At 42.0% G+C, this 72089-nt stretch overlaps 2 long non-coding RNA genes across 2 annotated transcripts in view; one reads left to right on the top strand and one right to left on the bottom strand.

Annotated features, from left to right (window-relative positions):
• The window catches only part of LOC145525434 (uncharacterized), a 19339-nt gene extending 10490 nt beyond the window's left edge, over positions 1 to 8849 (bottom strand). Inside the window, exon 1 of the long non-coding RNA XR_014068206.1 lies at positions 8588 to 8849. This is a non-coding gene — a long non-coding RNA (uncharacterized LOC145525434). The remainder of the gene's footprint in view (positions 1 to 8587) is intronic.
• Positions 8850 to 21408: 12559 nt separating this feature from the next.
• Positions 21409 to 45999, top strand: LOC145526830 (uncharacterized). The gene is made up of 3 exons (XR_014069219.1): positions 21409 to 21501; positions 31322 to 31425; positions 44998 to 45999. It is a non-coding gene; the product is annotated as an uncharacterized LOC145526830 (long non-coding RNA).
• The last annotated feature ends 26090 nt before the right edge of the window (positions 46000 to 72089 follow it).

Below are 72089 nucleotides of genomic sequence, written 5' to 3'. Positions count from 1 at the left end.
ATTATTCTTAATATCTAAAGAATATCTACAAATCAATTAAAATTAAAAAGACAAAGAACCCAATAGAATAAAGGACAGGAAATTTGAACAGGCACTTCATAAAATAGGATATCCAAAGGGCATAGACTTACAAAAACATGTTCAACTTTACTAATAACAAGAAAATATAAATTAAAATTATAATGATAGTCCATAACACACTCACAAAAATGGCTTCTAGGTAGACAATATAAAGTGTAGATGAAGATAAGGAACAAAGGAAACTCTGTTACCCTTATGGTAAAACAGCTTTCAAACACTAATGGTGAGTCCCTACTGAACAAACTTATATCCTATGACTCAGTAATTTCAGGCGTAAGTATTGAGAAACACATATAAGAAAATTTATAGCAGCACTATTTTAATAGCCCCAAACCGGAAACTATATAAATGCCTATGGATAGCAGGATGGATAAAGATTGTGGTATATTCACATAGTAAAGCAACATGCAGCTATTATGAAAAGAAAAAGCTTTACTAAAAATAAACTCACTACAGCCACATGTAATAAAATAAATGAGTCTCAATGTTGAGAGAAATAATCATAAAAGAATGCATAATTTATTATATACACTTCAAAAAGCATACAAAACTAATGTTTAGGAGTGTGTATACTTATAACTTAGTTACTCTCTCAGTTGTGTTCGACACTTTGTGATCCCATGGACTGTAGCCCCCCAGGCTCCTCTGTCCATGAAATTCTCCAGGCAAGAATATTGGAGTGGGTAGCCATTCCCTTCTCCAGGGGATCTTCCTGACCCAGGGATCGAACCCAGGTTTCATGCATTGCAGGTGGATTCTTTACCACTGAGCCACCTGGGAATGTACAAATGTAGTAAAGTAATGATTTTCATAAAAGTCAAGGGAATAGTATCATTAAGAGTGAAGAAAGGTAGTGATTAGGGGGTACTTCTGAGGTGCTAAACACATTTCCACATTTTTTAACTCAGGTGTTGTTCTACAAGTGCTCATTTTGTTATAAATCATTAATCTGGACATTTTGTTCACTTTTCTATGTTAAATTTTACAGCAAAAAATGTTTTAAAGAAGAGAAATAGAGTCAGACTTTCTTATAACTCTTACATATGGCACACTTACTGGTGTCAGGCACTACAGTAAGCACTTTACGTAAACAACTTCATATAATCATCCTAATGATCCTGAGAAGTACATTTCACCTCTGTTCCTCTCCCCATTTACTGACTCTTAATTCCCCCAACTGAAAGATGGGAATAATATCCCACCTCGAGAGATTATTGTCAGAATTGAATGAGATATATGCAGAGTCAAAGTGTCTAACACATAGGAATGCTACTTAAAGGTTAGTTATTATTTCATCAGAGAGCTGAGACTCACTGAAATCAAACAGCTTGCACAAATCCACACAGATAATAAGACAGAAACTATAATTTGAGCCAATGTCAGTCACAGCTGGCTCCCGTTCCTCTTCACCAGGATAGCGCATCCCCCAAATGTTCTGTGAGTTTTATGTCGGACACCAGAGCCACTCTGGAGAAGGGAATGGGAACCCACTCCAGTATTCTTGCCTTGAGAATCCCATGGACAGAGGAGCTTGGCAGGCTACAGTCCATAGGGTCGCAAAGAGTTCGACATGACTGAGCGACTAACACACTTTTCCAGAGCCATTCAGTTGTAGAACAGGAGAGATGAGACTCCAGCTGGCCTCAGCCTGCCCCTTCCTCTGGGAAAACAGTGGGATTTGTTCTCTATGTGAACTGACATCACGTATTCACCTTCCTTTTTTTTTTTTTTAAGGAGTGGAGGTTGTCTCAGTTTGTATCCCAAGCTAACTTAATAAAGAAAATAATTCTGGGGTGTGGGCATCCAGAGATGATGGGCTCTGTAACTGTGCCTTCCATAGGAAGAGGGTCACAGTCAGTCCTGAGACTCCTCTGCAGCCCTTCCACACAATCCTTGTGGGCTCAGAACCACTATAATGGCATTAAGCATCTGCAGATGGACAGCCTGGCAGAACCCAAGGCTGGTTACTTAGCATATGTCAGAGGATTGAGTTGCTAGAACTCAGAGATGTGACTGATAGACTGGAGATAGGAGAGAAAGCAGGGCAGGTGGACAAGGAGAATGAATATTTCATCTTTAGTTTTCTCCTTTCTTTCTTCTTTCATGTCTATTTTTGCCATCTTGCATTTGAAAGAAATTATGTTCTTGAAGCTCGTCATAGCTAGCTTTTCTTCTCTCCTCCACTTACTCTTAATTGTTGCTATTGCTGTTTAGTCACTAAGTCAAGTCCAGCTCTTTTGCAAGCCCATGGACTCTAGCCAACCAGGCTCCTCTGTCCATGGGATTTCCCAGACAAGAATACTGGAGTTGGCTGTCATTTCTTCTCCAGGGGGTCTTCCCAACCCTGGGATTGAACCCCTGTCTCCTGCATTGGCAGACAGATTCTTTACAATGAGTCACCAGGGAAGCACCACTCTTAACCTAACCCCACATACTAAATCAACCCAGAAGCTATAATATTTTACAGTTTGTGTGTGTTAATTGCTCAGTCATGTCCGACTCTTTCTGACCCATGGGCTATAGCTGGCCAGGCTCATCTGTCCATGGAATTCTTCTGGCAAGAATACTGGAGTGGGTGGCCATTCTCTTCTCCAGGGGTTCTTCCCAACCCAGGGATCAAACCCAGGTGTCCTGCTTTGCAGGCAGATTCTTTACCGTATGAAACACCAGGGAAGCCTATCTTACAGCTTAAAAGGAGTTTTTACATGTATAAATTCTCATAAAAACTGTGTTGGAGACTTCCTGCTTAAGCTCTGACATGTAAAAAGCTTGGAAGTTGTCACACCTTTACAATAAGAAAACGCTGAATAAATGAAAAATCAGTGCCTTTTGGACCCATTAGAGGAACGCATTTCTGCAATTCCGCTGGGCATTATCTTTAGACTTGTAACCCTGGAAAAGTGATGGGGAAGAGAAAAGCGCAACAAACACACAAAACGTTGGTTTCTATCTGACACCTGCTATCAATTCAGAGGGTTCATATCTGATCAGAATTAATGTGGCAGATGGAGCCAAATGAATAGTGACTGTTACCTTCCTGGAATTATTTCAGGATATTCTGTATCTTCAGCCATATATTAGGAAGACTAAAATGGGAAACACACACATACAGAGTGTAATCATTTATGAAAAAAAGATAATTTAGTGAAGTCACGACTACAAATCTAGCAGACCTAAAACACTAGGCCCAGACAGTTTCTCTGAAGAATTCTATGAAACATTCAAGAACAAAATAATACCAATTTTCCACAACCTTTTCCAGAAAATGGAAGCAGAGGAAATACTTCCTAACTTATTCTATTAGGATAGCATTACCCCAATATTAAAGCCAGTTAAAGACACTACAAGAAAGGAAGCTTATGACCAATACTTCTGATGAACATAGACACAAAAATCCTCAACAAAATATTAGCAAATCAAATCCAACAATTCATAAAAGCAATTACATATCATGACCAAGTGGGATTTATTTCACATATGCAAGGTTCAGCTTTCAAAAACCAATGTAACCCACCATATTAGTAGGCTGAAGAAAAAAAATCATATGATCCCATCAATTGATGCAGGAAAGCATTTGACAAAATCCAACACCCAATCATGAAAAATCTCTCAGTAAACTAGGAATTGAAAGGAATTTCCTCAGCTTTATAAGTGAAAGAGAAGAACACCAATAAAAACCTACAGCTACCACCAACCTTAATGGCAAAAAACTGAACACTTTCCCTCTAAAATTAGTAAAAGGGAAAGATGTTCTTTCTCATCATTCCTGTTCAACATCATTTTGGAAATCTTAACTAATGCAATAAGAAAACAAAAAGTACAGAGATGTGAAAGAAAAAAGAACTGTCTTTCTGCACAGGTAACATGGTAGTATAAGTAGAAAACCCAAAAATCTATCCCCCCAAATCTAATGAATAACAAGTACAGTATGGTCTCAGGACACAAGCTCAAGACACAAAAATCAAATACTTTCCATTATACTAGCAATGAGCAATTGGAATTTTAATTTTTAAAAAATACCATTTGCAATAGCACTTAAAAACGAAGTGCTCAGGTACAAATCTAACAAAATTGGCATAGAATCCTTATGTGGAAAATACAAAACATTGATATTCCATGTTGATTAAAAGACTAATATTAAGATTTCAGTTCTTTCTAACTTGATCTCTAGATTTAATGCAATCCCATTGTAAATACTAACAAGCTGTTTGTAAAGCTTATGTGGTGCTGTGGACTGAATTGAAAAAAAGTGTTAGTTGTTCAGTCATGTCTGACTTTGTGACCCTGTGGACTGTAGACCACCAGGCTCCTCAGTCCATGGAATACTGGACAAGAATACTGGAATGGATAGCCATTCCTTTCTCCAGGGGATCTTCCTGACCTAGGAATCAAACTTGAGTCTCTTACATTGCAGGCAGATTCTTTACCATCTAAGCTACCAGGGACTGAATTGTGTCCCCCTCAAAATTCATATGTTAAAGTCCCCTCCCCCCACCGTCACTCTATTTAAAGACAGGCTTCTGTGAAAGTAGTTGAGGTTAAATGAGGTCATCAGAGTAGGGTCCTCACTGATAGGATAAGTGTCTTTATAGGAAGAGATACCAGATCTTGCTCTCTTCTGCCATATGAGGACACAGTGAGAAAGAGGCGGTCTATAAACCACAAAGGGAGATCTCACTAGAGCCCAACTGTGCCGGCACCCTGAGCTCAGACTTGCAGCCTCCAGAATTGTGCAAAAATAAATTTCTGTTGTTTAAGCCACCCAGTTTATGGTATTTTATTATGGCAGCACAAACAGACTAATTCCTATGGAAAGGCAAAAAACCCAGAGTATCCAAAACAATCCTGAAGAACCATGAAGTTGGATGACTCACACTACCTCATTTTAAGACTTACTACAAATCTACAATAATCAACACAGCATGGTATTGATGAAAGGACAGACACAAAGATCAATGGAACAGAAGCAAGAGTCCAGAGATGGGTCCACACAAATATTGTCAACTGATTTTTCTTTATGAAGGTAGAAAGGAATTCAATGGAGAAAGAAGTCTTTTCAATATACAGCAAAATATGAACCCAGACACAGACCTTACACCTTACCCAAAAATTAATTTGAAATGAATCATAGACCTAAATGTAAAGTGTGAAACTATAAAACTTCCAAAAGAAACATGGGATAAAATCTACACGATATTGGGCCTGATGATGAATTTTTAGATACAATATCAAAAGCACAATCTCTGAAAGAAAAACACTGATATTGGTCTCTATTAAAGTAAAAAAAGTTCTACTCAAAAAAAAAAACTTCTGCTGTGTAAAAGACACTGTTGAGAGAATGGAAAAACAACCACAGACAAAGGGAAAATTTTTGCAAAACGTATATCAGATAAATGACTTCTATTCAAACTACACAAAGAACTCTTTAAATTCAACAATAAGTAGACAAACAATCCAACTAAAACTAAAACAAAAGCCTAAGTGGCCAAAGCTGGAACTACTTAAGCAATAAAATAAATCATGTATTATTGGATTAAAACTTAAAGTATAAAATAAATATCCATGAGTTCATTCTGACATAAATAAATGGGGGAAAGAAACAAAATCCTTAGCACAGAAGAATCCCAAGTAATTTATGTAGATACTCTGCCCTCAGGGAGATGAACCATCAGCCTCCCCCACCCCACCCTTAAGTGTGGGCGGTCTAAAGTGCATAGTAACTTCTTGCTGAAGAGTTCAATATGGAAAGAGGTCAAGGGGCATAAAGTAACGTGTTTCTACAGAAGTAACATCAGCCTGGTGATCAAAGTCAAGATCAACAATGATAAGTCTTCATGATAGTACCTATCCTGACGTGATGCGATGAAAATGATACTTCACCTCTGTAACCTTCCTCCCCAAAACCCATCACCCCAGTCAATTTGTGAGTAAACACGAAACAAATCCCAACTGAGAGACATTCTACAGAATACCTGACCCATATTCATCAAAACTGTTAAGGTCATCAAAAACAAAGTTTGAGAGGTTGTCACAGCCAAATGAATGAAATACAGAGTCAGAAAGACTTTAGATAAAGACTAAAGAAATCTAAAGCAAATTTGGATAATGATTAATAATATTGCACCAATACAGGTTCATTAATTGTGACAAAGGGATCATATAACCTAAGATTCAGTAATATGAGAAACTGGGTTCCTATAGTCTATGTGGGAACTGTGCTGTCTTAGCAACTTTTCTGTGAATCTAAATCTATTCTAATATGAAAGGCATATTGAAAAAAAAAACCTGACTTTTTTAAAAAATTATTTTCCCCATTTTAAGATTAGGAAACAGAGGCTGTGAAAAGTTGAATGAGCCATCCAAGGTCCCAAGGCTACAGGCTGGCCCAGGAAGCCAGGTCTGTTGGACTCTAGATTCTGTTTTTCTTTTCCCTTGGGCTATTAAAGTTCAGTTTTCTTTTGCAACCGTGGCAAAAATAAAATGGCGAGGCGCGGAATTCAAAATGAAAGGAAATAAAGCAACATTGCAGATAACAGTAAAAGGTAACAGTAAAAGGTAGTACAGGGGTTTTGAAAGTTATCTAAAAATTCTCAGTCCCAGGTGGTAAGGTGGTGCTGCCCCCGACCCACGCTGTGACTCTCACAGGCGGCTGGTCAGCTCCACTAGGGTGACCCCCACCAACACACACACACACACACGCACACGCACACACACATATAAAGCTGCGGCCTCGGCCTCCCGCCGGGAACAGGGGCACTCCCTTCACCCCTCAAGGGCAGCCCCCTTTATCCTCCAGGGGCAGCAGCTGTGAACGCTGGGCTACCTTTAAATCTCTGCACTGATGATGGCTCTGTAATTGTGTCTGACCAAGGTAGCTTGTCAGAGCCTTTCTGATTTGCTCACCATTTATTTCTTTAAATTAAAAAAATGCTCCCTCCCTTGCTAGTTGGCTGTTTGGTATTTATACAGGGTATCTGTGCATGAAAGCGGTTCATGCTCTCAGGTGATGTCCTAGCTTCCCTGGGTTCCTCCTAGGGTCTTAACCTGCGGGCCTGAAACCTGGGTTCTAGGACCACGTCTGCCCTGAGGGCTGTGTGGATGCTTCCCACAGCAGGAGTTGCTGCCCTGGGCGGGGATAGGACACAATTGCCTGGGGCCAGACCTCCTCTGGGCTTTCTCTGACAAGTTGAAGTAGGTGTGCTGGTCCCTTGCACCTCCTCCCAAAGTTACCCTGCGTGGACATCTGCCCTCATTTTTTTTGCTGCTATCTGCAATGCTGGCTATTTCTCCTTTTCTGCATGAAAGGCACCTGCCTACCCTTCAAAGCCAAGTTCTCAGGTCTTCCCTGGGCACCCTTCACCACCTGGCCTCCTCGTGGCTTCCCTCCTCTGTGCTCCCACACCCTAGGTTTCTTCCATGAACAGGTGTGTAACCCAAGTTTCTACCACAACCGCCCAGCAGCCTTCTCTGGCGCATTTCCCATCTGCCCCAAGTAAGATCAGAGCCTTAAATTTATTCCCAAGCAGTGTCTGTGTATCTAAATGGCAGATGGCTCAGAGGGTAAAGCATCTGCTCGCAATGCGGGAGACCCAGGTTCGATCCCTGGGTCAGGAAGATCCCCTGGAGAAGGGAATGGCAACCCACTCCAGTATCTTGCCTGGAGAATCCCATGGACGGGGGAGCCTGGTGGGCTACAGGGGTCACAGAGTCGGACACGACTGAGCGACTTCCTTTTCACTTTCAGTGTCTATGTGTTTGTGTGTGTCAGGGTGTGGGGGGAGCAGTGAGGGTTCCCAGCACTGACTTCTGGTGTCTTCCGTCTCCCCCCTGCTCCGGCTCACGATGTCTTCTCTTGCTGCACTACCCGCCACGGCCACCCATACTCTGTGAAGCTGCTGAAGCCAGGTGCCTATCCACACATCTCTGGTCCAGCCTGTTGCCTCCCACTTCAGGCCAGGTCACGTGGAGGCAGGTCAGGACTCTGAGGACAGCACACCAGCGCAAGGGGGACCTGCTCTTCCCCAGGTGGCTCTGTGTGGAGCTGGGACACAGAGATCGAAAGGCGTGTGCTGGCAGAACGCTGAAGGCCAAAGTCTAGGTCAAGTCCATCCAAAAGAGCCAGGGGTGGGAGACAAGGCCGGAGGGAAAGGGTCAGCGAGGGGTGTGGTGAAAACGGGCCGATTTAGCCTAAAGTTATGAAGCACACACTTTAGGGCCTTCTCACTTGCCCAGGCCCCTTCCCAGGCCCTGCAGCTGATTTTGTATTCAGAGTTTGATTTTTTTTTCCTAAAGAAGGTCTCAAATTTCATAAGCTTCAGGTTCCACAAAACCTGAATCTCTTCCAGGCAGAGAAAGTAGAAAGACTGAAGACGCAGATTAGTGGAGAAAAGGGTGGACTACAGACTAGACCAGTTCCAGATATAGAGTGAAGATGTCTATAACAGGGCATCATGAATCAATGAGTTCATTTGAAAAGCCTGGAGCAGAATGATGGACCTAGACGTACCTGAACGCGGCTGGATCCATGGCCCGGGGCACTGCCGTTTCTGTGCTCCAGAGGCCACCCTGAGTAAGGAAAATATGATAACTCCCTTTTGTGCTGCCGCATGAGTCAGGGCTGGAGTTAGCCCATGTGTCATCATTGGCCCATCTCAGTAGGAACTGGGAAAAGGCACTCCTTCCTGACACATGTAGCCCCTCACCAAGGTGCCTTTGGCAAGTGGAGCTCAGTCTGGATTTCAGCCCTGAAATCCAGGGCTTGCTCCCTCAGCTGAGTCCCTTTGTGTAGTAAACAACCTACCTAACTGCTGGGCAACCTGACTCAACATGGGTCACAAAGCAGGGCTGAGTTAAGCGTCCATGTCCCAGAGATTTTAGCCAATGAATTCTCCAGTGCCTACTCCTTCACTGGTAGAGTTCCCTCACCCCCTCACTTGGAACTCCTGCGTAAGTCCATGTGAGCTAAATCAGAGGACAGCTGGGATAAAGCACAACCCTGATGGCAGCAGATAGATAGACAGAAGGGCAAATCCCATTTCTGCCATTTACTGCTTGGTTAGCCTGGGGCAAGTCCTTCATCTCCTTGAACTGCTGTTTCTATCTGTGAAATGAAGCCCATAATGCATTCTTCTGAGAGTTGTGAAAAGAACGAAAGGAGATAATACTGATGTATCTAAAGTGTCTGGTCCATAACAGGAAGTCAGTTAATAGTAGCTATAATTGTTGAGTGATAGACACTTAAAATGATTCCCCTGCCCCCCACCTAGGATCAAGTTGTCATACCTCAACTCTTGTGTCAGAGTGAGTCCCCCAGCCTCATCAATGCCTCGTACAAAAAGATCCCTAAGGGTTTGCTTAGCATGTCCTCCAAAACCGTCTAGACAAACCGAGACACCTACAAAACAAGTCCCAGTTACTCGGCAGAGCATCTATTTCCGGTTAGACTGTCTGTCCCTCAATGACAGGAAATGGTCTTATTGATCTTTTGTCATTGAGTGACCTGATCATTAACAGTTGTTGAATTAAAAAATGGCCATCAGACTCTGACGTCAACTGCCTCCTCATGTGAGGTGGTCCTTTTGAGCTGCTTCATTTTTTCAAGTTCCTTCTCCAGTGAAAAGATAAGCAAGGCCTTATGAAAAAGAGGATACCACTTTAAGACCCCACAATCATGCCTGCTTTTATTTACGTAAATCTGTCAGACTTAGATTCTTTACAGAGAACAAATTTTAATTAAGAAAAGCCTGAAGAGTTTGAAAGTTGGTTCGTAAACGTTTAAAGATCTAGTAAATATATTATAGATTTTTGTACAGTTAAACCCTGCTAGACATGTCCATGGCTATTGGCTCCAATGACAATGTTAACAGACATTTAAAAAATATTTTCGTTTTCCATATGCCAACCACAGTACTAACTTAGTCCTCATAACCACCCTATGAGGTGGAGCCTATTGTTTTATAGATGAGAAACTGAGTCACTGGAAGGTTATGTGTGTCCAAGGTCACACGGCTGATGAACGGTGGAGCTAGGATGGGAATCCAGCAATTTGGAGCCAGACACCTTGCTGGTTCCTCCTTCACTCTGCCACCTCCAAGTAGAGGTTCATAGGTCAAAGCTGCTGGCACAGATGTCCAATCATCCACTAAGTCAGACTTCAGAAACATCTCCTGAAGTCACAAGAAATAAGGTAAAAATTAGACAAGAGGGAAATGATTATTGTTTGCAAATATTATGATTATATATCTGAAAAACTAAAGAGATTCAACTAAAAAAGTACCCCCAAGCAATAAGACTGAAATAACTTTGCAAAATCAATATTTAAAAAATCAATAGCTTTTCTAGAAACAACAGCCAATCACAAGATTTAATGAAAGAAAAGATACTATTTAGAATTGTAATCCAAAAGAAAAAATATCTAGTAAAAATTTTAAAGCAATCTTTAAGATCCACATGAAGTAAACTTTAAGATCCGCATGAAATAACCATCTACTGAAAAATAAAGATTTAGATAAATAGAAAGATGTTCCCTTTTCTTGGATAGAAAGACTTCTTACAAAGGTGTCCATTTTCCTGCTTTGATCTATAAATTTAACATGATCTATAGAAAAGAAAACAATTAGGGTGGGGCAGAGGAAGGACAGGATTCCAAAATTCATATCAAAAAATAGAAATGCAAGAAAAGCCATGATATGTATGGTAAAGAAAAGTATGGGGAAAGTATGAGCCATAACGAATATTAAAATATAAACTCATAGTAATTAAAATAGTCTTCCATTGGCTCATAAATTAATAATCAGATGAATGGAAGCACATACAAACATCAGGAGTAAGCATAAACATATACAAATATTTGTTTTATTTGGAGATAGTTTTTTAATGCAACAGGAAAAATACACATTATTCAGTAACTGGTTTGGGATAATTGGCTAGGTCATCCATTTCTTCATACCCAAATTAATTCCAGATGGATAAAATATTTAAAAGTAAAAACTTAACCATAAGAGAACTATGTAATTTTGCAGATTATAAACCATAAGAACAAATTACATAATTCTGTGGAATGGACTTCTTTAAGCAAAACATTAAATCCAGAATGCAAAAAAGTGAATAAACCTCTCTATACAAAATCAAAATGTCTTCATGACCAAAAAACCCATAAACAAAGTCAAAAAACAAGAAATGAAAAAATACTGCAAGAATATGATAAAGAATTCATTTCCATCATATGTATAATGAGTTTTAAATTTATCAATTGGAAAAAGCCAAAAACCCCAATAGAAACAAATTTTTGTTAAAAACATCATTACAGAAAAAAAAAATTACAACTGGCTTTTAACCACGTGAAAGGATCCATGACACTCATATGAAATGCAAACTAAAATCACAATGAGATCTTATTTGTTTGTTTATTAGATAGGCATAGAGCAATAGTTTGATAACACACTGATTAGAGAAACAGTCACTCTAATGCATTACTGTTGGGAGTTCCAAACAGTACAACGTGGTAGGAGGACAACTTGGCAGTGTGTAATAGAATTTTAGATTCCAGTCCTAAAAATGGATTTGATAGGATACACAAGCCTATTTACGGCACTACTACTTATAGTAGCAATAGAAAGAATATCTAAATGTGCATCAGTGAGAAACTGATTATATAAACTCTAGTACATCCATACAACAGACTATGATATAGCCATTAAAAAGAACAGACAAACCTATATGTGCTATCTATAACAATCTTAAAAATGTTAAGCACAAAAGGTGAAATGCAGAACGGTTTGTATAACCATCTACAGTTTGTGTTTTTTCTTTTTTAAGTTGATTATGTCAATATACGGAGAAGGCAATGGCTCCCCACTCCAGTAGTCCTGCCTGGAAAATCCCATGGACGGAGGAGCCTGGTAGGCTGCAGTCCATGGGGTTGCTATGAGTTGGACACAACTGCACAACTTCCCTTTCACTTTTCACGTTCATGCATTGGAGAAGGAAATGGCAACCCACTCCAGTGTTCTTGCCTGGAGAATCCCAGGGACGGAGTAGCCTGGTAGGCTGCTGTCTATGAGGTCGCACAGAGTCGGACATGACTGAAGTGACTTAGCAGCAGCAACATGTCAATATATATTTGTACATACAGTAAATACAAATTGGGTGGCAACCATTTGTATAAGAGGTCACAAAACCAACCTAGTGGATTGTAACCAGTGTTTTTTAATGCTTGCATTTTTCATTTGTGGATTTTTATGTTTTATTTAAATGATGAAATCATATTTGTCATTAACTTTATTATGTATTTCTTTATAATATATGGTAAATGTAAAAATTGTTTTGTGTGACTTTGTTACAGTCACATAATTGTATAGTGGGTTATTATGCTAAACATACATCTTATTTTAGGTTATAGAGAAAAAAATGTTTAAAATGCATTAGCATCCATTTTCTCTTGAAAGACAAGCAACCAATTGGTAAATGGCCTTTGGAGAGACTGATATTGGGGACTGTGGGGTCAGAAGTAGAAAGAATGACTTTGTGCACATATCCCTGTACTATTTATTACTTATTCAATTTCTTTATTAAAAAAAAGAAAGAATGAAATAAAAACAAAAAATAGATGTTTTAAAATTATGGTTTTTTGTAGTAAAGAAAGGACTTACTTATACTTCATTTGAATGCGTACCAGGAAAGACAGAACTTCTAAACGTCACTGTTTTTACCATCTCTTTTGACCTATACTTTTACCCCTGACTGCATAAATATTTCTCTCCATATTTATCAAAACATACCTTTTACTCAGAATTATACCAGCATTGATATATTTCCTTCCAGAGAGCAAGTCTTTTCAGTTATGAACTCCTCTGAGTTGATTTAAATTCTGTTTTATATACGGCCACCTTTAAATCGTTTCCATCTTCCCGTATCTATTTCCTTTTAACAAGATTTATTTTTATCAGAATTATTTTCCATGTAAGTTTTAAAACAAATATTGGGTTCATCAATCAAATTTATCCATACCAAATAATGATTAGTTATTATTTCTGCCATTAGGAAGTTTCTTTGCCACCATGTTGAACAAGACCCATTTTCCTGAATCCAATTTTGCATTCCTAAAATGTACCATATGGATCCCTACCAATAAAACATGTGTAATTTTAGTTGCTGTCAGTTTTATTTTGTGTTGATCACTTCAACCACAAATATTCATTATGATTTGGCAAAAATCTTTTATAGCTAATCTATGAGAAAACTGTAAGCAATCTTCTTCAGATATTCCAGGCTTTCTCTGTGGGCCAAGATTGGTCTGTTATATTTTGAAGCCAATTCTTTGATGTCCTTCTGAAAACTTTGAACAATGTATACTATTTCTCCAACCCACTGAAAAAGTCCAAAACAAACTGGTATCAAACAACGGTATCAACAACTCTGAATTTGATTGATGATGTCAAAAGTTGTTGTGTGACACTGAGCAAAGTACCTTTACTCTGGGGTTACAAGAGTGGAGGAAAAATATACTGAGCAGACACTGTGCTAGGGGCGTGGGTTGTAAAGATGAAAAGACTAACCCCTTTCCTTCAAAAAAATTTGTCTTATGAGCAGTTCAGATACCCCAAGAAATAAAGATACTATATATATTTATGTAAAATGAATAAAGGCTAATGGCAATGTGCTATGGATATCATAAAGGAATTGTGTACGTTTGGGCCTTAAGAACAGGAATGAATTTTTCACAGTGAGCTGACGGCATTTGAAGCATTGAGACCTGTCCTGCTGAGAGCTTTGCTCTGACTCACAGGACCTGATAGCTCAGGTGGTAAAGAATCCGCCTGCAATGAGGGAGACCTGGGTTTGATTCCTGGGTTGGGAAGATCCCCTGAAAAAGGGAAAGGCCACCCACTCCAGTATTCTGAATTCCAGTATTCTGGAATTCTTGAGGAATTCCATGGACTATACAGTCCATGGGGTTGCAAAGAGTCGGACAGGACAGAGCGACTTTCACTTTCACTACTTTCACTTTCAGAGGACCAGGTGAGCTGGGATGGGGTCAGGCAAACACAGAGAGTGGAGAGGGAGTGAAGAGTTTAAAGCCAGGATCCAGAGAGTCCTGTGGAGACAAAACTATATTTCTTTCCATCTCCAGCAACTCCCCTACATAGGAACGACTTCTGTTTCAAGAGTGCATTCGTTCAGTCCAGTTTGTTCGTAAGTCCAACAGAGTTAGCCTACGTACCCAACTAACACAACCAGCTGGATAGTACTGTAACAGGTTTAGAATACTTTTCATACAAACAACATATAAAAACAAATGCAAAAGTAAAACTTTTTTTTTTCTAAGATTTATTTATTTTTGGCTGTGCTGAGTCTTCGTTGCTGCACACGGGCTTTCTCTGGTTGCGGTGAGCAGGGTCTACTTGCCAGTTGCGGTGCACGGGCTTCTCATTGCGGTGGCTTCTTTTCTTATGGAGCACAAGCTCTAGGCAGTCAGGCTTCATTAGTTGTAGCATGTGGGCTCTTGGGCATGGGGGCTTCAGTAATTGGGGCACTCAGGCTCAGTAATTGTGGCACAAGGGCTTCATTGCTCCACGGCATGTAGGATCTTTCTGGAAAGTGAATGCAAGTGAGGTCGCTCAGTCATGTCCGACTCTTTGTGACCCCATGGACTGTACCCCACCAGGCTCTTCTGTCCATGGGATTTTCCAGGCAAGAATGTTGGAGTGGGTTGCCATTTCCTTCTCCAGGACATCTTCCTGACACGGGGATTGAACCCGGGTCTCCCTCATTGTAGGCAGACACTTGACCGTCTAAGCCACCAGGGAAGTCTGGGATCAAAGCTGTGCCCCCTGCATTGCAAGGCATATTCTTAAACACGATACCACCAGGAAAGCCCAAGAAAACATGTTTAATTTTACAATACAGTACCTTGAAAAAGTACAGTAGTATAGTACAACAGCTGTCATAAGGGGCTGGCATCGGAGTGGTGAACACCTTACTATCTGCCTCCATGCCCTTGTTCCCTCCTTCCATCAGGGCTTAGGAGCAGAGTTCTAGAGCACCACGCAGCAGAGGCTCAGGGAGCTGACTCCCGAGAGGGAGCTGGCCATCTGCCCTGCGTCTGGACGGCAGGGTGCTCTCATGAAAACCTGATTTAAATTCCACAATTGTTCTCCCTTCCTTCAGGGCAACTTTGGTTGGCTTGGCTCTTAAACCATCTTTTAAATAATGAATTTATGACCTTGGCAAATATTAATGCTAATCACAGCATTCATTTCAGGGTTTATTTAAATGCATAGTTCTGGACTTTGGTCAAAATGTGCTTTCATCTGCAAAGTCACTCTATTAATTTTCTTCATTGGACAGAATGTTTGACAAGATAGTAATTGTTTTAGCAGCCTGGTCCCTGCCCAGAAACAGACTGAAATGCCCACAGCTAGGGCTTATAGATGGCAGGCCTCCATTCTCAGAATTTCCTTGGCTGGACCTACTGTAGAGCGCAGGGAAGAACTCTGTTCAACCTTATATAGCAGAGTGGATGGGAGGGGAGTCTGGGGGAGAAGGGATACACATATATGTATGGCTGAGTCCCTTTCCTGTTCACCTGAAACTATCATGACATTGTTAATCAGTTATGCCCCAATACAGAATAAAAAGTAAAAAAAAGAAAAGAATTTCCTTGGCTGCCTGTGCCTTGCTACCCAATACAAATGAGGAAGCACAGTGGCCCGGCAGGGTGGGAGAGCTCCCAGGAAGCCATCCTTTCTCTTAGGCCTGACCCAAGGCCACCCTGCCCAGCAGTAAAGGCACTACAGGGCCAGAGACAACCCACACCCGAGGCTCCCAGTGGTCGCAAAGCCAGCAACCCCACCACAGGCGACACCTGAAGAAGGAAGCCTGAGGAAGCAAACAGCGCTCTCTGCAAAGGAGCTGATTGCAGGCAAGAATTAATGCTTTGGAACATAGTATTATTGAAATGATTTTAAATAGATGTTTCGCTTCTCTTTAGTGATGAGCTGTGGGCTCTAACGGGAGCCAAAAGAAATCAAAAGAAGAAAAGAGAAGAAATAGCAAACAAGAGAAATAAGCCCCCAAAAGTCTTCCTAAGGTTATTGCTTGAGAAAGATCTTTAAAATTCTGTTTCGAATTGCTGGGTCTCTGACAGCACAATTGTGATAAACTGATGAATGTCTATTTATGCCAAAACATAAAACATATGGATGGTTATTTAGAGGACAAATGCATTTTGACAGATATCTAATTTCATTCCACTGATAGGATGTATTTTGTCAGACTCTTCATTTGAGACACAATCGTTTTTTGGTTTCCAGTTCCTTGCCATGGTGGAAATGCATTTGTCAGGCCCTCCAGCCCCAAGACAGTATGAAAATATTGCCATCACAAGTCTGCTTAAAACCAAGGAAAATCATAAACATCTCCCATTACCCATTCACACAAGAAATATTACCAAGTAAATATCTTTGTGCACCCAATCGGGTAGTAAAAAGAATTATTCAAAAGTCTTCAGTATAGATTGATGGCAAATACCAGCCACTCATGACATATTGAGAACTTCCAAGTAGTGCTAGTGGTAAAGAACCTACCTGCCAATGCAGGAGACATAAGAGACTCGGGTTCCATCTTTGGGAGGGGAAGATCCCCTGAAGGAGGGCATAGCAACCCACTCCAGCATTCCTGCCTGGAGAATCCCATGGAGAGAGGAACCGGGCAGGCTACAGTCCATGGGGTCACACAGAGTCAGCCACAACTGAAGTAACTTAACGCGCATGCACACATGACATATTGTATACATAAGAGCATTTTTAAAAAGGAGTTTAACCCCCTCAATGCTTGATGGGCAAAATAAGGAGAACCAAGGTGGTCCTGGGAAAGTTCTGTTCTACTTTTGTGTTTCAACTCTAGAGCTGTCTACTCTAGGAAGCATTTTCTGACACACCAAACAGACTTCAGCTTTCCTCCATATGTTCTCATTGCCCATTAGACATTCTTATCACTCTACATTTTAATTCATCTGGTAGAGAACTTGACTTTTCATTTTTGCTTCCTCAGTGTCTAGAGGAGCATCTAGCACACAGTAGGAATTCAATAAGTATTTGTTGAATGAAAAAATAAAGGATTATCTCTCTCATAGCATTAATCACCTGAAATAACTAGTCTGCCTACTATTTTCCCCACCAGATCATAAATTCCTTGAGTATGAGGACTAAGCTTGCTCATATTCATTTCCTCAGCTAGGAGCACAAGGTCTAGCATATTGTAGATACTCAATAAATACGTTGACTGGACAGGTGGATGGATAGATGGATGACCATTTGAAGCCTCTGGATGTTTCTAAAAGTCACCAGCTACATATGTACGTTTTTTCTCAGCATTTAGTCTTTGGATTTTGAATTCTGAAGTTCATTTTTCCAAGGATAGATAGCATCCATTTTTAAAATGTTTCCTGAGTACTTTGGAAACAATTGAGGTGTGCTTAAAAGAAATTTAGAGAAGATAGCTTGCATGTCTTTTGTTAGAGCCTATTAGATATCTCCCATATATGTATTCTTCCGTTCTTCCTTAGTAATTAAACCTCTACATTTTAGCTCTGCTGAAGATGCCTGGAATAATATCATTTTCCACTCTCCCCTGCATATAAGTCTGATCATATGACTGAATTTTGCCAATGGGATTTAAGTGGAATGGTCGTATACAACTCCTTAAAGGAAAGGAAGATGGTCTTCTTCTCTTCTTCCTCTTACTAGAGTACAGATAAGACGGCTGGATCTCAGGCAACTATATTGAGCCATGAGTTGAAAACACATGCTGAGGACATGAAGGCAGCAGATATCAGCCTAGGTTCCTGACCACTTTGTGACCTGCCCAATGAGCCCCAGGCTCGCTATCTCTAGATTTCTTTAACGTGAGAGAAATTGTCAATTTTCTATTGCTTGCAGCCTAACTAATCGAACAAATATAGGCTTCCTGCCAGACACAACATGAAAAATATCAAAAATCTTCTATTCAATCACTAAATAGAATTGAGTTGGATTGAATTAAATTGAACTGAGCTCACTGGGTGTATGAAAGTCATGTCCTTTTAAATGAGAGAAACTTTACTGGAAACTCAAAGTAAGAGATGTTTGAACTTGACAGCACATCCCTAAGAGCAACCAGTATCACATCCCCTCCCACTCTGCTTTGGGTAGGCTTTCTACCTGAATCTCATTTCATCATTAAAGTAGGGAAGACAAACAATTACTGTTGCTACTGGTAAGATGTTCTCTTAGCTTCCATTAGATATAGTCCCAATCTGGAACTGTGGATCAACCAACAACCTCCCTTTAATTGTGGAAATCCCACAGAGAGGAGGGTTTTCACTTGGGGTTAAATGTTCCCACTCCCAGTCTATAACTATGAAACATCTTTCTTCAAATAGGCCAGAGCCCAATTTCCATCTCCATTTAGAGCACTTTGACTGTGGTCATTTTTCTGATAATGTCCAGGAATTTCATGGCTTTTTAAGCAAGATGAGGTTGAATGGTTGGATTTACTGTCGGTGAAATGCTGGCAGAAGAAACTTCAATTTAGCAACTGTTATCATGGACTACAAATTGAGGACTCCTCGGAAGAGTGATGCTATTGAAAACAGTTATTACTCAATGTTAATAAAAAAAATTATGGATCTAATAAAAGTTAATGGGGAAGTATCATATGCCATAAAAACTGCAGTCAAATCAAAGAATGCTGGGTTGGGGAAGAAGATTCCACTATAACTCTGTACTGTCTGTGAGCCAGAATGGCCATGTCCATAACATTTCTGAGTGCAAATGGTTACGCAAATCAAATTAAGTTGTGGAATACTTAGCAATGGGATCATCTCCTTTTGTAAAAATAGAAAGAACAAATGCAAAATTGCCAGTAAACCTATTTCATTAACTAGAAGTGAGATCTTGGTCCATGTTCAGCTACTTTTAGTAAATATCAGTAAACTTCTTGCTTAGGAAATCTTTATGTGTTTCCCAGCTGGACCAAGATCTTGGTTGGTTTCTCTAATGAGCCTTGTCATCTCTAAACAGAACAGCTAGGTCCTTAGGAATTTAAGCTTCATGCAGCATCCAGGATCCCTATTGAGACATGGGAAATCACAAAAAGCAAAGGCCTTGTCTCCGTCCTTTCTGCTGCCATGCTAGTCAGGCCACCGTCATTTTCCTGCTGGACTCCCCTCCAGCCTCATAACTGATCTTCCTATTTCTACTCTGGCTTTCTTACCCCATTCACTCTGATCCACTCCCCACATGGCAGTCAGAGTGATCCTTTCAATTTTCAATTAAATTTTTATCACTCTTCTGTTTAAAATCCTTGGGAGACTTCCCTTGGTGCTTAGGATAAAAACCAAAATTGTTTCAAGGCTCAAAAGGCTTTCCAAAATTTGAATCCCACCCATTTTGGGGTCTCATTATGAGTCACACACACACCTCTCAAACACCCAGCCACATAGACAAGAGAACACCCCTGCACACTCAGTTCTAAGAGTTTACAGCTTCTTCTCCAACTCACCCACTGTCTGTTGAGATTATCTGCGCTCATCTTTAATTTTATTTCCTCGGGAAGCATTTCCCTGCTCCCAGATGAGGCTAGCTTCTGCTGATGCATGCTCATAAGGTACTCCATGATTGTCCATTTTGTAAAATTCAGTATACTGAATCATCTCTGCAATGTTGGTCTTCCCCACTCAATTTTAAGCCTCTTGATGGTAGGCTCGGTGCCTGTCTTACTTCCTACTTTCCCCCAGCACCTAGTACAATGCATGATAATTAGAGACACTGAAATCCTTGCTAATTATCTGAATGAATAAATACAAGGATGAACTGTCCCTCAAATGCAGAAACACTGTGCCACTGATTAGGGAGGTCAACCTAGAGACTGAGAACCTAAATCAAAAAGGTACCAAGCACTTGGAGGGGAGAGAAACTTAGGGGCAGGCACTGAATGCAGGTGCTTCTGGTGGTAACAGGGAGACTTTTCAGCAGACTTGTATTGCCTTCAAAGCTCAGAAGTGAATCTGGCCAGGGAATTCCTTTTACCATCTTCTAAAAAGTGTCCTCAGAGTGCTAGAGATGGGAAACCATCATTTTGAAACCATCCGAGTAAGGATCAGTTCAGGCAAGAATCATCAGTAGGAGGCTAAAACTAGGGGGAAATTCTGATGCTTGCATGGACTTAAAATGTTTTCCCACAAATTTTTATTAGTTGCAAATGATAAAATAGTAACTATACAATAGCAAAACCAAACAACACTTTGAGCAGTTGATGGAAATTAAGAAGTGCTTGACTGACACTGTATGACTGCAGATGTGACACGCTGAGAAGGATACAGCACCACTGAAGACTGCTCTGGCCTGGAATGCATAGCCCAAATCTGATGATTAGAAAGTATAAAATAAATCCAACATGAGAAACATCCTTTAACAAAAAGGTGTGGGGATGGTTCTGTATTCAAAAATGTCACTGTTACAAAAGAAAAAGAAAGGCTGTGGAAATGTCCCAGATTAAGGGAGACTAAAGAAATAAGACAATAAAATGTAATACATTATGCTAGATTTGATCTTGCCTGCACTAGAGGGGAAAAAAATGTCCTGAAGGTCATTATTGGGTTAAGTGACAAAACTGGAAGACAGTCAATGAATTAGATAAAGGTATTGTGTTAATATTAAATTACTGAAGTTGGTAAGTTTCCTGTGGATTTATAGGAGAAAGAGAAAGTAAATGCTCCTATTTGGGGGAAGAAACACACTGAAATATTTCAGGGTAACAGGTCACAATGTATCCAGCTAATTATCATGTGGTTAAGAAAAAATATTATACATACACATACATACACACATACAGCAAGAGGTGACAAATAATAAAACAGATAAGTGTTAAAAGTAGAGGAATCTTAGTATATTTGGTACTGTTTTTTATTCTTGTAACATTTCTGCAAGTTTGAAATTATTTCCAAATTTTAAAAAATTTAAGAGACCTTTAGGCTGTAACCTACCTCCCCACAGGTCACCCCACCCCACCACCCCCACTCCCCACCCGGCTCCTTCAAGATAAGCCAGAAAGAAGAAACAAAGTCCTGGCTCTCTTAACTCCAAATCCAGTGAGGCACAAGAACCTTTGAATCTTTGATGTGGAACAGGGAAGTAAAGAAGAAGGGACCCACACACTCACACACAAAACTCTCTTCTTGACTTAAAACTCTTGAGGGTCTCCAGAAGCCAACTCCGGAAACTTAGCATGCAAAGCACCACCACGGAACAGCAGGCTGCCTAAGAAGGTCTGGTTGCTTAGCAACCCAGACTCATACTGGACAAGATAAAGCGGAGGCCCGCCCTCTGAGTCCCCAGGTTGGTGCATTCTGGAAAGAAAGCCTCTGCTAGCAAGCTTCAGGTGAGACTCTGGCCAAAACTGAATCTAGGTCTTGAGCCTCATATAACAACTTCCCTGGGTCTGAGGGCTTGAGCCAGGCACTAAGCCTGGGGATCTAGGGATTCAGCCTAGTGAACTGTGAAGTGAGTAGACTTTCAATAGAGTCACTTCAGTGCTCTGAGCCTTTTTCATTATAGGAAGCAGTTGGGATAGACCAGTGGTTTTCAAAATTGGCTCATTAGGATAACCTCATGAACTAGTAACCAACCCATTCTACTGCGAATGAGATCAGAATTTGGGGGATGGAGCCCAGGCACTGGTATTTTTTTTTTTTGAAAGCTCTTCAGATGATTCAAATGTACAGGCAATGTTAGGTCCAAGATGTCTCTTTTAGAGCTAATTACCTGGTACATATATGGGTGTCTTGATTTCTAGTCTCTTCTTCCCTCTTTTCTCTTTAAATGGAGTCCGTTAACTCCCACACTTTAGGCTCAGCTCTGCCCAGCCTATAGGACTATCCTTGACTGAGCCCAGGTCCCTCAATCTAAGCTCAGTCATCTTTGTTGCTGGCCCAGACAGACACTATCCAAGCTCTTTACTTCTCAAGGCTCAGACCTATCTGTGCCTGCCAAGAACCGTGAAGAGCCTGGGATTTTACAATACTTGCAAGGTGAGAAGTTAGCCTGCTGCATGTTCACGTATGCTGACAGAAGACATAATATTCCTGGGTCAAAGACAAAGGAGAGTTGATTACTTATAGCAATAGCAGTGTATCATTTTTGCATCAGTTTTCTGAGCCCCATTATCCACAGGGCACAAAGAAGGCAAGATAGTATCTACACACAAAGTAGATTGTATTATAGGATAGGAAGCCTGAGTTTAGGAAAGCCAGTTTTTATAATGGGCAATAAGCATACATGCCCTTTGCTCCAACAAGAGACACAGTTTCTGTCTTCCAAGCTGTTCACTATACAAACAACCTTGAAAAGATAGTCCAGTGCTCTGCCTGCAAGAGGTACAGAAATGTAACAGACCCATGGAGATTTGGCTCCGCAGATGGCGCTAGTCGTAAAGAACACGCCTGCCAATGCAGGAGACACAAGCAATGTGCGTTTGATTCCTGGGTGGGGGAAGACTCCCCTGGAGGAGGGTATGGAAACCCACTCCAGTATTCTTGCCTGGAGAATCCCATGGACAGAAGAGCCTGGTGGGCTACAGTCCATGAGGTCACAAAGAGTCAAACACAACTGAAGTGACTTAGCCTCCCGTCAGCAGCCCAGTTCTAACACCCTGTGCAAGAGCCTCTGACTCTTATGTTTAGGATCAGGGTTGCTGGCCTGCCCTTGCCTTTGTTAGATCTCTCAGAGCTGGTGTCCTACCCCTGAACCCCAGTTCTGCCACTGAGACCTGCTTCCCCAATGCCAACTACCTGTAGTCACCCACCTGAATTGCCCATCACTATGATCCTCCCCCAAGTAAAGAGAGTAATCCAAACTTTCCTTCCAGGAAAATGGGTCCTCAAGGCTCCGACCGATGGTGGGAACTCTCTGAACTGGGACACAACATGAGAATGGGGCAGAGCTGGCCTGAGGCTGCAGAGCAAAGAGTCACGGAAGATAGGAGAGCAACACCTAAACCAAAGCGAGGGTTGCAAACTACTCACATGATCTGAACTAGTAGCACTCAAACTTGAGAGCTTGGGTGCATCACACCCTCCTGGAGGACTTGTTAAAACACAGATGCTAGGCTCTGCCCCAAACATCTCTGATTGATAGGTCTAAGATAAGGCCCACAAAGATGCAAGTCTAACAGGCGGTGCTGATGTAGCCCTGGTCTAGACCAGTTCAAAGCACCTGAGCTGAGAAAGGAACCCAGATTAAGGGCGATGGAATGTCAAGTGGAAGCTTGAAGAGGAGAGGTTTAGGAGAACCTGAAGGACATTCTTTAGGCCTGCAATCCAGTTTTTATAAAAATTCCCTCAGCCTTGCCCTTGCCCCCTCAGCCTTGGACCCCAACGGGTACCCCTGCTTGACTTGCCACTCCCTAGGGTATGCAGAGCTCCTCCGTTCTGGACAGAGGTACTGAAAAGGGCCTTTCTCAGTAGCAGAGTGGAGAAATAGCTCCCTCCACCTTCTCGGGCATTCTGAACTCCAGCCCGCTCCACAGGACTCCCCACGGATGGGGAGAGAGCAGCAAGGTGACCACAGGCCTTGTCAGCTGGGCATCAGAGAGCTCCTCTCCCCAGGCAGTTTCCCTCAGGCAGAAACAGGCCAAGGTTGAGCCTAAAGACTGAATGTGCTCCCGAGGCCCTCCTAACCCTGTCTCCCAAAGTCGTGTCAGGAACAGCAGGCTGATAACCAGCAGCACTCCAGAGTTTCAGGTGATGTTGCCATGGTAACACTAGGGTCACTGCTTAGCAACAGGCCAGAGCTGCAGGAAGTTGCTAAGGTATTTTCACGTGTATTAAAGCAAATGGATGTTTATCTCAATCTTGAGTGTAAATACACTGTAGGGGGAAAAGAGAAAACATAAACACACAAACCACCTACCGATGTGCAGAGTTGCATGTCTGCTGATACCTGAGGCCTGGAGAATATGCCTTCTCTCTGGGGAAGACAGCCAGGTAGACCACATATGACCCAATGAACCACGTCCTCTCTACCCCAACAACACGGACCCACCTGACTTCCCACCCACGGAGGCTTAAGAATTTACTACCACCTAATTTCCAATATGGTTTCCAAATCTTTCTCCTTAATGGTTTTTGAGAAGCCATGTAGAGTAGGAATTACATGTGTGAACTCTAGAGTCAGGCCACCTGGGTCTAAAGTCCGTGGTTGTAAGAATTAAGGTAATACATGTAAGAAGGGTGCCTCGCATCCAGCAAGCACTCAATAAAGGTTACCTATTACTACTAAAATTATAATGATTACTTCCCCACCACACACCACACACATGCCAGCTCCAAGCTGTGATCTGGTCCCTGAATAAACTCCTGCCTCTGGGTCCTTGTTTACACCGGTCCTGGCCACCTGGGGTAGCTCCCCCTTCCTCTCCACCAGTCTCACGTGTGTGTGACCTGAGAGCAGGTCCCATCATATTCCTTCCTGAAAACCCCCTGACCACCCCAGGCCATGGTCGTCAGCTCCACTTGACCACATCCAAACCTCATGGTGTTCACTGTTTCTTCTGCCTCATCTTTAAGGTGTTTGTATCTTGTTTTCTGGACCAGAGTGTAACCTCTCTCCATCAAGACGCTTCTTGTGCATCTTCCCAGATCCTCTCTGCCTCGCCTGTCTCAGGCCCTTTACCGCTGTCCCACGTCCAGTGTCACCACAGTGATCAGCACTGCATGGACTTCACCAGCTTCTGGCTCCTGGGGCCACTTTGCTCAGCAAAGGAGACACACAATGGAAGCATGACTTGGGCTTCGCTGGTCTTAACATGTTCCCTGCCATTCAGAAGGAGCAGCCTAAAAGACACGGCAGAATGAGCAAATGTACCAGCTCAATGACAGTACTCCCAAGGGCTGGGGCACTGTCATCTGGAAGGTGGGATACACACTGGACCAGCATCCTATGTGGTGTCATGTCCCCAGCAGCCGTGGTGTAGAGTCTGGGAACAAAGGAGTGGACAGAGGACTTGCCTTCTCCCCACACCTCTCTCCCCAACTTGCAGAATCTATGCTCTGTCTGCAAACTAGACTCTGCCAGGTAAGAGTGCTGCTTGTCAGGGAGGACTCTTCTGCCATGCAGAGTGCCACTGGCCTTGAAGCTGAGACTATAACTTAGTGCTTTGATTTTCCCCATGCCAGCAGGTTTTCCAGGTGGCACGAGTGGTGAAGAACCTGCCTGCCAATGCAGGAGACACAGGAGATGCAGGTTCAATCCCTGAGTCAGGAAGATCCCCTGGAGTAGAAAATGGCAATCCACTCCAGTATTCTTGCCTGGAGAACCTCATGGATAGAGGAGCCTGGAGGGCTACAGTCCATAGGGTCACAAAGAGTCATACAGGACTGAAGCGACTTGGCACATGCCAGTGGACAGATGGACAGAGGCAGGAGTTACTATACTAGCGCGATTAATAACCCTGCTCCCCCAGAAAGAGCTAAGTTGTTGCTACACAATGGGTGCAGAGAGGATTAACTTCTAGAACCCAGGGCATTCATGGGGCTTTTCTAGGTGCAATGAAAACTATAAAAGAGTAACTGCAGGAACCTCAAGGTATTAAAGGCAAGGCAACTAAGGGCAATTAAGGGATAAATGTGGTCTTTGTTGCTCAGCTTGCCCACGAACCAGCAGCTGTGGGACCTGAGAACTCGCTGGACCTGCAGGATCCCAGGGGTCTCCCCAGACCTGTGAGTCAGATGCTGCATTCTAACACGCATTTTAATTCACACACACCTGCAAGTAGAGAAGCCTACGAGGGATCCCACCAGGGAGGCAACCTAGAACTTTTAGCTGAAGGTGAGAGAAATCTAGAATGAACAATGGCAGGGGGAAGGGGGGCAAATATTAATTATGTCTTCAAACCAGTGGCAGTAGTGGCAGGAACTGCAGATTCTTTGGTTTATTCTCTTTTCACAGAAAGTGGCTGGTTTCAGCCTCAATGCGGGATTGGTGGCTGATTGAATTTGTATTTTCCCCTTAGGGAAAAAGTGAGGGTATCTTGTTCTCCCAGAATTAGAGATTCATACCCTAGTGTGGGGGCTGGGAGAGCACTGAGGGCTGAGTGGTGTTGGTCTGAATCGTGTATCCATCTCCCAGATGCCCCTCAGATCTGATCAGCCCCACGTGTCTCAGGACACTTGCCCATGCCAGCTGTTGACTGTGTGTGGATGTACCCACCGGGCCCAGCTGCCTTTCCCAGACGATCCCCTTCCCATACTGGGTGGTGTGACCTGGCTTCCATGCTGGCCCTGGAAGGACCGTGTCCTGCAAACTAGTTAATTGCTCAGGGCAAAGTCTGGTGAAAAGGAATAAAAGCTGAAAAGCACCCTTTCTCCACGCCCATCTTCCCTTCCACAAACTGACCTGAGATTTAGCAGCTCCAATGGTCTCTCTGAAGATGGTGTCAGAGACTGAGCAGATATCGGTGCTTTGTATAAAGCCATGGCCAGCCTGGTAACATACCCTTGTGTTTCATCTTCTTCCTTCCCTGCCTGGCTCTCCCTTTCTTCTTCACTCCCACTTCCTTGGTTTTTTAACCCCGAAATAAAATGTTAGCAGGCTTTTGCCTCAGGCTCTGCTTTCTAGGGTTCCTAAGCTATGATGCTTTTAAGGGCAAAGATCATGTTTAATCCTTCCATCTCACTCAGCACATTGCCCAGGGTGAGAACTAAATATTTAATGCCAGTAGAGACCTAGAAGAGGACAGGAAAGACTGACGAAGATATGGGACATTCACATTTTGTACAGTTTGTAAGGAACTTCAACATCAGTAGTTAATGGATTCAGGGAATCTGAGGACCATGCCAGGAAGTTTGCTGTTTTGCCCAGCTTTGGTTTAACACCATCTTGTAAAAAAAAAAAAAAAAAAAATCCAACATTCACCAACTCTGCAACCACATATGCATTTGTTTTCCAAATATCATACTCATGGCAATGGGGTAATTTTTCCTCTGTCTGGTCCAATCTCCTGGCAAGTATCTGGCACAGTTTGAGCCATGGCTTGTCAGCTAACGGTGATGGCAAAATTGTCATCAGGAACATGTTTTTCCCTTCCTTCAAGTTCCCACTATTAACAGATGATGACAACTTTCAAGTGAACCGCTTTCCTAGGTTCTATTTTAGAACATGCCGGACCAGCCCCAGGCTCTGGCCTCTGACTTCTTCATGCTAAGTCTTGATCCCACAGGGGCTACCTAACATCCATTGCCTTGTGGTCCTGGACTCTCAGCTGACCCAGCTGTAGTCCACGCATCAGCCAGAGGAATCGGGCCAGGGTCAGTGGCTGCTGTTGTTACTAAAGCTCTCCCCCTCCCAGCTTAGGAGCACTAGACGCAGGGCTGGTAAGCAGGAAACCCTCAGGAGAGGGCAGCCACTATGACCCTGATGCTTGTTATTATGCTGTTCTTTACTGGAAGACTTCTGCCTGAAACTAAGGTTCATTTCATATGCCAGGGGCCTCCAAGATAAAGTAGAATTATGTAACTAAAGCTCTTTATCTGAAGAAATTAAAAAATACAATAAAATAGCTAACATGTACTAGGGTTTGCTGTGTTTCAGACCCTGTGTTAAGTGCTTTTCATCTATTATTTCATTTAATCCTAATTTAAGGGCTAGATACCATTATTAGCTCAAGTTAATACTTAGGCCATCTGATACAAAGAGCTGACTCATTGAAAATGACCCTCATGCTGGGAAAGATTAAAGGCAAAAGGAGAAGGGGGCGGCAGAGGATGAGATAGTTGGATAGCATCACCAACTCAATGGACATGAATTTGAGCAAACTCCAGGAGATAATGGAAGACAGAGGAGCCTGGGGTGCTGCAGTCCATGGGGTTGCAAAAAGTCAGACATGACTTAGCTGCTGCTGCTGCTGCTAAATCACTTCAGTCGTGTCCGACTCTGTGCGACCCCATAGACGGCAGCCCACCAGGCTCCACCGTCCGTGGTATTCTCCAGGCAAGAATACTGGAGTGGGTTGCCATTTCCTTCTCCAGTGCATGAAAGGGAAAAGTGGAAGTGAAGTCGCTCAGTCGTGTCCAACTCTTAGCGACCCCAGGGACTGCAGCCTACCAGGCTCCTCCGTCCATGGGATTTTCCAGGCAAGAGTACTGGAGTGGGGTGCCATTGCCTTCTCCAATGACTTAGCTACTGAACAACAAAAACAATCATTATTATCTCAAGTTTACAAATGAGGAAAGTGTGGCTCAGAAAAGTTTTAAAACTTTTCTAACCTACAGAGTGGGAGAACATATGTATCTGATAATGGACTTGTATCTAGAGTATATAAACTCATTACAGCTCAATAGTTTCAAAGGCAACTCAATTTAAAAATAGGCCAAAGATCTTTTTCCAAAGAAGATATAAAAATGGCCAAAGAAATGGCACATGAAAAGATGTTCAATGTCGTTTGTCATAAAAGAAATGCAAAGATGAGATGAGACGAGATGAGATGCCACTTCAAACCCACTAGGGTGGCTATGATCAAACAGATAAATATAAGAGTATGTAAGGATGTGGAAAAAATAGAACCCTTCAACATTGCTGGTGGAAATATGAAATGGTACAATTCCTTTGGAAAGCAGTCTGGCAGTTCCACAGTAAGATAAATATAGATTTAGCATGTGACCCAGCAATCCCACTCCAAGGAAAATAAAAACATATGTCCACACAAAACCTTCTACATGAATGTTCATAGCAGCATTATTCATAATATTCAAAAAGTAGAAACAATTCAAATGTCTATCAACTGATGAATGGATAAAAACTTGCCCCAAGTCACACAGGGCTTCTTTGGTGGCTCAGGTGGTAAAGAATCTGCCTGTAATGCAGGAGACCCGGGTTTGATCCCTGGGTTGGGAAGATCCCCTGAAGAAGGGAATGACTACCCACTCTAGTATTCAAAGTCCAGAATTCCATGGACAGAGAAGCCTGGCAGGCTATAGTCCATGGGGTTGTAAAGAGTCAGACACAACTGAGTAATTAATACTTTCACTTCACTTTCAAGTCACACAATCTCTTCTGAGTAAATGAAAATTAGACAGGACCCTTGATTGTCTATTGCCACAAGTATGATAATAGAGAAATGAATAGTAGTTGGTGGGGTGGGGGGAATAAGCTTAAGGCAGTAAATAAAAAGGTACTCCTGGAACATAAAGACATTCTCCCTGTATTTCCAAACAATTCATATGGGCCTGGCGTGCTATAGTTCATGGGGTTGCAAAGAGTTAGACATGACTTAGGGATTGATCAACAACACATATGGGAAATTATTTAAGGATCTAAGAGGAGATTCCTAACGACAATGTCATCTCCTGGTGGAAGTCAAATCATCAGACATTACAGCCACACCCCAAGCAGTGCACGCTGAGGAAACTCAGGATGAGGAAACACAGGATACTGGCCCCAGACAGCTGAGGTGCACTTTGATCAAAGGAACAATTTCAGTGGGCCCTGACCCTTGCATCTTCTCATACATCGAAAAGCACTAAATTCCTTGAGATTTCTGGTTTTCTTTAATTAACAGTAATCCCTGATGTTCTGACTACCTGGTCTTAGTTGCAAAAATTTCTACATATCCTGGCTCCCCACACCCATCCTTCCCTCTTCGGAGCAGTCTCTCAGAGTTATCAGAGATGCTGTATCCCAGGTGTAAGTCCTCAGTATGTCCACCGAATGAAACAAAACCCTCAACTTTTGGGTTGTGCTTTTATTTTTTTTTCCAAGTCAATAGTTTTGGCAGCTATGATAGGACTGGAACTCCCAATCATCTGATCTGAGCAGGGAAAAAGCGGGTTGTGTGGGTGAAGGAACATCATATCGGAAAACATGTGTCTTATGATCTCCAGGAATGTAGTGTGCACCTTTCAGGGAGAGTCTGGATTTCCTGTCATCCCAAGGCTTGATCCACTGCAAATATTCAACAACTTCTTAATAAATTTAATTGCACTTTATCTGTGCTCGGGGGCTTCCCAGGTGGCTTAGTGGTAAAGAATCCACCTGCCAATGCAGGAGACACGAGAGACTCCAGTTTGATCCCTGGGTCAGGAAGATCCCCTAAGTGGGAAATGGTAACCCACTCCAGTATTCTTGCCCAGAAAATTCCATGGACAGAGGAGCCTGGTGGGCTATAGTCCATGGGGTTGCAAAGAGTTGGACACGAGTGAGCACAGCACATGTACCCCTGTGCTGGGGTCAAGCAATCTCTTGGGGACCCATTCCCAGCACAATCATAGCACCTAACAATGCTTTGCACATAATGAACATTCAATAAATATTGGTGAAAGGAATGGATGGTTAAGTGAATAAGTACTTTTGAGTCTGGGGGACAGGCTATTGTACATTCGTGAGACATGAGTGAGAAAAATGAGGAACCAAGTTTAACTTCTAAGGGAAAAAATAAGGTAATTGACCATGCTTTAGCCCCAAAATAGTATCCTCCTTGTCCACCATCACCACCCCGAATGAGGCAGGACGTCTGGAACTGGGTTTTAAAGAGTTTCCAATTTATGATTGGTAATTTGGTAACAGAGAAATTTCTATCTAGAAGGTACCTTAGAGATCCTGAGTTATTGAAGAAAAGGAGCCTGAAAGAAGAGCTACCATTCTGCGGGAGTGTGACAAGTGGCTGTGTAATTTCTGAGGATAAGCTGAGCCCAGGCAGGGAGTTCACGCATCAACAGCAGTGCCTATAAAATCCAAGTTTAGGAAACTGACACCGTGTCTGTCACACATTATTTGAACTGATTACTGGTTCTGGATAATTCACTCCCCACCCTGCCAAAGTGTGGCTATATGACCCTGGTTTTGCTGGGAGGCATTACAAAGGAACAAGAAACCTTCCCGAAATGGCCAATGAAGAATGTGCAAATTTCACTGAGGTGAAGGGCCGGCAGAGACAAAGATTCAACTCCTTCCCCACAACTGCCCAAGGGAAATATTCCCAGGCCAGAACTTCAGAAACCTATTCACCTACAGCAAGCACCAGGATGATAAGGGCAAAACTGTTCCCCAAGGAGAACCACGTCCTTGGGCAGAGCAGTGGGGTGAATTAATTTCTAATAATGAGGCTGTAAGCTACAGTGTGTGTCTACAAAATAGGCATATTCATGAAGAGTAAATATGTCAACTAATTCAAGAGGCATGCTAAATCTCTATTGTTTTCTGAAGTTCAGGTTTCCTGGCTCTATAAAATGTGATGCATGCCTTCAATGTGTGCGGCAGAATCTATGTGATTGCAGAATGCCACATTAAACTCAGAGCTCCTGGGCTAATGAGGGTAAGTCCATTTTGCAGTAATGAATTGTTGGTAATAGCCCATCATGGAACAGATGTCTCATCTGTCATTGAACCGAGACTCCGACCCTCCAGATAATAAGAGAGCGTGTGGAGATGACACAGCCTGGGGAGGGGTCCTCATCTCTGGACTCCAGAGTGGAGCCAGCCCCATGAGAAGAATCAGTCGGTGCTGGTGCCTACACAGTGTGATTGGAGGCCTCCCAAATCCTCCCTGACTCAAAATATGTCCCCACCCACCTGCCACAGGGCTTAAAAAATCCTCCTTTGCATTGTCTATTAAAATGTAAATATGTCACCTGGAAGAAGCAACACATTAAATTAGCATCCATTATCATTCATTTTTACATTAGGGAGAGCTGGGCCCTGCAGGGATGGAGGAGGACAGGGAGTCATCACGAAGGGTGATGTAGAAGGTCCCTTAGCAGGTGTCAGGACCAGGGACAGGGCCAGGCTGGGCCCACAGGACACGCCACCCAGCCAGCCCTTGCTCCATCCACACTACTGATATTGTGGGTGTTTTATGTATACATTTCCCCAATTATGTGAGCAACTCAAAGGAGGAAACAGAACTTATCTTCATAAACTGCCAGAACCTGGCACATAAAATTTAGAAAACATTTACCTCTCTAATAAATATTTATTGATAATTGAATTTTATCCTCATAACACCCTGAGGAAATCAGAGGAGGTATTATTACCATTTTGCAGATGAGGAAACTGTCTTGTGGAGGCCCAAACACATGGGATTGAGGAGGAGCAAGCTCTGGATACACAGAGAGGCAAAGAATACACACTTCATCTAAGTAGAGGAGGACACACAGGAGAGGCTGTTCAGTCGCTAAGTCATGTCCAACTCTTTGTGACCCCAGGAAGCACTCCAGGCTTCCCTGCCTATCACTCTTTCCTGGAGTTTGCTCAAATTCATGTCCATTGAGTTGGTGATGCTAACCAACCATCTCATTCTCTGTCGCCCCCTTCTCTCCTGCCCTGTCTTTCCCAGCATCAGGGTCTTTTCCAATGAATTGGCTCTTTGCATCAGGTGGCCAAAGTCTTGGAGCTTCAGCATCAGTCCCTCCAATGAATATTTAGGGTTGATTTCCTTTGGGATTGACTGGTTTGACCTCCTTGCACTCCAAAGGAGTCTTCTGCAACCCAGCAACTCAAAAAGCATCAATTCTTCAGTGCTTAGCCTTGTTTATGGTCCAACTATCACATCCATACATGCTGCTGCTGCTGCTGCTAAGTCGCTTCAGTCGTGTCCGACTGTGTGCGACCCCATAGACGGCAGCCCACCAGGCTCCGCTGTCCCTGGGATCCTCCAGGCAGGAACACTGGAGTGGGTTGCCATTTCCATCTCCAGTGCATGAAAGGAAAAGTGAAAGTGAAGTCGCTCAGTCGTGTCCAACTCTTAGCGACCCCATGGACTGCAGCCTACCAGATTCTTCCGTCCATGGGATTTTCCAGGCAAGAGTACTGGAATGGGTTGCCATTGCCTTCTTTGCATCCATACATGACTACTGGAAAAACCATAGCTTTGATGACTACTGGAAAAACCATAGCTTTGAATATGTGGACCTTTGTTGGCAAAGTGATGTCTCTGCTTTTTAATATGCTGTCTATGTTTGTCATAGAGGGGAATAAACTATGGTCAAAGTTTGAATGCCTTTGAACATCAACCTGAGAGTTTTAAATGTTATTCTGGGAAGCTTGGAAAGCTTGTTTAGGGATTGGGAATGCAGGAACCAGAAGACAGCGAAATATGCCAAGTGATATTTTAGTAAGATGATTGGCATGTAGGAACATAGGAGGAGTTAGAGAATCAGGAAACTAAAAACTAGTAAAGGGATTCTTTGTGTGAAGAGGCCACACATTTGGGAGACTTTCTGACAAGAAGCAGAGCAGCTTTAGTGACTGATGAATGAGAAGTTGTGAGAGATAAGGGCAAGGAGAGACACTGACTAGATTTCAAACCCACTCAACTGAATCAACTGCCATAGGATATCCAGATAAGAAGCATGCTTTTGACCAAGGATGGTCAATTCCACTGTAAACACCTTGAAAGATTTGGGTGACACTACTTTCTTCCAAGTTTCACTGGCTGAAAGTGAAAATGTTAGTCACTCAGTCGTGACCAACTCTTTGCAACCTTGATTCATGGACCTAACATTCCAGGTTCCTATGCAATACTGTTCTTTACAGCTTCGGACTTTACTTTCACCACCAGACACATTCCACAACTGGGCATCGTGTCCACTTTGACTCAGCCTCTTCATTCCTTCTGGAGTTATTTCTCCACTCTTTTCCAGTAGCATATTGAGCACCTACCAGCCTGGGGAGTTCATCTTTCAGTGTCGTATCTTTTTTGCCTGTTCATACTGTTCGTGGGGTTCTCAAGGTAAAAATGCTGAAGTGGTTTGCCATTCCCTTCTCCAGTGGACCGCATTCTGTCAGATCTCTCCACCATGACCAGTTCGTCTTGGGTGGCCCTACATGGCATGGCTCATAGTTTCACTGAGTTAGACAAGGCTGTGGTCCATGTGATCAGTTTGGCTAGTTTCCTGTGATTGTGGTTTTCATTCTGTCTGCCCTCTGAGGGATGAGGATAAGAGGCTTGTAGAAACTTCCTGATGGGAGGAACTGGCTGTGGGGAAAACTGGGTCTTGCTCTGGTGGGCAGGGCCATGCTCAGTAAATCTTTAATCCAATTTTCTGCTGATCCATGGGGCTGTGTTCCCTCTCTGTAGTTTGGCCTGAGGCCAAACTATGGTAGGGATAATGGCGCCAAGGGCGACCTCCTTCAAAAGGACTTATGCCAGCATGCAGTTGCTCCCATGACTGATGCAGTCAGTGCCCCTGACCCCGTGACAGGCCACTATCAACCCGCGCCTTCACCAGAGACTCCCAAACACTCACAGGCAAATCTGGCTCAGTCTCTTGTGGGGTCACTGTGCCTTTTTCCTGGGTCCTGATACACACAAAGTTTTGTTTGTACCCTCCAACAGTCTGTCTCCCCAGCCCTGTGGAAGTTCTGTAATCGAATCCCACTGGCCTTCCAAGTCAAATTCCCTGGGGGTTCTCAGTCCCTTTGCCAGATCTCCAGGTTGGGAAATCTGTTGTGAGCCTGTTGCAACAGTGGGAGAACTTCTTTGGTATAATTTTTCTCCAGTTTGTGGCTCGTCTGCTTGGTAGTTCTCTATGGTGATCTCCTCCAAGAGGATTTATGTCACACTCTGTGCCTCCCAGGTCTGCCGTGGCCAGAGCCCCTGTCCCCATGGCAGGTCACTGCTGACCCGTGCCTCTACAGGAGACACTCAAACACACAAAGGCAGGTCTGGCCCAGTCTCTTGTGGACTCTTTGTGACCCCATGGACTGTAGCCCGCCAGGCTCCTCTGTCCATGGAGTTCTCTAGGCAAGAATCCTGGAGCAGGTTGCCATTCCCTTCTCCAGGGGATCTTCCCCAACCAGGGATTGATCCCAGGTCCCCTACACTGCAGACAGATTCTTTATCATCTGAGTCACTAGGGAGACCCAAATATGTTGAGAAAGGTGACAAAGAAACACCCAAGTAAAGATGTCTGGGGACATTTGGTGTCAAAACTATCAAAGAGATTTAGTGGAAGCTAAATAAATTTAGATGCAATCTCTGAGAAAGGAGACTAGGAGTCCAAGTCAGAACCTCCCCAAGTGCAGCAGACAGAGTTGGCTAGTGTAGTCACACCTGAAGCCAAATGAGACAGTTCCAGAAAGGTGGGCGTGACAGTGCTGCAGAAAGGCAGGGAGGGTGAAGGGAAGTGCTATCGGCCTTTAGGAACCGGCTCTCTCTGGTTCTCTTCAAGAAGACAGTTCAGCAGTGGAAAGGGCAGGAAATGTAAATGGCTTAGCGGGCAGCAAGGAGAGGGAGCCCTGAGGAGGATAGAAAGAGTTTTATCAACTGTGGCAGAAACAGCAGAGCTGGAGGCTGTTTATCTCCTTTCAGTTTAGGGAGAGCTAAGCCTGTGTTTTATGTGGAAAGGAAGGAGCCAGTGCAGAGATTGAAATATGAAAGACAGAGTAGGAGACGTTGGTGGAGGCAAGATGTGGGAGCTGCAGGAGGAGGGATTGAGAGGAGGAGACTGGGGGAGGGGCTGAGAGAGAGAGCAGGTGGGAATCTAGCCTGAAGGGAGGGCAAGGAACAAGCAGGGAGGCAAGTCCAAGAGATCATTTACAGGAAAAAACAGAAAAATAAGTTCCCCAAGTTCAGTCTGGCAAAGAAAAGAAAGTAGATTTCCCAGGGAATGAGAGAGGGTCCCAGATGGCAAAGGACTGGACTCATATGTTGCCAAGGTTTGCCCAGAGTAGAAGAGGAGTCAAATCATTTCTAAAGTTAGAATCTCATCTCTATATTGCTAACTGTTCAAACAATGAAGTCAGCACCTAGAATTACAAGGTCATGAACACCAGTGCAAGAGAGGTCCTGAGACATCACCTGATTCAGCCTTCTTAAAGCTGTGCACTTCAGACTGGGACTTGAACCCACAGTCTTTTAATTGAGATCACACACCTGGTGTCAGGATTTAATGAAGCGCAGGCTCTTGATACATCATCACAGAAAGAATTCAGCGAGAGATAAAGTGATAGGTAAGAAGTATAATTATTTAGAGAAATACACTGGCAGAAAGAGTGTGGGCCATCTCAGAAGCGTGAGGCCTCGAAATATGGGGTAGTTTATTTTTACAGACTGGATGATTTCATAGGCTAATGAGTGGGAGAATTATTCCAACTATTTCGGGGAAGGGGAGGGGATTTCCAGGAATTGGACCACCACCCAAAATTTATTCTAGCTAGTATTATATTTCCGAGTATTTGTATAAGTGCTTAAGTTCATTTAAGCCAATTAAATAGAGCTCTTTTATGAACTTATTTTGGTAATACCATATATTTACAACATGTATAGATACATACAACACACAAATAAATACCAAGGCCTCACAGTTCCCATTTCAAAATTTCAACCCTGAGTCAAGTATAACAATATAAAATCCATCAGTTACATTCTCATTTCACCAACCAAAAAATCAAGGCACAGAGAGGTGACATAAATTAACCAAGATCACACAACTAGTTAAAACTAAACCTGAACCAGAATCTAGGACTCCTAATTCCTGGTCAAGTGTAATTTCCACCAAATAGCAGCTCTGTGTGCTGGATTTCCTGGAATAATTCCAATCATACACAATTTATTCCTATAACGATAGTAATTATATTAAACATATAACAACATGTGATTTCATTTTGGTAACTTCAAATGAGTTTTCACATTAAAATTTTGAAAAAAAAGCAATAAATCAGGAAAAGCAAGTCTTTTGTCAGATAACGTTTCCCAATTTTTGGCTCTGCAATTATAGCCACTGCAATTACACAGCAGAGTTATTAGGAGCACAGCTCTGGAGTTGCAGAGGCCCTGCTGGGATTCCAGGCAAGCCCACCACTTACTACTTGGGTGACATTGAATGAGACAATTGACCTCCACTGGGAGACAGCCTCAGACCTCCCAAGGTGGCAAGGAAGGGAGGCAGACAGCAGCAATCAACCATGCTGTCATCACTGGCCTTAGCATGGGAGAAAAGTGGGGATGAAACCCAGAGAGGGATGCAGGCAAAGCTGCGACTAATAACATTTTCCCTCTGGAATAATCCCTGTGTTTCAGCCAGAGATGATTTGGAGGCTTTTTGAGAGGCAGACCTGAAGAGAAAATGTAATTACTTTTTCCTGCACTTGAATTTCAAGGCGGTGTCCTTTCAGAATAAAAAAGGCACTTAAAGGGTGGACGGGAGGTGGCAGGGAGAGAAGTGAAGGATGGAGAAGGATCATTCATGCTGAAGCCTGTGACATTTCGCCAAAGTGACTCCTTTTGGGAGCAGCTGGTACAAATGTCATTCAGCTGAGACAGCAGGAAACAAGAAAGAGCAGTAGACTCTGCAGGAAATAACATGATCCATTCCTCTCTCTCCAACCACTCCCCTCCCCACAAACCCTGCCTCTCTGGGGAGAAGTCAGAACCAGGCACTGAGCTGAGGTCACTGGCCTTGAGCTGGCTGCAGACATCTCGTAGCTTTCACTGCAGTCACAATGGAGTGCACATCCAACCGCAGGAGAGTGGCCCCCACAGCAGAGCCCTGGGGGTCTCTGTCCAGAGAAAGCACAGCCCTGAACCCCACTTCTCCTGTGTGGACCAGTGGGCCAGGAGAGATGGTGCCATGTAGTCAACTTCACCAGAGCAACCCAGGAGAAATGCAGCTGTTGATGACTAGAGAGTAAGTGTGAGGGTCTAGAGCTGGCAACCATGGGGTTCCTAGAATCCATTGATCATCTAGGGAATGAAAGAAGGAAGGAGAAGAAAAGAGCTAAGCCAATCCAGGGTTGAATCCAGCCTTTCCACCTACCAAGTGACCTTAGCAAATTAGTTAACCTCTGTGCCTCAGTTTCCTCATCTGATAAAAGGGGAAAATACAGGAGACCCTTATTTGATCCCTGGGTCAGGAAGATACCCTGGAGAAGGGAATGGCTACCCACTTCAGTATTCTTGCCTGGAGAATCCCATGGACAGAGGAGCTTGGTGGGCTACAGTTCAAGGGATTGCAAAGAGTCAGGTATGATTGAGTGACTGACACTTTCACAGTTCATGGGGATGCTGAGAAGATGAAGTATATGCATGTCAAAAGTGCCTAGGTAAGCAAGTGCCCAACAGATGATCTTACATACATGTATGGATTATTAAGGAAGCATCAAATTCATGCACACGGACAATAGAAGCACAGGTCCCTGGGAGAGGTCTCAAAGTCATTGTGCAGGAGGATGGACATTCATAAAACTCAACAAGGCGTGATGAGATTGTTCTTTCAGGCTACTGATGTTCCCAGACAGTTGCTACATATCTCTAGAGATATGTAAATATCGACATATATCTCTGAAGAGACCTTCAGAACTAATGGATTCTTCTGGAGCCTGAGATATTTGATGCACTGGCAAAACCACTTGTTAAAAATTTCTTTTTGCTCTATTTTTAAGTTAGTTACAATACATGATTTATGCCTCCATGTACTTGCCAAAAATATTTGCTGCAACTCTCTACTGATGTGAAATCTACATGGTACCATAATATTTGGTACACAGTAAGTAGATACTTGGGCTTCCCTGGTAGCTCAGCTGGTATAGAATCCCCTACAATGCAGGAGACCCCGGTTCAATTCCTGGGTCGGGAAGATCCCTTGGAGAAGGGAATGGCAACCGACTTCGGTATTCTTGCCTGGAGAATCCCCATGGACAGAGGAGCCTGGTGGGCTGTAGTCCATGGGGTTGTAAAGAGTCAAACACAACTGAGTGACTAAACACAGCACAGCAAGTAGACACTTGGGATTTCCTGGTGGCTCAGCAGTAAAGAATCCGCCTGCCAATGCAGCAGATGTGGGTTTGATCCCTGGGTCAGGAAGATCCGTTGGAGAAAGGAAATGACAATCCACTCCAATATTCTTGCCTGAGAAATCCCATGGACAGAGGAGCCTGGCGGGCTACGGTCCATGGGATCACAGAAGAGTTGGACATGACTGAGCGACTAAACAACGAACAGCAGAGTAGACACTTAATACTGAGTGGGTTCTTGATGCCCTTGTCAGGGGTGATCTGAACGGGCTTTCTAAATACTGATCTGGGAGGGTCCCACCCATTCTAGAAACTGGTTGTGTCCAGTACAAACCAAGGCCTTGAAACAAAGATATAAGGCTGGTTCCTATGACAACTCTAGCTGATAAATTTAAAGACAAACCCTTGGAAAAGATTGAGCTTAGAGCAAGTTTTCAGCAAACATCAACAAAAAAGTCACAAGCAAGAGAAAGTCAGATGGAGAGAAAACTCAGTGAACAAGCTGGAAATGAGAGTTTCTTTGTTCTAGCAAATACAGATGATTCATATTGTTCTGATTTAAGAGCAGAGAAGAAAACTTGCTCAAACAACTAAGATTCTCTCTTTGATTTTCAGAAAGTAGTCGTTCATTGAATCTCACCTGTCAGAGGCTCCCCACTAATGTGAAATGATACACAACATGTAGGCTCTGTCTCCCAGCAGAACAAGATTCAAATCCTAGCCCTAAGACTTTCTGTGTACACTTGAGTGAGTTGCTTAACCTTCCTGGACCAAGTGTTTCTCATCTGCAAATGAAAATAATAAATGGCCAAAAGCTCCAAAGCTATGTTCACAGTCCGAAAGGGTTTAAATTATAACAGGAAAATTTAGGGTGGATCAAAAGATACTTCTTACTCAAGGCTCCAATGATTCGGCTTTGTTTGATATCTGTTTTTTTTTCATTATGTGTTTTGGTTTTTAATAAGAAGCTCTATTTTTTTAAAGGAAGATCTTTTAGTTTCAGTTAAATGTATCTTTGGGAAGTAAGCTCTTGGGACCTTAAGACAATGACCAAGGTTTCCTAATTGAAACTAAAATACCTAGGAGGGAATAAGCTGGCAAATGAGAGCTAAGACCTGAAGTCCCCCAATAGTGGAATGCATTCTCTCCTTATAAAGTTAATTTCTTGTGGCTCCTCTAGGCATCTTCAGGGATGCTGAGAGATGTAAAGAAGGATTCCCTAATTTCAAGGAAGGTTGACTAGCGGGTTCTTATCTATACTTTTGTTCACTTTTAATACTTAGAAAAGCACATCCCTGAGTGGCCAAGGAGTCACCCACAGCACACAGAAAGCTGGAAAGGGAACCCAGCTATGTTTTCCTGCAAATTAGGTGCTGTGACAACTCAGCCGCTGAAACATACAGATATAGTATCTGCGCTTAATTAACCACTTGGAGAAAGCAAACGCTAATAATTGATTGAAGCATGAATGAGGCATTGGGAAAATATCCAGCAGAGCTCTGCCTACCAGTTTTCCCTTTGGGCAGTGATTAGCATTCCACAGCTCCCCAAAGAAACTTCTACAGAAAGTCTCAGCTCCCAGGAGGCACTGTCCTTGACCGTGAGGAGGGAAACAGATGAGGATGTAGTTCTTTGTCGCTCTAATTATCCACAGGTGATAACCCTGAGCTTCTCTGGGTTGTGAAGACTGAACGTATCGCAGCAGGCATGCTTCCCTGACCCGTTTACCAAAGAAGCAGCAAGGCTAGGAGCTGTGAGTGGGTCCAGACCAGAGTGGCAAGGGACAAGCTATCCTCCCATTAGGGGGTTTTGAGCCACCAGACCCAACCTTGCTCAAAGCATCTGTGGCAAAGCAGGAGGCTTTATGGGGCCTCTGGAAGCCCAACAGGAGGATCACAGCACAGACTTCCAGGACGTGAGAACAAGGACATGCCCTCCTTGCTGACATCTCTTCTTCTGAGAAGCCATTCCTGGCTTGTTACTTGGCGTCTGCAAAGACTAAACAGTCAACCAGGAAATAGCGAGAAACCATGTGGCCTGAGTTGCCCATCATGAACTGGTGGCTATCTGATCCTCCAAATCAATAAAGTTGATCAAAACAGCATTCTATCACCAAAAGGCAGGAGCCCATTCAAGCACATTCAGGCTGGAATCCCAGTGAGACAGCTGGAGCCCCAAATGAGAAGAGACTGTTGCTGGAGACACCGGTGAAGGTCACTGTAACCCCTCAAGCCCAGGATCTCCGGGCAGTATAGTCCTTTTATGGCTGGCAAGTTATCTAGGACCAACATTCCTCATATTAAAAAATAGAGCAGAGCTTCTTAGCTGCAGGCAGTTTTTCTCCGGAAGTTTGAGGACATTTTTGAGTGTCACAACTAGGGGGCGCTATAGGCACCTAGTGGGTAGTGGCCAGGGATGCCGTAACAGCCTACAGAACCTCCTGCAGCTTAACGAAGGATTGTCTGACCCAAAATGTCAAGAGTGGCAGGGCTGAGGAACATTGTTGTAGAGGAAAGGAAGAAGAGAAGATAAAGGAAATCAGTGGTTACTGAGTCATGTCTGACTCTTTCTGAGCAACTAAGCACAGTGCAGTGATTATCATATATTTGACCAAAAATGTGCACAGATATAAACTTTCTCGTTTCTATAATTCATGACAAGGTCATAGTTGATATTTTTTTACTGCCCACCCATATTTCTTCTGTGTATGTGTTCTTATTCCTGGGCATACAGATCGTGCTTCCCTTAGAACTTCAAAGGAGTTTTATAGCCAGAAAGAGTTTGAGTCCGTGCTGTTGTAGTTGTAATACTTATATCTCCCTCCTCTTGCCCCAGACCCCAACTCAGGGGACAACAGGCCTGGGATGTTCACAAGAATGCTTCTTCTCCCTCCCTCCAATCTGATCTAGAGATTCCAGAGGGGTGTATTTTTGGCTCAAGGTCATTTTAATTTATACAAAAAATAAGCATATTTTTACATGTGACTGTATTCCTACTCCATGTCTATGAATTCAGTATTAGAATAACTTCTTGCATTCGTTAAATCGATAAATATTTATTGAGCACCTACAATGTGTGAGATACTATGCCAGTGGGTGTTACAGCGATAAAGAGACCAACTTTCTACCCATCTTCACAGGGCTCAGGGACTATGGGTCTATGCTCACCATTATCATTTTGTAGGCTTGTTGAAATGGGAGGCCAGAAGAACTAAGATCTCTTCTAATTCTTTCCCGGGGAATCTGTAGCTCCCTCAGGTCCTCTCCTGCCCTGGGCCTAAACTGCCCGAACCTATGGGTCGGGGGAAGCATTGTGCACCATCCCATTGTCTTGAGAGTCTGCCTTCTACAACTTTCCCACCATCTTTACCTGGATTATGTGTTGTCCTCCTATTCTCTGCTAACCTATGTAGACTCCAAAGAATGTACTGAGAAAGGGCCAAATGCACACACTTAAAATGGAAACAAAAACGCCAACATCCTTCAAGAAGCCAGAACACCCTTGCTATAACTTGGAGAAGGTCTAACCTAATATTCCTCTGTTGCCACTACAGGTGCAACAACTTTTCTTTTGAGGGGCCTTGGACTGTTCCCTTTGCAAGCTTCTAGCATGCATCAAGGCTGAGTGGGCTGCTGGCCTTCAGTTTGTTTGGAATATCTAGTGACTCATAGGGGCAACCTGCCAGAAGCCCTACCCCATGAGGGTCTGAGGAGCCCTCTGGGTTTGAAGAGCCCACTGGGAAAGGATAACAGGAGGATAGGGAAGAGCTTCACTGGAAGTCACCTTAAATGGGAGACATCTACAGGGTTGGGGCAGGGGGGCGCTTACACTTGCTTATTGGTTCAACTTCCACTGCTTTACACCTGGTTATTACCCACTAGGGTTCCAGCGCCCATGGTTTTTAACTAGTAGTGAATGTCGTGATGCGGCATCGTGCCTTTCACTCGACTCTATCCCCTTGTGATTAGGATGTACTCAAAATTTTGCAGTTTTCTACTTTTCTTATATTCACATATTTATTATTTATTCAGGAAATTTTATTAAGCATTTACTCTATACTAGACACTCTTTTAGGCACTTGGGCCACTTGGAGTCTAAATTCATAGAGAAAGCAGTGACAGAAAATAAACGAATGAACAGAGATACAAATACACTCAAACAAGTAAGGAATAGAGAGTGATGGGGACAGGGAGCCGGGTTACACAGAGGCCAGGATTGTCTCAGGCTGTTGTGGGATTGAGTGAGAATTACAGCATATCTGTAGGCCAGGAGAAAAGAACTAATCAATCACACAGGAGAGAAGGAATAAAGGAGAACACAGCATCCTTGGGTGGGCAAGAGAGAAGGGGGTCTACTCTATAGGTGGAGGTGTCAACCCTCCATCAAGCAGGGATTTCTCATTCTCGCTACAGGAGGGAGGCAGAGCGGAAGGCTCCACGCAGGGCTGAGTTCAGGTCTCTCAGAAGCAAGCGGGTTCATGGATTTGGTGCTGGAAAGATACAGTTCTGCTCTGATTTCTTTACTTTTTCCTTGGAAAAATGAAAGGTGGGTTTTGTCACTGAACAAGATGGAGAAAGGTTTTCGGACATTAAGGAAAAAGTGAGCAAGAGGCAGGAAGAATCTTACAGACTCAAAGGGTAAATTCTTAAGACCACGTAGCAGGAACACCAGCAGGAGCTGAGGATCCACTTGATCTTAGAGGTGTCCATTTCATGCACACTGGTTTTCAGCCCCTCTTCACCACACACAGGCAAGGTGATCAGGCCCGGCTTGGGTTGAAGAGTGTTGATGTAAAGAGGGGCTGATGTGGAAGGGAGTTCAAGATGCAACCAAGTCCTGGGAGTTGAGCCCAGGTCCTCCAACCCTCCACCCTCACCACAAGTTCCCTCAGGACATTTTAAATTTCTGGTCTAACAACCTCAGCGGAGGCTGGTCAGAGAAGCTCTTATTACATTGAACATCAAAAGGGAAGGGGTTGGGGTCAAGGTCTCTTTTCCCTGGAAGCTCCTCAACTCTTAATGCACCCATAGCTTTCCCAGGGGACAGATCTGCCCACCAAGGAGGATAAGAAAGGATGAACACTGCCAAGTCACAAAGGCTGGGTTGTCCCCCAGCCCCAAGCAGATAGGTGGCCCAGGTAACCAAGAGTTGCTCTGTGGCCTCTTCCTCTTCCCCCCACCCTGTCTAAGACACTGGGCTGGGCTGGGGGCACTGCGCTAGCAGGTGGAAGCATGAGCTCATGAAAAGTAAATGGTCCATTTGTTCCCCCATCTGGTAGAACTCACAGAAACCTGGGTTGCACTCTTCATTTCAACCGCATTCAACAAAACAACCCAGCCATTCTGCAATTTAATAAAAATGACTTGGGCCTTGGCTTAAAGACATTGCTACTCATGTGCAGAAAAGAATCAGAAGAACTGGTGCAGAGACAGATAAGGCTTGATTTTGACAGAGGAGATTAAACAGATGTGGAGATCAGGGGACAACCACATAAAGAATTTCCTGCATGTGTGTGATTGATAGGCTGCTCCCTGAAACATCTCCTGCATCGGAGCTGGCTCTGGGATCCCTGCTCTTCGCTCTGCATCCACTTCATTCCAGAACCTGACAGTCAGTGCCCTCAGGCCATCCCTGCTGTTGGGGGACCACACAGCCCCCTCTCCTCCCCTCCCCTCCCCTAGTCAAAATCCATCTCCATTTCTTCCAAGCATTCATAGGAGACTAGTGCTAACTTGATAAATTAATGTAAACTAATGCAAATTATGGCTTAATCTGTTGCTCTTCCCAGACAACATTTACATTTTTTAAAGTAGCATTGGTTCCTTAAATCTAAGGGGATGGGTTTTGTAGAAATGACAAGCATTGTGGCAGGCAGAGAGGGAAGAGTGTGGAAAACAGTACAACCTTCTAGGCCCCTCTGGTATCAGATGTGGAAGGTCCCATCTGCTCCTTCTGATCATCAGGACCTCATCGATCAAGAGGCACCAATGTCAAACCTCTATCCAAAACCAGGAGATATCTATCTTAAGAAAAATATACTTAAAATGCATTTGGCTATTGCTTGTTTTACTCTAATATATGCAAATGAAGAGTCTTCTGTGCAATCAAAATAAATCTATGATGGTGGCTTGCCTAATTTCCTCTTCTGCACCAGGTAATGTGAGCTTCCTGAGGACAGAAGAGAGAAGAGGAGGCACCTGCCCACTGCTGTCACAGGAGACCTCTGTCTTGGACTGGCAGCCCTGCCCAGGCCACTACCAGGACTTTCTGTGCTGCTCTGGGTACCAAGCAGGAAGGTATCAGGTGTGGCCTGCTCCAGTTGCCTCTGTGCTCCTGGAAGAAGCAGAGGGGAGACAAGGCACTAGAGAACCCAGATACATAAAGAAGTTCTGGCCTGTACCATGTAGGTCCCACCTCACAAAGAATCTCGGTGGGTCTATGTGAGTCTGTGCATCAGGGAACCCACCTTGTCGACATCAAGGTCTATCACAAGAAGCCCTAAGCCTGGTATAGGCTGGTAGCCAAGGCACAAACAACAGCTTACCCCATTTCTCTCTGCTTTATGGCCTGTGGATGAAAAAAAAAATCCAGTGCTTTGCTTTTCCAGGCCCTCACCAACTGCCCTCCCAACCCAGAAAGGAGAGAGGCTGAGCCCTGCTACTCCAGAGGAAGCAGACATGAGGCAAAGGCCACGTTACTGCCATGGATAGCCTGACAACCCAGACTGAGCAGCAGGCAGGGAGGCAGCTGCTCATGTAATGAATGTCCACCACGGCTCACAGGAACCACGGTGGCCTTCATAAACGCTCACCTATTCATCCACCCATCATGCAGTCACTGGTTACTTTTTTTGCTAGAGGAACCAGCCAGCAGCCCAGCCCCAAAAAAGGCAACTGATGACTCCCAGGAGAGGTGAGACACACAAGCCCTCCATTGGATGTGTCCCCTCCTCACCTGTGAGCTGGGACATGGTGTTCTATGAGGAAGGTGTTTGTCTTTGGGATTAAGGCAGAGCCCAGCCTTTGATGACAAAGTAAATGTCTGCTACTTGGTTGCCACTCAGTGATGGGAACCAGAGGCCCATCACTGTCCCCACCCCCAGGCCAGTTGCCTTGTTCCTTCTTCAAATACAATGCTCCCTGAATTTAACCTTCCACTAAATGTCTCCATGCTTCTGGAACTTCAACCACAGCCCCCTCTGCTCTCAGGCAGACACTGCCACTGTGCAAATGCAGTTTAAATCATTACACACATTTTTTTCCCCCTGTGTTTTCTCAAGCTGGTACTGTCTTCCCATCTTGACTATTTTTCAAGGCCCCCTTTCTGTTTGGCTTGCCTTCCTTTCTCTCCAAATCAGCCTGGCACACGGAGGTTCCTGCCAGCGCACAGCTCCTCTGAGGGCTCTTCTCCCTGCACTCTTGTCTCGAGGATTCTCTCTGGTTTCTGGTTTCCACCTCCCAGTTCTTAGATGCTGACACTTGCTTAGAATCCCTGCCTGTCCTGCTTTCTGCTGCTCCCTAGGATTCAATGTATCAAACCCTTCCCCAAGCCACCCATTTTTTGAAATGTGGACACACACCCACACCCCATGTCTGCCTCATCCTGGTGCAAAACCCAGACAATGGTGTTTCTTGGTTCTGGATTCTGGGCTGAAGTTCTGGCATTCAGGGATGGCAGGATATCAGACGTTATTTTCTTGGCCTCCAAAATCACTGCAGATGGTGACTGCAGCCATGAAATTAAAAGACACTTGCTCCTTGGAAGAAAAGCTATGACAAACCCAGACAGCATGTTAAAAAACAGAGACGTCACTTTGCCAACAAAGATCCATATAGTCAAAGCTATGGTTTTTCCAGTAGTCATGTATGGATGTGAGAGTTGAAGCATAAAGAAAGCTGAGCACCAAAGAATTGATGTTTTTGAACTGTGTTGCTGGGGAAGACGCTTAAGAGTCCCTTGGACTGCAAGGAGATACAACCAGTAAATCCTAAAAGAAATCAATCCTGAATATTCATTGGAAGGACTGATGCTGAAGCTGAAACTCCAATACTTTGGCCGCTCGATACTAAGAGCCAACTCATTGGAAAAAACCCCAAAGCTGGGAAAGATTAAGGGCAGGAGGAGAAGGGGGCAACAGAAGATGAGATGGATGGATGGCATCATCCACTCAATGGACATGAGTTTGAGGCAAACTCCGGGAGATAGTAAAGGAGAGGGAAACGTAGCGTGCTGCAGTCCATAGGGTTGTAAAGAGTCAGACATGATTTAGCAACTGAACAACAACAATAATTTAATTTTTTTAGGGTGCCAGTGTACATGATATTGTGTTTTTAACTTCAAATTCCACCTGTTTGTATGCTGGTACATAGGAAATCAATTGACTTTGTATATTAATTTTGTATCCTGCTGTCTTGTAATTTTATATTTAGGGACAAATGAAGGAATATCTAGGTTAGGACTTCCAACCAGGCAGTATTTTAAATACTTTAAACCTCTTTCTCCCTTATTTCCTTATTCCCTTTCTCTCTTTCTTTAAATCTAACAGGAAGTAAGAATGATTTATCATAAAAAGAGAAACACTATTTACTCAGATCTTTCTACAGTTGGAAAAAAAAAAAAAACCTGCTATGTTAAGACAACACAGTGCTGGGGAAGGAACCTTGAGGTGGGAGTTTGGAGTTTCAATTCCTGGTCCACGTCCCACAAGGACTTGCAGGAAAGACGTGTGGCAATGATGGGGGCAACATTCAGCCTTGAATTACCTTTTCTTTGTAAAATTTGTTGATTCCACTGCCTCAAAGGTAAGAGGAAATGGAGAAGAGCCACTAGGAATGTGAGGCAGAGCGGTGGGGGGTTAGTTCTTCCCTCCTTGAGCTATAGATTTAATACAATCCCATCAAAATCCCAGCAAGTTATTTTGTTTCTAAAGTTTATATGGAAAGGGAAATGACTTAGAATAGCCAACACAATATTGAGGGGAAAGAACGAAGCTGCAGGACTACACTGCTGCTAAGTTGCTTCAGTCGTGTCTGACTCTGTGTGACCCTATAGACGGCAGCCCACCAGGCTCCACCGTCCCTGGGATTCTCCAGGCAAGAATACTGGAGTGGGTTGCCATTTCCTTCTCCAGTGCATGAAAGGGAAAAGTGAAAGTGAAGTCGCTCAGTCATCCGACTCTTAGCGACCCCATGGACTGCAGCCCACCACTACCCAACTTCAAAACTTACTATAAAGCTACAGTAATCAAGACAGTGTAGCACTGGCAAAAGAATAGAACATAGATCAAGAAAATAGAAAAGAGAACTCAAAAATAGACCCTCATTAATATAGTTAACTGATCTTTAACAAAGCAGCAAAGACAATACAGTAGACTGTATTTAGCCTTTTCAACAAATGCTGCTGGAACAACTAGATATCTACATACAAAAATATAAGTCTAGACACAAACCTTATACCTTTCACAAAAATTAACTCAAATCAGACTATTGACCTAGGTGTAAAATGCAGAACTATAAAACTCCTAGAAGATAACATAAAAGAAAACCTAGATGACCTTGGGTATGTCAATAACTCTAGATAAAACACCAAAGGCATGATCCATAAAATAAATAATTGATAATCTGACTACATTAAAATTAAACTTCTGCTCTACAAAAGACAGTGTCAAGAGAATGAGATGATAAGCCACAGACTGGGAGAAAATACTTGCAAAAGATACATCTTACAAAGGACACATCCAAAGTATACCAAGAATTCTAAAACTCAATACAAGAAACAACTTCATTTAAAAATGGACCAAAGACTTCATCCAAGAAGATGTTCAGATGACCAGTAAATAAATGAAAAGATGGTCCATAACACACATCACCATGGAGATGCAAACTACCACTAGACACCTATTCGAATGGCCAAAATCCAGAACAATGACAACACCAAATGCTGGTGAGGATGTAGAGCCACAGGAAATTTCACTCACTGCTAGTGAGAATACAAAATGAGACAGCCACACTGGAAAACAGTTTGACAGTTTCTTACAAAACTAAATATACTCTTACCATATGATCCAGTAATCACACTCTTTGGTATTTACCCAAAGGAGTTGAAAAGCATATGTCCACACAAAAACTTGCACATGGATATTTATAGCAGCTTTATTAATAACTCCCCAAACTTGGAAGAAACTGAAATGTTCCTTCAGTGGGTGAATATATGAAAAACTGTATCACATCCAGACAATGGAATATTATTCAGCACTAAAAAGAAATGAACTATCAAACTGTGAAAAGTCATAGGAAAGTATTAAATGTATATTATTGAGTGAAAGAAGCCAATCTGAAAAGGCTACATATGGTATGTTCCAACTACATGACATTCTAGAAAAGGCAAAAATATAAAGAAAGCTAAAAAAAAAAAAAAAAAACACCACAGTGATCGCCAGAGGTTAAGGGAGAAAGAGGGAGGAAGTGGTATAACATAGAGGATTTTTAGGGGGGTTAAAATGATCTATGTGATACTATAGTTCTGGATTCGCATCATCATACATCTGTCCAAACCAATACAATGTGAAACACCAAGAGTGAACCCTGGTGTAAACCATGGTCTTTGGTTGATAATGGTGTGTAAATGTAGGTTCATCAATCACAATAAATGTACCACTCTGGGGGAGGCATGAATGAGGACAGAGAGCATATGAGGCGTTTCTGTACCATCCCCTCAAATTTGTTGTAAACTAAAACTTCTCTAAAATGCAGTCTATGCCAAAATAAAATAAAATAAAATAAAATGCAGTCTATTCAATATTTTTTAAAAGATATACAACTGAGTTAAGAATGGGGAAAGTTATTTGCTGACTACTGAAGTCTACTAATGACAAATCTAAATAACTGCTCTAAATATTATTGTAAATTAAATGCAAATGTCAAATAATTTTTGAAAGAAGATACAATGTAAAAATAAAAATATTTTATAGCTAATATTCTGTATAATAAAGCTCCAATTTAATTAAAATAGATGAAAAAGTGGGGAGGGAAGGGGAAAATAGAATTGTGATGGTAGAAAAATGTAAAATGTCTTCAAATTTTTTATCCTACATGCATATAGTCAAAAATGTTACTTTGTTTGCTATTTTCATCCTCAAAATATGTATATTGACTTCTATTTGTGAGCTTATGATGGGCTAAAAATTTGGACCAACACTCCTGGTAGAAGCAACAGAAAAATTCCAGAAAGGTATTTATTGAGTGTCTTTAAAAGTAGAGGAGTTGTGACAGCATACCAAGGAGTTGCTAGACCAAAGTGTAGGAGACTGGAAAGAGCCAGGAACTGTCTGTCTCTGCAAACTTGAATTCCACCTTTGACAGCAAACTTCAGTGCCTTAGATAGACAAAAGGAGCAGGTATAACTGGAACATTTATCCATACATAAAGCTGGGATTCCTAAAAGGCTGCGTCTTCACAAGAAGGGTTAATTAGTAGAAGCCGACCTCCCTCTCTGTCCCAACCCCTTACAATTACCATCCCAAACTATCAGTAGGAAGGTTGCTCTGGTCCTGGTCAGAAGATAGGGGGGAAAGTGAAAACCAAAATTTATCTGAGAAGTTACAAATCAGAGCAGCTCTTGAGCAGATTTGTAGCTGAAATTCACATAAATTGGTTGGGAGAAAAAACACCTCAGGGCATGAATTTAAAATGGTTCTAGACTGGTAGTTCCCTTAGGTATGCCACAGAAGTAAAAATAAATCCTCTCTAAATAATGCACTTTCATATTATGCTTCAAACAATCTCTAAAACTAATATTTATGAGGGCAATGACATTCACACAGTCAAAAATTATAAAACAGATAAAAGGAGTGAAAACCAACAGACACAGCAAAGAGCGAGACAGATCCCCTCAAATTTAGACACTGGGATTATGAAGCTAGATTAAAATTCAACTACCCTTACTGTATTTAAGAAATAAAAGACTGTTTTTTAAATATCTCACCCAAGTCTACATGGCCATCACCAATAAATCTACAAACAATACATGCTGGTGAGAGTGTGTAGAAAAGGGAACCAGGACACCCAGTTTTGATCACTTGTTCGGGAAGATCCCCTGGAGAAGGGAATGGCAACCCAGTCCAGTATTCCTACCTGGAGAATTCCTTGGACAGACCAGGGGGTTGCAAAGAGTTGGACATGACTGAGTGACTGAGACTTTCACTTCCATGGAGAACAATATGGAGGTTCCTTAAAAAAACTAAAAACCCCAGCACTCCCACTACTAGGCATCAGTTCAGTTCAGTCGCTCAGTCGTGTCTGACTCTTTGTGACCCTATGGACTGCAGGACGCCAGGCCTCCCTGTTCATCACCAACTCCTGGAGTTTACCCAAACTCATGTCCACTGAGTCAGTGATGCCATCCAACCATCTCATTCTCTGTCACCCCCTTCTCCTCCTGCCCTCAATTTTTCCCAGCATAAGGGTTTTTTCAAATGAGTCAGCTCTTCGCATCAGGTGGAGTTTCAGCTTCAGCATCAGTCCTTCCAATGAATATTCAGGATTGATTTCTTTTAGGATTTACTGGTTGTATCTCCTTGCAGTCCAAGGGACTCTCAAGAGTCTTCTCAAACACCATAGTTCAAAAGCATAAATTCTTCGGCACTCAGCTTTCTTTATAGTCAAACTCTCACATCCATACATGACTACTGGAAAAACCATAGCCTTGACTAGATGGACCTTTGTTAGCAAAGTAATGTCTCTGCCTTTTAATATGCTGTCTAGGTTGGTCATAACTTTCCTTCCAAGGAGTAAGCATCTTTTAATTTCATGGCTGCAGTCACCATCTGCAGTGACTTTGGAGCCCCAAAAACTAAAGTCAGCCACTGTTTCCACTGTTTCCCCATCTATTTGCTACGAAGTGATGGGACCAGATGTCGTGATCTTAGTTTTCTGAATGTTGAGCTTTAAGCCAACTTTTTCACTCTCCTACTACTAGGCATAAACCCTGAGAAAAATCACAGTTTAAAAAAATACATGCACCCCAATGTTCACTACAGCACTATTTACAATAGACAGGATGTGGAAGCAACCTAAATGTGCACTGATGAATGGATAAAGAAGACGTGGTATATATATATATAATGGAATATTATTCAGCCATAAAAAGGAATGATATTGGGTCATTTGTAGAGACATGGATGGATCTACAGTCTGCCATACAGAGTGAAATAAGTCAGATAAAGAAAAACAAATATCATATATTAATGCATATATGTGCAATCTAGAAAAATGGTACAAATGAACCTATTTGCAGGGCAGGAATAGAGACATGGGCTTTCCTGCTAGCTCAGTGGTAAAGAACCCTCTTGCCAATGCAGGAGATGCAAGTTCAATCCTTGGGTCAGGAAGATCCCCTGGAGAAGGGAATGGCAACCTACTCCAGTATGCTTGCCTGGGAAATCCCATGGACCTACGAGTCCGGGAAGCTACAGACCATGGAGACACAAAAGAGTTTGACAACTAAACTAAGAGTGAGAAACTAAACAACAATAGAGAAACAGACATAGAGAATGGGTGGATGGACACAGTGGGGAGGGGATGAACTGGCAGATTGGGAGTGACATATGTGTACTGCCATATGTAAAACAGACAGCTAGTGGGAACCCATTGTATAGTGCAGGGAGCTCAGCTCAGTGCCCTGTGGTGACTTAGATGGATGGCATGGGGTGGGGGCACCTAAAGAGGGAAGGTATATGTGTATACATGTGGCTGATTCACTTCATTGTACAGCAGAAACTGACACAACATTGGAAAGCAACTATATCCCAATAAATAAGTGTTATCTACAATAAGTCTCAGCAAAGAAGCTATAAAATATTATAGCATATACATTTTAAAGTAAAAAAGATGTCTAGGGACTTCTTAGAATAAAAACAATGGATGAATATAACAGTTGACAGTCATAGCTAAATAGAGAATTAGTGAACTAGATGGAGCAGAAGAAATAATTGAAAATATGAAACAAAGTTTCCTCAAGAAAAGGGAGAGAGAATAGAGTAGTGTCAATATTTGAAAGGATGATGGCTAAGAATTTTCCAGAATTAATGAAAGACAGCAATACACAGATTTAAGGAGGCAAAACAAATATTGAAAAGAACGAATAAAAAGAAATCCACATCTAGTCCCAATATAGATAAACTGAGGAACATGATAGAAAAAAGAAAATGTTTTTAATCATAAAAGATGAATTACTTCAAAGGAACAACAGTCACTCTGATAGTCAGCTTTTCAAAAGCAACAAAAGCACTCAAAATTCAAAATAGAATCTTCAATGTATTGAAGGGAAGCAAATGCCCATCTAGAAATTTCTTCTTGGCAAAAAAAGAAAAAGAAATGAGGTCACCATCACTCTGATACCAAAACCAGACAAAGACATCACATAAAAATAAAATTACAGGCAAGTATCACTTCTGAACATAGATGAAAGATCCTCAACAAAATTCTAGCAAACAGAATCCAACAACACATTAAAAGAATCATACACCATGATCAAGTTTGATTTATCCAAGGGATGCAAGGATTTTTCAATACACAAAACAATCAATGTGATACATGATATTAACAAGTTAAAAGATAAAATCATATGACAATCTCAATAGATGCTGAAAAAGCTTTTAACAAAATTCAGCACCCATTTATGATAATAACTCTCCAGAAAATTGGTATAGAAGGAGTCAAACTCAACATAATAAAGACCATATACAATAAACCCATGGCAAACATTATTCTCAATGATGAAAAACTGAAAGCATTTCCTCTAAGATCAGGAAAAAGACAAGGGTGCCTACTCTCACCACTATTATTTAACATAGTTTTGGAAGTCTTAGCCATGGCAATCAGAGAAGAAAAAGAAATAAAAAGAATCCAGATTGGAAAAGAAGTAGTAAAACTCTCACTGTTTGCAGATGACATGATGGTATGCATAGAAAACCCTAAAGATACTATCAGAAAGTTACTAGAGCTAATCAATGAAAATGGTAAAGTCACAAGATACAAAGTCAATACACAGAAATCTCTTGTATTCCTATACACTGACAATGAAAAATCAGAAAGAGAAATTAAGAAATCAATCCCATTCATCATTGCTACAAAAAGAATAAAATACTTAGGAATAAAACTACCTGAGGAGACAAAAGAGCTGTATACAGAAAACTGTAAGACACTGATGAAAGAATTAGAAAGTAACATAAACAGAAGGAGAGATATACCATGTTTTTGGATTGGAAGAATCAATATTGTGAAAAGGACTACACTACCCAAAACAATCTACAGATTCAATGCAATGACTATCAAATTATCAATAGCATTTTTCACAGAACTAGAACAAAAAAGTTCACAATTTGTATGGAAACACAAAATACCTCAAATAGCAAAAACAATCTTGACAAAGAAGAATGGAGCTGGAGGAATCAACCCTGCTGACTTCAGACTATACTACAAAGCTACAGTCATCAAGACAGTATGGTACTGGCATGAAAACAAGAATATAGATCAATGGAACAAGATACAAAGCCCAGAGATATATCCACAAACCAATGTGCACTTTATTTTGAGAAAGGAGACCAGAATATACAATGGAGAAAAGATAGCCTCTTCAATAAACAGTGCTGGCAAAACTGGACAGATACATGTAAAAGAATGAAATTAGAACATTTCCTAACACTGTACATAAAGACAAACTCAAAATGGATTAAAGACCTAAATGTAAGACCAGAAACTATAAAACTCTTAGAGGAAAATACAGGCAGAACACATTTTGACATAAATCACAACAAGATCCTCTATAGCCCACTTAATAGAATAATGAAAATAAAAACAAAGATAAACAAATAGGGCCTAATTAACTTAAAAGCTTTTGCACAGCAAAGAAAACCATAAACAAGATATAAAAGACAACACTCAGAATGGGAGAAAATAAATGCAAATGAAGCAACTGACAAATGATTTATCTCCAAAATATCCAAGTAGCTCAAGCAGCTCAATATCAGAAAAACAAACAACCCAATTTTAAAAAGGGGGAAAAGGCCTAAACAGACATTCTCCAAAGAAGATATGCACATGGCTAATAAACACTTTTTAAAATGCTCAACATAGCTTATTATTAGAGAAATGCAGATCAGAACTACAATGAGGTATCACCCCACACTGGTAAAAATGGCCATCATCAAAAAAATCTACAAACAGCGAATGCTGGCAAGGATGTGGAGAAAAGGGAAATTTCTTGCAGTGTTGGTGGGAATGTAAATTGATATAGCAATATGGGTAACAGTATGGAGATTTCTTTAAAAAACTAGGAATAAAACTTCCATATGACCCAGCAGTCCCACTACTGGGCACATGGCCTTAGAAAACCATAATTCTAAAAGACACATGTACCCTAATGTTCACTACAGCACTATTTACAATAGCCACGACCTTGAAGCAACCTAGGTGCTCATCGACAGATATATGGATAAAGAAGTTGCTATACACACACACACACATAATGAAATATTAGCCATAAAAAGGGTGAATTCAAGTTAGATCTAATGAGGTGGCTGGACCTAGAGCTTATCATACACAATGAAGTAAGTCAGAAAGAGAAAAACAAATACTGTATGTTGTTGTTCTGTCACTCAGTCGTGTCTGACTCTATGCAACCCCAAAGACTGCAGAATGCCAGCCTTCCCTGTCCTTCACCATCTCCCAGAGCTTGCTCAAACTCATGTCCATCAAGTCAGTGGTGGTATCCAACCATCTCATCCTCTGTCACCCATTTCTCTTCCTGCTTTCAATTTTTCCCAGCATCAGGGGCTTTTCCAGTGAGTTGGCTGTTGGCATCAAGTGGCCAAAGTATTAGAGCTTCAGCCTCAGCATTGGTTTCCTTTTGGATTGACTGGTTTGATCTCCTTGCAATCCAAGAGACTCTCAAGAGTTTTCTCCAACACCATAGTTCTAAAGCATCGACGCTTCAGCGCTCAGCGTTCTTTATGGTCCAGTTCTCACATCCATACATGACTACTGGAGAAACCATAGTTTTGACTATACAAACTTTTGAAGGCAAAGTAATGTCTCTGCATTTTAATACCCTGTCTAGTTTTATCATACCTTTTCTTTCAAGGAGCAAGCATCTTTTAATTTCATGACTGCAGTCACCATCTGCAGTAGTTTTGGAGCCCAAGAAAATAAAGCCTGTCACTGCTTCCGTTGTTTCCCTGTCTATTTGCCATGAAGTGATGGGACTGGATGCCATAATCTTCATTTTTTGAATGCTGCATTTTAAACCATCTTTTTCACTCTCCTCTTTCACCTTTATCAAGAAGCTCTTTAGTTCCTCTTCACTTTCTGCCATAATGGTGGTGCCATCTGCATATCTGAGGTTATTGATATTTCTCCTGGCAATCTTGATTCCAGCTTGTGCTTCAATCAGTCTGGCATTTCACATGATGTACTCTGCATACAAGTTAAATAAGCAGGGTGACAATATACAGCCTTGATGTTCTCCTTCCCCAATTTGGAACCAGTTCATTGTTCCAAGTCCGGTTGTAACTGTTGCTTCTTGACCTGCATACAGATTTCTCAGGAGGCAGGTAAGGCGGTCTGGTATTCCTATCTCTTGAAGAATTTTCCACAGTTTGTTGTGATCCACACAGTCAAAGGCTTTAGCTTAGTCAATGAAGCAGAAGTAGATGTTTTTTCTGGAATTCTCTTGCTTTTCCTATGATCCAATGGATGTTGGCAATTTGATCTCTGGTTCCTCTGCCTTTTCTAAATCCACCTTGAACATCTGGAAGTTCTTGGTTCATGAAGTGTTGAAGCCTAGCTTGGAGAATTTTAAGCATTACTTTGCTAGTATATGAAATGAGTGCAATTGTGTGGCAGTTTGAACATTCTTTGTCATTGCCTTTCTTTGGGATTGGAATGAAAACTGACATTTTCCAATCCTGTGGCCACTGCCCAGTTTCCCAAATTTGCCGGCATATTGAGTGCAGCACTTTAATAGCATCATCTTTTAGGATTTGAAATAACTCAGCTGGAATTCCATCATCTCCACTAGCTTTGATGTGTAGTGATGCTTCCTAAGGCCACTTGACTTCACACTCTAAGATGTCTGGCTCTAGGTGAGTGATCACATCATTGTGGTTATCTGGGTCATTAAGATATCTTTTTGTATAGTTCTTCTGTGTATTCTTTCTATCTCTTCTTAATATCTTCTGCTTTTGTTAGGTCCCTACCATTTCTGCTGTTTATTGTGCCTATTTTTGCATGAAATGTTTCCTTTGATAGCTCTAATTTTCTTGAAGAGATCTCTAGTCTTTCCCATTCTATTGTTTTTCTCTATTTCTTTACATTGCTCACTTAGGAAGGCTTTTTTATCTCTCCTTGCTGTTCTTTGGAGCTCTGCATTCAGATAGGTATATCTTTCCTTTTCTCCTTTGTCTTTTGCTTCTCTTCTTTTCTCAGCTATTTGTAAGGTCTTCTCAGACAACCATTTTGCATTTCTTTTTCTTGAAAATAGTACTGATGGATGTATTTGTAGGGCACCAGTAGAGATGCAGACATAGAGAACAGACTTGTTGACACAGTGAGGGAAGGAAAGGGTAGGACGAACTGAGAGTAGCACTGAAACATATACACTAACATATGTAAAACAGATAGCCAGTGGGAATTTGCTGTATGACACAGAGAGCTCAACCCAGTGCTCTGTGGGGGAAGGGTGGGAGGTGAGAGGGAGGTTGACAAGGGAGGGGACATATGTATACCTTTAAATGAGTCATGTTGATATATGGCAGAAACCAACACAACATTGTAAAGCAATTATCCTCCAATTAAAAATATATAAATTTTTTAAGAAAGAAAAGTATCTTTCAGAAAAGAAGATGAAATAAAGACATTTCAGACCAATAGTAGCTGAGAATTCACCATGAGCAGGCTTTAATTGAAGAAAATGCACAAGATATACTTCAAACAGAAAGCAATCTCAGATAGAAAGACTGAGATTAAAGGAGAAATGAACTCAGGACATAGAGAACGTGGAAATATCTATATATTGACTATATAAAACAATAGTATTAAATGTCTCAAGGGATAAAAAATAAAGAGTTAAAACATGGAACAATAATAACATATAAGTCAGGGAGCTGGTAAAAAGGTTAAGGTTCTGATACTATCAGAAGGAAATGAAAGATATCAATTACCTTCAAACTCTGATAAATTAAGTACACATACAGTAATTTCTCAGATAACCACCAAGTGAATAGAAACAGAGTAAATATTTCCAAACTGGCTGAAAGAAAAATTAAAGTTACTAAAAAAAAAAAAAAATACTCCATAAATCCAAACAAATGCAAGAAAGGAGAGTAAAAGAAACAGGTCAAACAACAGAAAATAACAAAATAAGATGATAGATTAAAATGCAAGCATATTGGTAATTTCATTAAATATAAATGGACCGAATGTTCCAAATTAAAAGCAAATAATCCAAAAAGCAAGGGAAAAAATGTCTTCAACAGGAGACTCAATAAACAAATCGTGGTAAGTTCACACAAAGGAATGCTGCTTCAATAAAAAGGAATGAACTAGTGATACCTGAAATAATGGTGGTAAACCTCAGAAGCATCACTTTTTTTGACGGGGGGAGAGACGAGTTGGGTCTTAGTTGTGGCATGCAGAATCTTTAGTTGTGGTATGTGAACTCTTAGTCACAGCATGTGGGATCTAGTTCCCTGACCCCTGGGTTTAATTGATTAAACCCAAGCCCCTTGCATTGAGATCATGGTGTCTTAGCCACTGAACTACCAGGGAAGTCCCAGAAACATCACTTTGAGTGAGAGACTCCAAGCACACCAAGATACATACTATATTTTCCATTTACGTGATGTACAAGAAACCAGAAAATGGTTACCTGGCAATAATGATGCAAATCAAACTGAAAGGGGTGCCAGGAAATTTGGGGAGTAATTCAGATGTTGTACATCCTGTCTTGGGTGTTGGTCATAAGGGTAGATATACTTGACAAATGATATTAAACTTCACATAAGACCTATGCATTTTTTGTATATACATTACATTTTGGAGAGGAGATCAAGATGGTGAAATAGGAAGACATGGAAATCAGCCTCTCCCACAATGATATCAAAAATGCATCTACATATAGAACAACTTTCACTGAAAACTGTCAGACTGCAGTACAATTGAGGCTGTAAGAAAGATCCACATGGAGTCAGGTGCATAGGGAAGAGAAGTGATCATGTGATCATATCAGGACTTGTGCTTCTAGGAGGAGATTCATGAAAAAAAGAGTGAAAGTGAAGTCGCTCAGTCGTGTCCAACTCTTTGCAACCACATAGACTGTAGCCTACCAGGCTCCTCCGTCCATGGGATTTTCCAGGCAAGAGTACTGGAGTGGGTTGCCATTTCCTTCTCCAGGGGATCTTCCCAACCCAGGGATAGAACCCAGGTCTCCTGCATTGCAGGCAGATGCTTTGCCGTCTGAGCCGACTCATGAAAAGGGAGATTATGTGGGCAGGGGGGAGATGAGCAGTTGGGACCACTTATTGGGAGCTCTGGCCATGAAGTCTTACATAGAGAAGATGAACGCCCTTGGCTGGTTAGAAGGCCAGTGGGACTAACAGGGGGCTGTAGGAAGCCTGTACTTCACTCCTGAGGAAGGCCGGCAAACTTGCTCCCAAAGCACTGTGGAGAGGGCAGATTAAAAATTGCTCGGGTGGCAAGCCAGGTTAGACCACCCCAGCATGTGCCATAGCTTGAACCTAGTGAACAGTCCAGCCCAGCTTGCTTCACAAAGCAGCTCCACACTGAGGAGAGGGCTTGTCTGTGAGATACAGAGGTAGCTCAGATCAGGTGGCATCTGAGCAAAGTGGGGGCAGCCGTTACTGGTGCTCATACATACAGCACATCAGAAACATCCCTGACCTCTGTCTGAGGCTGGACCACCACAGCTCACACCAGCCATCAGTAATGAAATCGAATTTGTAATGAAAAGACTCCCAGCAAACAAAATCCAGGACCAGGTGGCTTTATAGGGGAATTTTAGCAAGCACATATTAAAAAAAAAAAAAAAAAAACAACCAAAACTTATACTTCTCAAATTATTCCAAGAAATTGAAGAGGAGGAAATATTCTATCAGGTCACCATCACCCTGATACCAAAACCAGACAGACACTATGAACAACAAAAAAAGAAAATTAAAGGCCAATATCTCTGATGAATATAGATGCAAAAATTTATACAAATTTAGCAAAAAATAAAAACCTCACTATATCATTCTTGCAAGAAGCATATCAAAACCATAAGGATATATAAAAGTGAAAGTCACTCAGTTGTGCCTGACTCTTTGTGACCCCATGGACTATAGTCCATGGAATTCTCCAGGTCAGAATACTGGAGTGGGTAGCCTTTCCCTTCTCCAGGGGATCTTTCCAATTCAGGGATCGAAGCCAGGTCTCCTGCATTGCAGGCAGATTCTTTATCAACTGAGCTATCAGGGAAACCCAAGGATATAGAAAGGTTGAAAGCAAAAGATAGCATTTACATAGTTATTTGCTTAATAATTATACAATACTAAATATATATTTTATGTATTTTCTTTGCTATCATAATAAAAACTTTTTAAAGTACATATTTAAATGTTTTAGTACTTAAAGGTAATCAGTAACATAATTTAAAATAGGACATATTTCCAAATCACTGAAGAACACAAAAGCATATAAAACATATTCCATACAGCTTAAGATAGAATACAAAGAAAAAGTGAAGAGGCATAAAAATATAAAGCATAAAATAGATGGCAAGTATAAAAATCAATCAATCAATCATGAAATAAAGGTAAGGAGTTTAACTACCCTATTAAAATAAAAACATTCTCCAATTGTGCTACAAATTCAAATCTTACTACATGCTTCTTATAAGAAATAGACATACAGCAAAAGAGAAAAAAATGGAGTGAAATAAAAAATGAGTCAAGATTTTTCAGGCGAGTACAAAGCAATGCAGCACAGAAATGACAATCTTAAATTCTGAAAAGGTTTTATTCCAAGCAAAAAGCATTCAACAAAATATAAAATGTCATGTCTATTTATAAAAATTATAATCCACAATTAAAACATAATAGTCATAAATTTTTATATATAAAATAATTCAGCATCAAGCTATAAAATGCAAAAATTGTTGGAAGGAAAATTGATAAACACCATAATTTTGAATACCTAAACATCAGCTATTTTTTGATAGATTTGGAAGAGAAAAAAATAAGTAAATACATAGAGGATTTAAATAATAAAATTAATAGAAGGGAATTAATAGAAATACATCAAATGATGTGCCTGTCAGTCACCAAATACACCTTCCTTTCATGTGCCTGTGAAACATTTACAAAGTTGATACTGAGCTACAAAGAAATCTTCAATAAGTTCCTAAATTTATGCATTATTTTGTAAGCGACATTCTCTGACAACATAATAAAACTGGGAATTAATAACAAAAATGTTTAGGTGAGAAAACTTAGCAACCTAAAAACAATTTCCTATATTAAATATCTCAAAGAAAGAAAATTAAAAGTGAATAATCAGGTATACACAGATTTATGTATAAAGTGTTATTTATATTAATGGAATATTTGAATTAACTTTAAAACTCAACAACAGAGGTATAGTGAAAATAATGTTAAGGTACTTCTATTAAGCATGATATGAAATTTTTCCAAGAATTTTAATGGCATAAGAAAAATCATACAATGTTAATGGTTAAAGAATGGTATTGAATATTGTATAAATATTAGATACCACAATTATTTTAGATAACATCAATTATATATACATAGGTATATGACACATGCTATGAACTGAATGTGTCCTGAAAAATTCATATCTGAAAGACCTAAACCCCAGTGTGGCTATATTTGGAGATGGGGTCTCTAAGAAAGTAATTAAGATTAAATGAGATTATAAGGGTGGGGCTCAGATACAGCAGGATCAGTGCCTCATAAGAGGAGACACCAGAAAGCTCACTCTTTCTCTCTCCATCGCCCCCAACTTCTGTGCACAGGCAGGCAGGGGCCAAAGAGAGACCACGGGAGGACAGCGAGAAGGTTACCATCTGTAACCCAGGGGACAGTTCTTCCCAACCCTACTGGCATCTTGCACTTGAGCTTCCAGCCTCCAGAGCTGTGAAAAAATAAATTACTGTAAGTTTTTAAGCCACTCAGTCTGCAAGATTTTGTTATGCAGCCCAAGAAGACCGAGGCAACCAAAAAAACAAAGCCTAGAGGAAACAGAGCAAAAACATGGCCCATGAGAAAAGTAGAATTACTTTTCTTAATGCTTTATTGTTACATGTAACTTTTATAATTAGAGTAGAGGGTGAATGTGATACTTCATAAAATTATAAATATGCTATAATTTCTAACAAGAGAAAGAAAAAAGATTGCACTATCTAAGAAAAGGCTGAATCTGCCATCTTATTACCTGCACACACTGCTGGGAAAAACTGCTTTGGGGTAGTTTACACAGGACAAGGAAAAATTATATGGCAGCTGGAGGCTCAATAACTTGGAATAAGATGATAGAGGAGATTCTTCTGCTCTCCTTTACAGGAAAATATTTTCAAGTTTTTAAGGAGAGAAAGAGATGCCAGGTGTTTTCATTCAATTTTCTCATTTAAACCCTACAACATCTCTGCTACCAGAAAGACTATTATAGCCATTTTACAATTAGAAGACTGAATCTCAGAAGTTCGGGCAATGACAGAGCTGGTACGCACACTGGTCCTGTGATGCTGGATTCATATTCCTCCCAAATCAAGCTACCTGAAACTGTTTCTAGCTCAGAAGCAGCTTTGGGATTTCCTGCTCAATGTTGGGGGAAGGCTAAGATTTGACATAGAGTTTCCATACCATGGTAAATATTTCATTGGGCCTCTGTCTCAATACTGTGTAAAATGTGTACTCTTATAAAAGATTTGTTTCTGACCAATATTTGAAGAACACAGGTAATCCTCTGACTCCAAAATTCAGAGGTATCTTGTCATTTAGAAACCAGGCCAGATAGAAACCAGACTTTACTGTGGTGATTATTTTGTATGATATAAAAATAATGAATCACTATATGGACACCTGAAAGTAATAAAATATTGTAAGTCGATTATACTTAAGTTTTTTTTAAAATAAACAAAAGACCAACAGCCAGTGTAGACATACCCTCAATATACAACTCCTGGCCCCACTGCCTACCTGCTGTGTGACCTTGAACAGATTCAAAATCTTCATGATTGTCAATTTGCTCATCTATACATGGAGTTAGTGATAAGTATTTAAAAACATTCTAGTGAGGATTATAGGTAACATATGCATACTTCTTAGCACAGGGCAAGCCCTTAGTAAAAGAAGCTATATTTTCCCTTATATAGTATTTAGAGAGAATATTTCCATTTACAAACCATTTCACACAAATTATCTAGCCAAAGCCTCAAAATCCCAATTTACAAATGATGAAATTGGGGTTTCAACAAATAATATTCTATTGCATACACATGCTGTGTGTGCTCAGTCGTGTCTGACTCTTTGCGACTCCATGGACTAAAAGCCTTCCAGGCTCCTCTGTCCATGGGATTTTCCAGGCAAGAATACTAGAGTGGGTTGCCATTTTCTCTTCCAGGGGCTCTTCCCACAACAGGGATCGAACCCAAGCATCCTGCACTGGCAGGTGGATTCGTTATCAATGAGCCACCTGGGAAGCCCATTGTGTATCTATAGCCCACACTTTCTTTACCCATACTTCCATCTATTGACACAGGTTGTTTCTGTGTTTTAGCTATTGTAAATAATGCTGCCTGGAGGAGGAAATGGCAACCCACTCCAGTGTTCTCGCCTGGAGAATCCCATGGACTGAGAAGCCTGGTGGACTGCAGTCCGTGGGGTTGCAGAGAGTCGGATGCAACTGAGAGACTAAGCGTAGCACAAATAATGCTGCAGTGAACATGAGGGGCAGATATCCTTTTGAGACAGCGATTTGTTTCCTTCATATAAATACCCGGAACTGAGATCACTGGATCATATGGCAGTTCCATTTTTAATATTTTGAGGCTTCTCCCTACTGTTTCCACTGTGGCTGTGCCCATTTCCATTCCCATCAATGCCTGTGGTGTCATCTTGACTCTTCTTTAGATTCTGATGCCAGTTCCACTAAGCCTCATTGTAGCACCTGGCATGGCATCACTATATATCTATTGGAATGGTTAAAATAAAAAAGACTGATCATACCAAGTGTGGGGGGATATGGAGCAACTGGAACTAACACGCACTGCTGATGAGAATGTAAAAGTTAAGCATTTATATATTCGTACACCAGTCATTTCACTCCTTGATATTTACCCCAGAAAAATGAAAATTAAAGTACAAAAAGTTATACATGAATGTACACAGCAGCTTTACTTGAAATGGCTCAAACCTGAAAACAATCTAACTATCCATCAACAGGTAAATGATTAAATGAATTGTGGTGCAGCCACACAATGTACTGCTCCTCAGCAATAAAAAAGAAGTAACAACACGGATGAACCTCAAAATGGTTACATTGAATGATAAAAGCCAGATCCCTTTCCCCCACCAGAAAAGATTGTATACTATAGCAGGAATCTCTGACCCAGGTCTGGTCCCTGGTCAGTTGGGAACTGGGCCACACTTCAGGAGGAGAGCAGTGGTTGAGCAAGGGAAACTTCATCTGCTGCTCCCCATCTCTCACATTACTGCCTGAATCATCTCCCCACTCCAAAACGGGTCCCTGGTGCCAAAAATGTTGGAGGCCACTGTACTATAGTATCCTATTTATAGGCAATGCTAGAGAATGCCAGCTGATCTATAGTGGCAAAAAGCAGATCATTGTTTGTCTGGGGAGAGAATAAGGAGGTTAAGGAGGGCAATTGGAAGGGATTACCAAGGAGCATAATCAAACTTTGGGGGGTGAAAATTATGTTCATTATCTTGATTGTGGTGATGGCTTCATAGGTATACATGTATATACATAAGTATATATGTCATGTCAAAACTTATCAAATTGTATACTTTAAATATGTGCAGTTTATTACATCTCAATTAAAAAAAAAAAATCTAGTTGGCCTGGCAGGGAGGAATCAGCCTGATCTTAATGAGAAGCCATGAGATTCAAGTTCCTGATCCCATACACCCGTCCACACACCACCCCCACCACTCGCCAGGTGGCACCAGTCCCAAATGTGCACTTGGCGTGCATGCCTAACCTCTCAGTCACGTCTAACTCTTTGAGATGTCATATAGCCTGTAGCCCGCCAGGCTCCTCTGTCCATGGGATTCTGCAGGCAAGAATCCTGGAGTGGGTTACCATGTCCTCCTCCAGAAGAATCTTCCAGACCCAGGGATCGAACCTGTGCCTCTTGAGTCTCCTGCATTGGCAGACAGATTCTTTATGACTGCACCACCTGGGAAGCCCCATTGTGCACTTTAAGTGCCACCTATTTGCCTTCAGATCACCCCCAAATTAATTCTTTAGACAAAATCTAAAATAAACATGGACTTGAAAATATATTTATATTAAGTATTTTTATTTTTGGATATTTCTATAAACTCCTTTCACAGAGAGCTGGTAACCAAAGTCTCTGGAAAAAAAGACTGTTGCTGTTGCACCCACAAGCACAGTGCAGAGCTGGGTTCCCTGGTAGGGAGGTGTGCAGCAGAAGGGACTAGATAAAAATGAACATAACATAATCCTGCCCTAGAGGTGCTGTGTCTTAGTGGCTCAGAGATGGGACTCAGTATTCTTTTTATTTTTGTATTTTATTATTTTTTAACACCAAAGACATATTGTATTGGGGTACAGTCGATTAACAGTATTGTGACAGTTCCAGGCAAACAATGAAGGGACTTAGCCATATATATACATGTATCCATATGCCCCCATACCCCCATCCTACCCAGGCTGGTACATAATATTAAGCAGAGTTCTATGTGCTCTACAATAGGTCTTTGTTGGTTGTGCATTTTAAATATAGCAGCATGTATATGTATGACATTCCCAAAGTCCCTTAATTATCCCTTCCCTCCAGCTTCTGACGGCTAAATCAATAGCTTGGCGGGAGTAAGAAAAACACCACATGAAATAACTAGATTCCTTACATTTCAAATAATGAGATAATATCACATGGACAGACAGAGATTGGCATGAAAACCTCAATTAGAGTGGTGGGTTCTCCATGGGCAGGGTAGGAATGTCATCCTATAGAGGACAGCCTGTTGCCCAGTGCACGGAGTGTAAACAGGGAAACCTCCCAGTAAGACTGTAGGGCAAAGTACAGCTCAGGTGTCGGGTGTGGCAGAAGGAAGTGACAGAAGATAGGCCTGAAAAGGACCTTGAATTTTTCAACAGGAGAGGGGAAAATAATCAGATATACATTTTAGAAAAATAAATCTAGAAGGTGACTTGGATTTGGGATGAGACTGAGACCCAGCAGATAATTAGGGGGCTTTTGCAATCATCCAAGACAGGGCTGATGAAACACTGACCCTCCGGGAGGAAAAATTAATCATGTAGAAGGAAAAAAACAACTTAATTTGGTTAGTGTCTCTGGATTCCTTTTAAGGAACAAATAAAAAGTTGAATTCATCTACTAATTTAGTTAAGAACAAGTAACAAATTGTATGCAATAAATACAGAGATGTTTTGAATACACTTAATGTTGGGAAAGGCAGGCTCATGCATATCTACTTTTGACCCCCACTCAGCTGCCTAAGAATGGGCCGTGGGCCTGGAATACTTCCTTACTGAAATAAAGAGCCCTCACAACTTGTTCTGAACCTCTCACCTTGTGTGGGATAATCTTGCCCTGTTTCAGACTCCATGTGTATTCCTTTGTTCTGCTTGAGAATGTGTGTCATTTGGCATCTGGCCAACCCCGCTGCTTTCTCCCACTATGGGAAGGGGACAGGGTCCTTCTGCTGCAGTACAAGAAGGGGACACATGGGCCAGTTGTGCTGCATTGGCCTCTGAGAGGGGCCTGCTGGCCACTGAAGACTGATGCCCATGACAGAAGCGGCTCTTGTTCAGTTTCTTGTCTTGGGAGTAAAGCATTGTTGCATCTAGTATTTGCTGGCATTTCTGATACCAAGAAAGTGTTCAAGTGTCTGAAAGAAAGTAAAAGTGTTAGTTGCTCAGTCAAGTCCCACTCTTTGTGACCCCAGGGACTATAGTCTGCCAGGCTCCTCTGTCCCTGGAATTCTCCAGGCAAGAACACTGGAGTGGGTTGCCATTCCCTTCTCCAGGGCTCAGATAGCTACTCCTAATGAAAGATAACAGATGTCATTGCTCATTGCTTAAAGTCAGTATTATCACCAATTAGGGAAGAAACATGAGGAAGAAGAAGAGCACTCACTTGTTGCCACAGGGCAGATGAAAGATGAGGAATTAAACCAAAACATTGAGATTAAGAATGGAGAGAAGGATACAGGTTTGAAAACTGTTTAGAAAATAAATTTGATGAACTTGATGATATATTGATTAAGGAATATACTATTCATGTCAGTCAGTGTCTTCTATGCCAGCTTCCCCTATGAAGGGTAACACATCATTTGGCGGATGGACTTCAGTGGTCACAGTTCTTATCAGATTAACTGGCTTCTCCTTTTACAGGTGCTTGGAGTAGGGTGAGCACCTGAGATAAGGGAAGCCTTTCAATTGGCTGATAAGGACCCTGCCGTGTGGCCAAGTGTGAGAAGACCAGCTGGGCCAATTTGATTCCTGATCCTAGGAATCTAAAACGTTGAACATAGAGAAAAACAGGCTGTGAACAGTAAGACCAGAGGCCCAAATGAGATCAAGTAGAGGTTACATGAAGGAGGAAGTAGAGTTAGAACTATGAGAGATCATGGCAAGCCAAATTCATGAGAACAGTCTATGATGGAGAGAAAAGATACAAGATGGAAAAAAGAATAAGGAAATTAACCTTCAGAGGTGAACACAGGAGAGATGTTGAAATCACACTTGCCAGAAATTTCTATAAGCTGCAGGTCTTGAGATTTCTAGATCTACCTTGGGTCCACTTGCACTTCTTATGAGGCCTGACTTATTGCCATTAGAGTCCACCTCCATTTCTGACCAAATAGCTTCCATTATTAGAGACTGAACATGTCTCTGTTCCTTGCTAATCAAAGACATAACTATAATAAATAGGGTAAGAAGAAACGATTCAAGATTGTTTCCCAGGTTTCTATCTTGATTGAACACGTAAATGTTGGTGTCATTCATTGAAATAGAAAATCCAAGAACAGGAACATGGTTCAGAAGGAAAATGATATAGTCATCTTTGAGCATCTTAAATGTGAAATGACTGTGGGTCTTTCAGGTAGAAGCATCTAGCAGAGTTTGTCATAGAGCTGAAATCTGGGGATAGGGGGACAGGGAGGTCTGAGTGAGAAATGAGGATTTCATGCCCATCAGTATATGGTCAGTAACTAAAGCAACAAGTATAGAAGAGATCTACCAGGGCAAGCATATACAGTGAGAAATGCATAGGACTTGTTTTGAGACCTGGTTCAGTTCAGTTCAGTCGTTCAGTTGTGTCTGACTCTTTGCAACCCCATGGACTGCATCACAGCAGGCTTCCCTGTCCATCACCAGCTCCTGGAGCTTGCTCAAACTCATGTCCATTGAGTCGGTGATGCCATCCAACCATCTCATCCTCTGTCATCCCCTTCTCCTCCTGCCTTCAATCTTTCCCAGCATCACAGTCTTTTCCAGTGAGTCAGTTCTTCGCATCCAGTGGCCAAAATATTGGAGTTTCAGCTTCAGCATCAGTCCTTCCAATGAATATTCAGGACTGATTTCCTTTAGGATGGACTGGTTGGATCTCCTTGCAGTCCAAGGGACTCTCAAAAGTTTTCTCCAGGGGGCGGTCCTAAGATGGCGGAGGAATATGACAGGGAGACCACTTTCTCCCCAACAAATTCATTGAAAGATCATTTGAATGCTGAGAAAAACTCCACAAAACAACTTCTGAACCAGGCACCCAGAAAGTCAGCCCATTGTCTTCAAAAGGAGGTATGACAAAATATAAAAGATAAAAAGAGAGATAAAAGGGTTAGGGATGGAGACCCATCACAGGGAGGGAGTCGTAAAAGACGAGAAGTTTCCAAACACCAGGAAACCCTCTCACCAGCAGGTCTGTGGGGAGTTTTGGAATCTCAGAGGGCAACATAACCGGGAGGGAAAATAAAACCTACAGATTACGTGCCTAGGGGGCTAAACAGTGAGGTGTGGGCTGCATTGCTTAGGGTAAGGACTGGGCCTGAATGCTCTGAGGACAACCTGAGGGAACTAATGTGAGATAGCAACACAACTGTGGGATAGCCAGAGAGAGAGAAAAAAGAGAGAGAGGGAGGGAGAGAGAGAGAGAACTTTCCCGTGAAAAGCTCTAAGCTAAAGCACTGCCGGGCCCACTCACAGAACAAAGGACTGAGTGAATACCAGAGGAGAGCTAGCTGGCTGAGGACTCTGCCGCTGGAGGCGAAGAGGCAGGCAGGCGACAGCCAGAGCCGGAAGGCAAGGGGCAAACTCGGCCCCAGAGACGGCATCCTCTACCAAACTGCGAGCAGGCTCCCAGTTACTAACCAAGTCTTCCTGGGATTCTGGACGGTTGACATCTGCCTGGAGGGTCGCAGGCAGAGATCAGCTCCCCAGAGGAGACATACAGCATACCTGAGACTACTCTCCCGCTGCGCACCTGGGAAACCGAGCAGCTGGGACGGGGGAGGCGATAAGACACACCGCTCCACCTGGGGTGGAGTGCACTCGCCAAGCACCTGGTTGCCTGAGCTGCTCAGACCCGGGAAGGGCACAAAACGCAGGCCCAACCGAGTCTGTGCCTTGTGGAGTACCCAAGAACCTGAACCTGAGCAGCTTAGGCCTGGGAAGTGCACACAACCCAGGGCCTGCTTTACCCAGTTCCCCTGCAGAGCAACCTGGAGCCTGAGCAGTGTAGACTGGGGAAGGACACTCGCCGTGAGCGGGGTCAAACCCAGTGTGGCTGAGACACTGCGAGCACTCCCCACACACACCAGTGATATTTGTTTGCAGTGTTCCTCCCTCCCCGCAGCACAATTGAACAAGTGAGTCTAAGTGACCACCTTTGCTTAATCCATTTTGATTAAAGATCTAAATGTAAGACCAGAAACTGTAAAACTTCTAGAGGAAAACATAGGCAAAACACTCTCTGACATAAATCACACCAGGATCCTCTATGACCAACCAGGGTAATGGAAATAACAAAAGTAAACAAAATAAACAATAATATAACAAAAATAAACAAATGGGACCTAATTAAACTTAAAAGCTTTTGCACAACGAAGGAAACTATAAGCAAGGTGAAAAGATGGCCTTCAGAATAGGAGAAAATAATAGCAAATGAACCAACAAAGAATTAATCTCCAAAATATACAAGCAACTCCTGCAGCTCAATTCCAGAAAAATAAATGACCCAATCAAAAAATGGACCAAAGAACTAAACAGACATTTCTCCAAAGAAGACAGATGGCTAACAAACACATGAAAAGATGCTCAAAATCACTCATTATTAGAGAAATGCAAATCAAAACCACCATGAGGTACCATCTCACACCAGTCAGAATGGCTGCTATCAAAGCCTACAAACAATAAATGCTGGAGAGGGTGTGGAGAAAAGTGAACCCTCTTACACTGTTGTTGGGAATGCAAACTAGTACAGCCACTATGGAGAACAGTGTGGAGATTCCTTTAAAAAAACTGGAAATAGAACTGTCATATGACCCAGCAATCCCACTGCTGGGCATATACACCTTGGAAACTAGAATTGAAAGAGACACATGTACCCTAATGTTCATCGCAGCACTGTTTACAATAGCCAGGACATGGAAGCAACCTAGATGTCCATCGGCAGATGAATGGATAAGAAAGCTGTGGTACATATACACAATGGAATATTACTCAGCCATTAAAAAAGAATGCATTTGAATCAGTTCTAATGAGGTGGATGAAACTGGAGCTTATTATACAGAGTGAAGTAAGTCAGAAAGAAAAACACCAATACAGTATATTAACACATATATATGGAATTTAGAAAGATGGTAACGATGACTCCATATGCAAAATAGCAAAAAAGACACAGATGTATAGAACAGTCTTTTGGACTCTGTGGGAGAAGGCGAGGGTGGGATGATTTGAGAGAATAGCATTGAAACATGTATATTATCATATGTGAAACAGATCACCAGTCTAGGTTCAAAGCATGAGACAGGGTGCTCAGGGCTGGTGCACTGGGATGACCCTGAGGGATGGGATGGGGAGGGGGGTGGGAGGGAGGTTCAGGATGGGAAACACATGTACACCCTTGGCTGATTCATGTCGATGTATGGCAAAAACCACTACAATATTATAAAGTAATTAGCCTCCAATTAAAATAAATAAATTAATTAAATTTTTTAAAAAAGAGTTTTCTCCAACACCACAGTTCAAAAGCATCAATTCTTCAGCACTCAGCTTTCTTTATAGTCCAACTGTCACATCCATACATGACTACTGGAAAAATCATAGCTTTGACTAGACAGACCTTTGTTGGCAAAGTAATGTCTCTGCTTTTTAATCTGCTGTCTAGGTTAGTCATAGCTTTTCTTCCAAGGAGAAAGTGTCTTTTAATTTCACGGCTGCAGTCACCATCTGTAGTGATTTTGGAACCCAAGAAAATAAAGTCTATCACGGTTTCCATTGTTTCCCTATCTATTTGCCATGAAGTGATAGGACAGGATGCCATGATCTTAGTTTTCTGAATGTTGAGCTTTAACCCAACTTTTTCACTCTCCTCTTTCACTTTCATCAAGAGGCTCTTTAGTTCTTCTTCACTTTCTGCCATAAGGGTAGTGTCATCTGCATGAGACCTGGAGGATCACCAATATTCCAGTGGCTCATGGAGGAAAGGGGAGCTCCAAATAAGTCACAGGAGGATTGGCCAGAGATACACAGAGGACAATGGAAAAATAGCACATTGAGGCCAAAAGGGTAGATTCAAGGAGGTTGCAAACTGAAATGTTAAATGCAACAAGATAATTAAGACAAGAGCTAAAGAGAATCCACTGGGTCTAAAACTTAGGAAACTACAGCAAAAGTACTTGCAATTAAGATGGAAGGATGGAAGATTACAATAAATCATCTCAAG

This window comes from Giraffa tippelskirchi, chromosome 11 (genome assembly GCF_054371585.1).
Source record: "Giraffa tippelskirchi isolate mGirTip1 chromosome 11, T2T-mGirTip1v1.2.pri, whole genome shotgun sequence".
NCBI lineage: Eukaryota > Metazoa > Chordata > Mammalia > Artiodactyla > Giraffidae > Giraffa > Giraffa tippelskirchi.
The sequence above is the reverse complement of the archived record's forward strand: the minus strand, read 5'-3'. Positions and strand labels throughout refer to the sequence as shown.